Here is a 72,089-nt window from a genome sequence, read left to right on the forward strand (position 1 = left end):
TGTCAATATCTTCGTTTATGGTCCTTCTCTCCCTAGCTTTCTCTTCTAGCGGGACTACTTTTGATTATTTGTGTATGCAAAGAATCAGCACTACTATTCAAAGTCCTACTATAATATGTCTAAATTCTGATAATTATTTTGGTTATTTATACTACACATCATAAGTAATGGATGTAATACATTAGATGAGGAGATAGAAGAAGTATCTCCTGAAACATAATAATCTTGGTATAATGTTTAAGTTTAAGATAATCAATTAACTTGGCTTTGGAATTGATTGGGATGAAGGTTTACTCTTCCACATTGACTATTTTTCTAATCTACAACAGGTTCTTATATTAGGAACAAATGGGAGCTCTTTGTTTCATTTATTATCAAGTGTGGTAGATGATCGAATTCACATTGGTTGTGCAAGTCCTGCTATTGGTGGTGATTAAGGGTAATATCGAAAGTTCTACAAGTGTTTGAAGGTATGCCTCTATGTCATTCATTTAAATTTTATATATATTTTTTAGGTAAGTGTAGTCTGTATGGGTTTTCTTTATATGAAAGTACAGTTCTAAATTCATCTTTTATAACATTTGGGTGTATTTTGGGCCTTTTAGCTTGCCATCTTGCAATGCTCCGTGTTTGAGAAAAAATATCTCGACAGCACTGTTTATTTTGATCGATGTTGGATTTTAGAAAATGGTTATTAGGATATCCATATATTGTTAACTTATCATTCATTTTAGTCCTGAGGGATTCTAAATTTTGGATTAATGATCATTAAATCTATGTCCTTGAATACTGTTCCATTAATCTTCTCCTATTTGGCTATAGCCCTACATTTAATATCACATTGATAGATTGCTATATGAATAATTAATCTTCATCTACTGGCACCTATCACCAACTCTTCTTTGAGTTTGGACATTGCTACGAATTCCCCCATCACTTACCAACTTTGTCTACTTCTCAAACTTAAAGGGTGGTGTGACAATAAATTGTATTTGTAACCACAAGGTTCCTTTTAAACAAGTACACTACAGCAAAAAAGCCTTTATGTCACTGTTAAAAAGTCTTTTTTCACTATTTTTTTTTTCTAGAACCGTGACCAAGTAACAACTGTTTTAGTAATCTGTCATTTTTTTCCAGAACCGTGACCAAGTAATCTGCCATTTTTTTTCCCAAAACGCGACAAATATTTGTTCCAGACTAGCCTATCTCTACCATAAAAAATAGTAACAACTACTCAAAAACCGCCACAAAAACTCATATCATTTGTCACGGTTTTAAAGAAACTGGTATGCATTCATCCTGTAACCAACATAAAAAGTACCATTATTAATGGCGGTTTGGGAAAAACCCTATATATTCAGAAAATTGGGGACCTACAGTAAACTACACACCTGAACAAACTACATACCTGAATGTGATCCATTAAATTTCAAGTAACACTCATATATAGTGCTAATTTCATTGAAACATTCCAATCCCCTTAAATAACCAATATATATTTGTACTTAATCGTAAAACATAATGAAGTAAGTAACACATTTCCAATCTAATTCATATAAATTTAATCAACCTAATCCAAATCCAAATCCAAATGAAAAAATAACCTAATAATCTCGTCAAAGTCGATCACCCACATGTATGTCTTCAGCCTTGTAGTTCATCTTCGTCTTGAGGATAATTCATAATACATGCTTGGATGAACTTAACAAAATCCATTCGGACTTCATTTATCTCCTCATCGGTAGAATGTGATATATTGTGATCATTAAAACCTTCATGTAGTGGGTCTAGCTTTTTTAGTACCCTTAAGGGTAAGCTGACGTACGTGTTAGGATTTAGTATCTTAGGATGCTATCATTGATTACGTTGTTAATGTTTGAAGAGTAAGAAGTCCTTCCATGGGACAGTTATTTGTAAAAGTCATTACTAAGCTACCAATTTATGAGTTCTATTGAGGTTAGTGTTGTCTTTACAAAAGATATATGCTAAATACGTATTCTGCATGGATAAATCACATTTAGTATCCTTTTCCACGTGTGGTCTGATCTATAAGAGCTTCAACGATGCTTTTGATTGATCAATGCTTCAAAACTATCTGGCATGTTCATTACTTTACATTTTAATGTCTACATTGGCTTATTGTCTTTATGTTGTATACATGTTGGTGGTTGTTGTTCTGTATAGTCATCCAGATTGGAGTAACGACATGAGGAATTCGGAGATGAATGCCAACACTTTCCATGGAGGGGACAAGGTGTTTGGGCTACACTGAGGAGGAATATCAAAGGCAGACCCTCAAAGGTTTATTTCTCTTCTACACCCCCTCATTTTTTTCTCAATATTTTTATAAAGTATTTGAGATTTTGTAATTATTGGAGTTGTTCATTTAATTGAAAATAAATCATGGGTGTTGTATAATATTTGTAGTAGAGATATACTTTGTGGATATGGATAAATGAAGTCTTGGTGAAATATTTAATATTCAATTTCACATTAAATCGAGCTTCGGAGCTCTGGATAATATGGTTGTAATGTTTAGAGTGATTCTATAGACAACTAGACATACATAGTGGTGCATAAGTTAGAGGTTCAGGGTTACAATGTATAATTTGTCATTGGTTTGATTAAATTGAGTTTTTAGATTTTGATTGTTGAACTTCCCTGTTTTATCAAGTAAGCTTCTCTATATTGTTAATCTATCCTATATTTGCTTTGTGTATTAAAACATTTTGTGCCTTGAACAAGATTTTCAAGAAGTTTTCCTGCTCAACAGTGCTCTCATTAGCTTACAAAATTCTTGGTGTGGTTTATGGTGATCTCAGTGTCAAAGATGTGTGAATGAATATTTCTGATGATTTTTATTGATATATCAAGGGGGTATATATACAAGAAGGATCCTATGAATACAGAAGATCTCCCATTATTATATGAATGGTTATAGGAGATCTACATATCTAGGAAAAGATTACGATACACTTGCTAAGATTACAATATACTTGCTAAAGATACTACATACCATAACAGATTGTTACTCCAACACCCCCCCCCCCCTAAAGTTGGTGCGTGGATATCGCACATGCCCAACTTGACAAGAGAGTCAATAAACACCTTACTAGCCACTGCTTTAGTAAGGACATCTGCTAGTTGGAATCCAGACTTTACAAATGGAAAAGTAATAATACCAGCTTCAAGTTTTTCTTTGATAAAATGTCTATCAATCTCCACATGCTTCGCCCGATCATGTTGAACAGGATTATGAGTTATCTTTATAGCTGACGTATTGCCACAATATAGATTCATTTACTCTTTTGGTTTAAAACCTAAGTCCTTCAACAAATTTCTCAACCACAACAACTCACATACCCCATATGTCATACCTCTATATTCAACTTCAGCACTTGATTTTGATACTACTGGCTATTTTTTACTCCTCCAACTCACAAGGTTTTCACCTACAAAGGTGAAGTATCCTGAGGTAGACCTTTTGTTTTCGGCTGAACCTGCCCAATAAGCGTCAATGTAGCTTTCTAGTTTTAGGTGATCATGATTCAAGAACAATATGCCTTTACTTGGAGCAGATTTCAAATTATCTTAACATGCGCTCTATAACATCCATGTGAGGTTTATGTGGGTCATGCATGAATTGACTCACAACACTAACTGCATACACATTATCTAGCCTGGTATGAGATAAATAGATCAGTTTTCCTACAAGCCTCTGGTATCTCCCCTTATCGGTAGAAGTTGCATTCAAACACAGAAACAACTTGTGGTTCTGCTCAATGGGAGTATCAACTAGCTTATATCCAAGTATTCCCGTCTCAGATAATAAATCAAGAATATATTTCCACTAGGATAAGAAAATACCATTTTTTTTATCGGGCTACTTCAATCCCAAGGAAATATTTAAGGTCTCCGAGCAGTTTCATTATAAACTCAAAAGCCAAATACTGCTGTAAACTAGAAATCTCCTCATGATTATCACCTGTCACTACCATATCATCAACATAGATAATCAAAGAAGTGATTTTACCTCTTCTGTGTTTTAAAAACAAAGTGTGTTCTGAGTTGCTTTGTTTGTAGCTGAACTTCTTCATAGACTTGGTGAACCTGCCAAACCAAGCTTGTGGGGACTGTTTCAACCCATACAATGCCTTCTTTAGTTTAGAAACCATTGTTGTATCCAAGTATTCTGGTATACCTGGGGGAGGATCCATATATACTTCTTTAGTAAGATCTCCATGCAAGAAAGCATATTTCACATCAAACTAAAGAAGAGGCAAATCTTTATTAGCTGCTAATGACAAAAGTACTCTCACAGTATTGAGTTTGGCAACTGGTGCAAAAGTTTCTTGATAATCTACACCATAAGATTGTGTATACCCTTTTACAACTAGCCGAGCTTTGTATCTCTCAATAGTCCCGTCTGCTTTGAGCTTAACTATAAATACCCATCTGCACCCCATGGTTTTCTTTTCCTTCGGTAAAATTACAAGTTCCCAAGTGGCATTCTTTTACAGTGCTGCCATTTTTTCTTCCATAGCTTTGGTCCATCTAGATTCTACAAAAGTTTCCTGCATTTTACTAGGAATAGAGACAGATGATAACTGGAATACATAAGATGCATATGACTTGGACAACTTGTAAGATGACACATGGTTGCTTATGGGATATTTCACTTTAGCTTTAGGATCAGGTTCATATTTAATTGGTGGTTGGCCACAGTTCGATCGAGGTGGAAAATGATATTGAACTAGTTTGGAATCAAGACTAGGTATATTAACAACATCATGAATATTAGAATCAACAACATTATGAATATTGGAATCATCAATAAAAGAGTTAGGCAATACCTCTAATGGGTCCTTTAGAGAAGGTTGGATCAGTGGATCCGTTATAGGAGGTAATGTACTATCATGGGCTTGATCTTCACATCCTTCACCTAAGCACTCAGTGGAGGTTGCATCGACTTCTTCAATTGAGTTTTATCATTCGGTGATCGTGGTCTCGATAAATCAAAGACCATTATATCATCATGGTTCTGCATTTCATTTTTATTCTCCCCCTGAAGTGAAGAATCAGTGATCTCTGTTGTATAAAAAAGTTTGTGTTCATCGAAAATGGCATCCATGGAGACATAAAAAATTTTAGAAGATGGATGATAACACTTATAACCCTTCTGAATTGAGCCATGCCTAACAAATACATACTTCAACGCACGTGGGTCAAGTTTGGTGCATTGTTGTGTATGTAAGTGAGCATACACCATACACCCGAAGATATGAGGTGCTAAATGAACAATGGGAGGAAGCGTACAGTGGTCAAAAAGCACATCTAAGGGTCTCCGAAATTTTACAACACTAGAAGGTGTAAGATTAATCAAGTAAATAGCAGAGTTCAAAGCTTCGCCCCATAAGTGAGATGGAACATGACCACCAATTAATAGAGATCGAGTGACCTCCAAAAGGTGTATGTTATTTTGTTCTGCAACCCCACTCTGTTGAGGTGAATAAGAGGAAGATGTTTGATGTAGAATACAAGCCAAATGCATAAATCCAGTCAATTCTTTCTTGAAATACTCACCCCCATTATCAGAGCGAACAACTTTTACAGAGATGCCAAACTGTGTGAGCACCATCTTATGCAAAAGGGGAAAAATTGTACATACATCACTTTTATGTCTCAGAAAGTATACCCAGGTCATCCAGGTGCAATCATCGACAAATGTAATGAACCATTTCATTACGTTATGTGTAGAACGTGGGGTAGGACCCCCAAACATCTTAATGAACTAAAGAAAAAGGAGCATCAACTTTATTATCACTTGAATAGAAAACAGTACGATGGCTTTTCGCCATTACACAAGTTTCACAAGCAAAATTAGAAAGACTACAACCATTAAATAATGATGGAAATAATCTCCTAAGATAACCAAATGAGGGATGTCCTAGTCGTCTATGCCATAGCCAAATTTCTCTTCTATTATTTTTAACTTTGTCGTCACTCATAACATGAGCTAACACTCCTCAATTGGACCATTGAAAACCATCTTCCAAATAGTACAATCCTCCACTTTGGTTACCACTGCCAATCCTCTCCTTGGTATAGATGTTCTGAAAAATACAGTGAGTAGGAAAAATTAAGGCAACACAATTATTAGACTTGGTTAACTAGCTAACAGAGAGATGATTACAGTTTAGTGATGGGACAAATAAAACATCATGGATAGATAAAGTAGGGGACAGAGGTACAATGCCAACACCAACAACTGGAGATGACACACCATTAGCATTAGTAATGACTAATTTTGAACAACTAGAGGAGAAATGGCTAAATTTAGAGCGATCACAAGTCATATGATCAGTAGCACCCATGTCAATTATCCAATCACTATTTCTAGTAAAAGCAGTAAGACTAAGAGTAGAGTTAGACATACCTGACTGGGCAACAAATTTGGCAGCAATGACTAAGTGACTCTTTGAACTTGAACCCTCTGCCTTAGAGTTAGAAAACATAGGAGACGCCATCTTACCCTTTGGATGCTAGTTTGGATAACCATGGAGCTTAAAGCAGGTATCAACTACCTGGTTATCACCATTACAATGGGTACACTTAGGAACACCTTTCTTTTACTCAAGACGAGCAAATGGTTTTCGAGCTGCCATAGCAGTCCCTTCATTGGATGTCCCACCAAGCATGGCATCCTGACGATTTGCCTTAGCACAAACCATAGCATAAACAGGTTGTATGTCTGGAAGTGGTTTAATAGCAAGAACACGACCACAAACCCCATCCAAATGAGAATCAAGACCGGCCAAGAAAACATACACACACTAAGAATTAACCTTTGTGGTATATTTCTTAATGTCATTGGCACACTCCATAGTGCAATCTTCAATAGCATCAAATTCCTACCATAATTTTTGTAGTTTTCCAAAATAAGGAATAACAGAACCTCCATTTTGGTAGACAGAAATTACCTCACAATATAACTGATAACCCTTTGATTCATCTTAGATGACCGAGTAAGTTTGTTTGGCAGTTTCCCAGATTTCCTTGGCAGTAGACAAGCGAAGAAAAATTGACCTGATGTCCTTGGTCATTGCATCAAGAAGCCAAGACTTGACTAGACAATTATCATCCTCCCAAGCTTTATATTCCTCAGAATTGATGTAAGTTGGAGCAAACTTCGTACCAGAAATAAAACCCCAACGCTTTCTGCCCCTGATTTGTTTTGCGCATTCAAGGACCACTCGGTGTAATTAGTACCATCAAGTCATTATGGAGTAATTAGTGAGGGCATTTCTTTTATATAAAGAGCAGGCATAAGAATGGAATCATTATTGGAACGCACGACAGCGGAATCATTATTGAAATTTTAATTCGGTCATTATGATATAGAACACAAACAATGAACTAGATCAATAGAAAACAACGATAAGTAAGAAGGGGGTAATAAATACAATCTGATATAATGTAACAGATTGTATTATATGACCAGAAAAAGAAACCAAACACAAAAAAAAATGCTCCAATTCCTCTAGTAATGGAGTAGTGGAAAAGAAATCAGAGTTGGCTCTGATACCATTTCAAAGATGTTTGAATGAATATTTCTAATGATCTTTATTGATATATCAAGGGGGTATATATACAAGAAGGATTCTATGAATACATAAGATCTCCCATTATTATAGGAATGGTTATAGGAGATCTACATATCTAGGAAAAGATTACGATACACTTGCTAAGATTACAATATACTTTCTAAATATACTACATACCATAACATATTGTTACTCCAACACTCAGTACCTCTCCTACAAGACCACCTTCTTTTTTTTTGGAAAGTTGAGCCTCAATGAGAACGGTGAGGAAGTATATGGGGTGGGGTGGCTTTGTTTTATCTTTTAGACCTTAACTCTCATCCTTCTCTTCAAGTATATCTTCATCGTGATGTCAGCTGATGACAATGGTGAAGGTACCAATCTTTCCTTCTTTCAAATCTTTGTACAAGTTACACAAAAAGAGTATCTACGTTGAGCATGTGCACAAACTAATGGGCATTGTATTGCAGCCTTTAGGCCCAAAGTGAAACACTTCTTGCCATTAGAATAAAAAAAGCTTTACTAAAAATTTGAGATATATAATTCTATTCCTGGAATTGTGCTAAGGATGTTAGAATTTGAAACTTCATAGGGCAAGCGGTAAGTTGAACTTTTATTGTTTTGATTGTTTAAGTTGACAATATATGTCATCTTTAAAGAGGTGTATGATGTGCAGAATGCCAATGTCTCAATAACTTAGATAACAAGCACTCATCCAATATTTGATCCAGATTGCAGTACATGTGGGACTTGAAAATAATACCAAATGAGCTTAGGAGGTCTTCTTCAAGAAAGTGAGTTAATAGAACACCTATGAAGATGCTCATACCACAAAAAAAAAATAAGAGAAGTAAAGTATAAGCAGAAGCCACACAGTTTGGTACTCAAATTGACGGGGCTTGATACTCTAGAGTAGCGGCTAACCCCAACATTACAAAGAAGTCAAGCAAAAAGTAATTTACAAATATCTCGACCACAAACACCTCCCAAATATTTGCAGCCTAAAGGGGGGCTTTCTTATGTCTCTTAAGCATTTAGTGAACCTGTCAATAGGGCTTTTAATTTTTATGTACACTAGAGTTGCTCATAAGCGTGCCTACTTAGAGCATTTCTAGTGTCATTTCTTTTATCAGATATCAATATATATAGAAATGATCACTTTGTTCGTCCATTTCTTTTTCCTGAAGGTAGAGTTTGAATTGGTTCATGTATTAACACCAGTTAACGTTATACATAGTGTAGTTCAGATTAGCACAAAGAAATTGTTAGTAATATCATTTGTATTGTAGATTTAGCCCCATATTATTTTAAAGATTGGTAAGGTAAAAGAGGTTTCAGTAACACCAATTAACAATATTGTCTTAAAGAAAATTTTTGTACATTTTGGAGCTATATAATACAAGCTTATAAATAGAATAGGGTTGGTTTTCATATAGACACCACTAATTTTTCCAAGGGCACCACACACTAACCACAAAACAAATGGGTCCTAGAAATAGGACTGAAAAGCATAATATTTTAAAATAATTTATTAATAATCAAAACAAACTTTTTTTTTTGGAAATTATATAATATTCAAAATCAAACAAGAAAGATTTATAAAATTTATCACTAATTGAAGATACTCAGTGATTTTTTTTTTTTTTAATTTAAAAAAAAATTGATTGAATTATAAAATTTATCAAAGTACAGAGGAACCTCAACATGAAAACAAATAAGTCTCAGAATATAATTTACGAATCAAATCCATAATCTTTTATCCACTTTATTACAGTTGAAATCAAAGAAAAACTTTTAAAGAAATTATTCAATCGTGCATTTTAATATACCCATTCATTCAATTTTATGGAAGATGATTAAAATTTTGAATTTTGTTAACATTGAAAAAGCAAATCGATTTAATGGAACGTAAGATAAAACCAAACTAATAAAAATAAGGGTTAACTAGTATTAGCCCCTGCCCCCTTCCTACACACACTAGATGAGATAATTAGGATCTCCCTCCCCCCCCCCCCCCTAGATGGGTTGACCGTGTGTTGTTTTTTTCAATGTATTAAAGAAGGAGACCCTAATTTCCCATCTAGTTTGGGAGATCCTAACACCAGTTAACCCTTAAACAATTTTTTTTTTATAAAAAAAATAAAAGTCACTTAACTGGTGCCTATTCAATTTTCAAGTGGTGCCTATTTGGTTTTAGGATCCGTTTGGTTTTGTTTTGGGTGTGGGCAGCCATCCGTAAAATAGAAGATAGAAGATGGGATTAATGGTATGATCGAGAAAAAAAAATGGGATTCATGGAATAACCACAAAATTCTCTTCACCAAATTTAACAAACCGGGACATAGGACCGACATAATAGCTAGTTTAAAATTCAAAGTCCCATCTATTCTAACTCTACTAAAGCGCTGTCTTTTCCAGGTTTCTCAGTGCTACACGTCGGCAAAACGGTTTCGACTCATTATTTGAATGAAAATCCCTTTCTATAAACTGCTTTCTTTCTGAAACGGACCCGACACTCGCGCCTTGTCTTTTTTGCGTCGGCTTATGAAAACTTTTCTTTTTTTAATTGTTCTCTCGAACTCCAATGGTCTCATATTCCTTGCTCTCTCCAAAAACAGAAAACAAGAAATCTGAGAGATGAGAACTATCTTCTCTTACCATTGTTCTAATGTCATCAGTTTTCCGTGTTGTATCTGTCTCAATTAACCCAGGAACCAGCTATCAATTCTGACTTTGGGTATATGTAGTCCATATACATTGTTCTCCTGATCTTAACTCTATGTTTATCGCTCCTATCTCCTTAACTTTTCAGTATTCTCTTAGAATCATTTTTTCCCCCATTTTTATATAGTTACAAATTTTTCTTACACATTTTGCGAAATCTATTGAGGCATTGTTAATGACGTTTTTTGCCCACAACTGTAACTGTATTAGCCATTTTCATAGATGGACCATAGTATGTATTGGGCCCAGAGGATAGGCCCAAGACCATACTATGCCCCATGAGAAGGAGAGAGATATAAAAGGGAAAGGGGAAGGATAGAAGAAGGAGGAGGCAACTCATGAGAAGAGGAGGAGGTAAAGAGAAAGAGTGGATGTGAACTACGGCGGCTTGATCCCGACGTGGGCACGTAGGCAACCTAATTGGTGCAACCGATCGAAAATAGAGCTTGAAACTAAGTAAAGTTAAAAGTCGCGGTATTTGGGTGCGACAAATGCGCTGTCTGTGGGGATTCGAACAAAAGGCTACACTGCTACACAGGGGCGAGCCTTCGTAATTGTCAATTGCGACTCAGCAACCAACATCCGGAACTTTAGATCTTTTTGAGCTTGATCGTGGTATTTGATTTTCATTTTCTTTAAGCTGGTGGCATTCTTAAGTAAATATTTCACAATGTGTAATTCATCCTCAGCTGCAACTTGAAAATCTTCTATCTCAATTGTTTTTATGTGCTTCATTAAATGTCCAGTAAGGTGCTTTGACAAATAGGCATCAAACAACTCCTTAGATAGCTCAGAATGGTCGAGGACACTTTCCAAGTTTTCTCAAAACATATCTCCAAAGTTTCCAGGTTGGGATAAGTCCTGAGTAAGAGGGTTAACACTTTAACTGAGTCTTTGAAAGGATCCGTCACAAGTTGCAAATGTCTCAAGCTACAACATGAGGTAAGAGAAGCGGCTAAATCTGGATCTTCGCTTAATAGCTCAAGACAACCACCAAACAAGTGTAAGGCTAGATGAGGTAACAATGGCCAGTGTGATTACAGCGGTTTCAAACTTAGGTTCTATTGAATTGGATAGATGGGCGCATGATAACTATAAAATGAGTATAAAAATGAATAGTTTACCTACGAAATGAACTATGACTTCACAACGTAAGTAAACTAGAACTACTCTTTTACGTGTTGATTATCAAAGCTTCTACTCTCAATGCGAATTGCACTAAATGGAGGTACGAAGTTCGTTCCACTCCTAGTTCCCTAGCATGGATTGTTTTCTAAGTCTAACTAGTCGCTCTTAAGTCAATGAGAGCTTTACGAAATATTATACTACGATACTTAATTAAGATGATTACTAGAAATTAACTACAAATGCTATGGAAATACTATTGTTTGACTCTAGATAAAGGAATTAGAGGGGAATTGAATCCACCTCGAATCCAACTTAATGACCTAGTACAGATTGTGGTATCTCGATTCTTACGTTTTCACGGCAAGAATTCCGAGTCTAATCCCTAGTGTTCATGGCATTTCTACCAAGTACTAACTAGCATGTGAGGTCGCCCACCCATTCTCATGGCGAAACACGACCTTCTAGAGTGGAATAGATGCTAAAACGTTTCTATACTAAACAACTAAGTTTTCATCAAGGCTTTATCAACCCCTCTAATGGAGGTTTAGCCTTGAATCATCACTCTAACATTTCCCATTGAATCTAAACTAAACATAATGTAAGAAATTTAGATTTACTTAATTTGAACAATAATGAATCTAACTTAATGGCTGGAATGAAATAGGAACAAGAATTGAAATTAGATCTATACTGGAAATGACAAAATTCAAACTTGATAAAAATACTACTTTATTTATCTAATCAATCAAGAACAATGATTCAGAGATTTAATCTAAAACAAGAATTTAAATGGAACTAAAACTTAATTTAATTAATAAAACTAGATCTAGAATTCTATATCTTAATTTAGGTCTAACTAGCTACCAATAACAAAGAGCTAAGCTTTTGTTTTTATACATTCAGATCCAAAAATCGTGCATGGGCTTGGAGCCATGGTTTGGGCCAGAGAATCAGGCCCAAAACCCAATTCTTTCAAATCCAAAAGGCCCTTCAGCTGCAGTTGGCTTCCACAGACTTTTCGTCCACTTTTGCTCCTCTGATTGGGTCAAGGCTTGGACCATTGCAAAGCTCTTTTCGAGCCGGTCGTTTTGACATAAGGTAGGCCCAATTCCGAGGTCTGAGTCCAAAGATATGGCATTCGGAAGTTCTGCTGACTTTTGCTCCTTTATCTCGCTAAAGTGGCACATTTCTACACATAATGGACTTTGAAGCCTGAAATGCATAAAAACACGTAATCAGTATTAACTCTTACTTATTATTCACATAATTGGTCTAACAGTATGATTATTAAGGGGTTAAAACTATAGTTTTGGGCTCTTATCAAACCACCCCCAAACAGCATTTTGCTTGTCCTCAAGCAAAGATGAGAAATTAGAATAAGTGACCAAAAATGGAGTTCTAACTACTCTCGTTTCGCTGAGTGCGATTGCATTGACCATATGCAACAAGGCCTTAAACCACTAGGAATTCCCTAGTGGACGAAGTTATAGCCTCATGAGAGTTTTCCGATTGAAGGTACTCACAAACTTCATCTATACTACAACGACTAAGAAAATAAAACTATTGTTTCCTTATTCATGCTCAACTATCTATACATCTCTCTAGCAATTACATAAGAATAACCCAAATGGAACCCTAAGCTAATATATGCATAATAATCAATCATTTAAAATAAACATATAACAATGAGTAATACTATGAAATGTAATAGCAGGTCCGTTTTTGAAACCTCGAATTAGCGTCCTTAAGTAGGTCCTCACATAAATGTCAAGACAAAAACCACTCTGATTTTTCCACTCAAGTTTCCGCTACTCCATTGTGCAGTGGGCACACTTTACCTTACAATCTCAATGACAACAAGGAAGCCGGGTCGATCAAACACATCTGCCACTTACTATCACACTAACCTATTCCTAATTGAGCTAGAGGTCTTTATTAGGTGTTGCGGGGATTAGGAGATGGTTTAAGAAGGAAGGAAATGGATATTCAAAAGGACAAGTCTGAGATAATAGAGTCTTCATATTATGTAACTTAGAGAAAACCTTGTTATTTTCTTTTGCTTCTATACTTTGTTTCCATCCTTAGCCATATTTTTTTCTTTTTCTTTTCTTTGGCTTTTGACTCCCTTTTATTCTATTTTTGGAGTTTTTATTTATTTCTATTTTTTTTTTTTTTGGATGGAAACTTCTTTTCTTTTTCTGAAGCAACTACTAATTTTTGTTTACACAGGTTTTTCTCTTCTTCTTTCTTCACTCATTCTATTCTCAGACTTATTCTAAATTGGGTAGGTTGATTTATTCTCTTTTTTTTTTATTTATTTATTTTGTTTTTGTTTTTGTACCAGGGTAAAGGAATTGTGGTGTATGGAAGGCTAAAGAAAAGGCTCAGAGTGGCGACTAGCGGAAAATAATTCATAGGTTTGAATTTCTGGCTATATCGATCCAAAGAGCGGCCTAAATTCTCACTTAGGATATGGTTTAGTGATCAAGCAAGTGGACGTGTGATTTCTCTATCCGGATTTTACTTCTCCCTTGTGTCATTTCTCAAATGTTTCGCTCATATAAGGCTTTAGGCTATATTCTCACAGGATTTGTAGAATAAGTACTCTAGCCTAGATTTCAGAAACTTACTGCTAACAATCATAGATACTCATGTAATAAATTTATAGATAGATGCAAAGATTATTAACTACATATTAACCTAAGTTTCTAACAATTATTACGATGCAGCAATTCACATTGAGACTTCTAGATCGTTAAGAGCATGGAGAAAGAAAACAATACCAATATTCCTAAGTGTATAGCATACTTTTTATTTATATTTTTGAGTTTTTGAAATTTTAACTAGAAAACAAGTGCATATTATACATATCTATATCCTAACAGATGCCTTAATTACACGTGTTTCTATGCCCCCCCCCCCCAAACAAGAAGCATGCTTTGTCCTCAAAGCATTTAAATAAAGAGGGTAGGAAAAATACCATTGAAACGCGTGAAATTCAGGAACATCTGCAAAACAAAGTTAAAACATACAAATATAGTAATAAAAAATCGACGAACTCTATAAGAGTTCCACCCATTATGGGGTTAACATAATTAAATTGCTTGGGACATAAGCGGACACTAACTTAACTAAAACTTACCCGCACCCCAAAGATCCACTCGTCATCCTCCTCTTCTATATGAGGTTCTTTTCGCATCCTGCCATGCCATAACAACTTGCCACGCCTTTACGCGTGTATCATCAACTAGTGCTAACCTCTCTAGTGTTATTTGGTCTGATGGGGTGTAAGGGGCAACCAAATGTGGTTGCACCTGCCATCCCGGCCAAGTCATGGCTCGGAATGATCTTACCACACGATTGGTGGGTCTCATGATTTCGACCCTTTCCCAATCTGTGTACTGTGTACAGAATACGGGTAGGCAAGCGCGCATAATGCGGCAAACCAAGACAGGCATAAGAAGGTACTTATGCCTCAAGGTATGGGCTCGCTTCAGAGTAGCAACTAAAACTCGGGGAATGTCATACCTACGACGTCCCTCAGCTAAAGCGAGGAAAACGTCACCAGCGGTATTATTGGCAGAAGTAAACTGTCGTTCCCCTAGAATGTTCATCATGATGAACAACATGGTTGTGCCTACATTCAGTGATAGGCTACTCAGGGCGATGTTATATTGGTCTTGGTCCATGATACTGAAATACCCTCCCCATAATACTCATGGAAATAGGCATATTCATATAGGTATGAGTTATCGTCATATATCCCCCGTGTGCATAGGGGGGTAATGGCAATCCTCAAAACCAAAGTTATCAAGTGTTTATTGAATTCCATAGTCGTACCATCAATAGTAAGGGAAAATTTTTGTTCTCCTTCTTGGGTACAAAAAAAAAAGTAATATTATTATAGAAGAATTCAGTTAGCTTAGGTGAAAAAGAATCGTCATCACTCACCAGAAGATGCCGCCATCCTAATTGCACGATCCGCTCGCGGAACGATGCTCCATAGGTATAGGTTCCCATCAAGTCTTCAAAAGACTGTTCAGGAATCACTATAGGTGGTGTCATCTCAACACTACTTGTAGAATAGCTGCGAAAACCTGGAAGAACCTCGAGAAAATCGAAAATTTTGTGATTCTTGAGAGAGCTGGCGCTTGCCAGATAGAGCGTGAGTCGCTCTTTGGTTTTGAAATTACAGTGTGTTTTAAGCTGGTCGCGCTCTACTTTTCTGCTGGGCGCCTTCTGGTTTTTTCGATTTCGGTGTTTGGCTGGTCGCTCTACTTGGGCATGGCGTGCTCTAGGGATTTTTCGATTCTGATTGTAATAGGGCGAGTAGCGCTCTGCTTGGAGTCTTGCGGCTGGCGGCCAGAGGGTCGCAGAAAGTGAGTTTCTAAGAAAAACAAGAAAAAAAGGTTGGAGTGAAAAGTGAAAAGATGATTGTGGTGTGTAGTGTGGGTTGTGAGTGTAGTATGATGGAAGTTTAAATAGGTTCGGGTTTCCAAAAGCGAATCGGCAAATTGCCAAATTGTTTTAAGGCAATTTCCGGAAATAGAAAACTGCCAAACCCGAAACCGGAAACTAACCATAGTTTTGATTTCCTAACAACCCTGGTATCTAAACTCTCCTACATATCATGCTCCCACTATTTTCAACTTTTACTCCAAGACAACCTTACGAAAGATGATCAAAATAAATTATATTAAAATAATATGAAATCCAAGCAATCTAAAACAAACAACTTAATATTTAAATCTAACTACTGAAATAAAATTCCACTAACTAAACAATAAAAACGATGAAATAACAGGACACAACTGATGGTGAACACCTAGGCGTGTGTGAAGAAGATGGTCCCCGAGATGGGAGGCTCTCTGTGGTGACGAATGGCTTGAGCCATCCGCCTGCTGGGGCGACGACGCTCATGCCTCTCGGACTTCGGTGAGACGGACTCATCCACGAGTGGCATGCGTCGTAGCATCTCTATCTGAACAAGCAGCGTGCTTCCATCTCGGTCTTGAGTCGATCTTGGGCTTGGTGATTCTTGTGGATAACCTCCAAGTCGGACAAGATATCTTCGACCCCCTTTTCGAGCATTTCAACTCTCTCCCGAAGGTTCGTTTGCTTATTTCAAGTACAATTTGTCTATGTCTAATATCTTCACGAGATACGATAACCGCGATCGCAAAACCGGTTTGCAAAAGCATTATCATTCGTTCTAAATTAGAAGTATGACTATCAAAATTATCCTCAACCAACCATGTCATATCTTCCCCTACATTATCCGACTCAACTTCCTTCTCTGCAGACAACGGCCAAGTCTTTTGGATGCATTCCTTATAAATACTTGCATTAGAAGGCAATTTGATCTTAATAGGAGCAGATCTAGCGACGGCTCTAAATGAGAGCATAATCTTAGTGATCAATACGGGAAGAGCGCCGGGGCTTTCCCACTCCTCTAATCACATTCAAAATTAAATCAAGGATGCAGAAATTATACTCCTTCGTTTGCAAATTCCAGAGAACGTGCAGACACTGAAGTCCGATGTCGTGACTTTGTCTTTCCCGAGGACGTTCTTACCAATCCATCGAGCTTCTGACTAGTTGATTGGTTCTCGTGGAAATCGTCTGGCGAACGAATGAGATATCGTATTGTATTCACCCTCTATGACCGTATCTTTCATCAAAACAGGAACTGCAGTATCTTGGGGTTCCTGAATGGTCGTAAATATCTAGGTTGGTTACGGTGATTCCTAATAGCTCACCCAACAACCGTCTCGTAACTTCCTCCTCCGCGTTCTGCTATCCTAATGAAAATCCTATTTCCCTCCACTTTCGTTTCTTATAAAACTGTTCTACCAAATCATAGTGATAGAAATCCTCGTCGAATACCACCAGTCCATTCCAATTTCTCTTAAACATCTCAGCGTCATAAAATGGGCTGAAAGTATCGGCAAACGGCGTTTTTCCGCGAGAATTCTACGTCGTAGCGCCATTGAAGTTTGAACTGATTTGGGGTTTGTAGATGGTGGTGGATTCGAGTTTGATGAAAACTAACTAAACCAACAGTGGTGGTTATGGTAGGTTCGGCGGCAGGTTCGAAAACTTGAATTGGTGGGTGGTTTCTTGGTGGAAACGGTTGGATTGTGTGGAAGATTGGTGTTTCACAATGGGCGTGGGTGGTCTTCTTATTGTGATGTATTCTATTTTTATTATATATATTTTTTTTTTTTGGTTGATAGGGTTTGGATTTTAATTTGTGTCAAGCGGCTGGAGAAGATGAAGGTCGCGATTTGTTTTTGGAAAGGGGGGCGCGGGCGCGCTGTTGGTGAGCGCGAGTTGGCCCAAGCCCAATTCGTATTTTTCGACTTTCGTCGATTTTTAGCGCAATTTCAAACTAGATTTCCCGCTTCGTTATCGGTCCGATTCTTTCGAATGAGATATGGAAATGATCAGGAGAGAATTTCCAATCCAATGATCCATAAACTACTCTATTCCGACCGGGGGTGACTAATAAGATAGTGGAAAACGCCTCGTAGTGCGTGCATGACGTAAGTTATGCGAACTAATGAACACTAAATTAGATGACGTCAACCCCAATGAACTATACTAATGGACCTAAACAACACAACTAGAAAGTTCGAGCAATCCGGATGGAAAGACTGATTTCCCACCCCCAAACAAATTTTTAAACACAAAATTTGTTTACAAGCGGGGTCGTTTAAAGTCAGATTCCCAAGACTTGTTGGATTGCTATGTCTATGATTTTTAAGAATTTTAATTTATTTTATTTGTTTATTATGAGAAACACGAAAAACAATAAATACATAATTCACTCCATAGAGGAACATGACTCAAAAATCGAGAAAAAACATGCGAAAGTGGAAAAGCGTGAATTATGTGAATGTGGACTTAGGATCCGGTACTTACGTACCACACACTCCATAGGGAGGGCCGGTTACCTGAATGGTGTACTTATCGGTATATGGAAATGAAAGTAAGTAAGTACACCAAATGACAAAGTCGATCCTCATAGACGAAGGGGTCTGTAAAAGGACTTCCTCCACATCAGGGGACAAAAGTTCGTGAAAATGTTTAACCGTTGACCATTAACTTGAAAGGTACTGTTGTCCTTGGGATTTACCAAGGTAATTGCCCCGTAAGGGGTGACTTCAGTAACCAGAAAAGGACCAGACCAACGGGTTTTAGTTTCCCTGGGAAAATATGTAGACGGGAGTTGTAAAGCAAAACCTTTTGTCCGACCACAAACTCTTTACGCAAGATATGCTTATCATGAACACGTTTCATGTTGGCTTTCTAATCCTTCGCGAGATCGTAAGAATCGCCACGGATTTCTTCAAGCTCATTTAATTGTGTAACTGCGTTTGGCGCCTCCTCATCAATATTGAAGTTAAGGCTTTTTATAGCCCACGAGCACGGTGCTCTAATTCAACGGGCAAATGACATGGTTTCCCAAATACAAGTCTAAAGGGAGACATACCTATAGGAGTTTTGAAAGCAGTTCTATATGCCCATAAGGCATCCGATAGGACGCTTGACCGATCTTTCCTATCAGGGTTTTCTTGTTGTTTCTAAAATCTTTTTGATTTCCCTATTAGAAACTTCTACTTGTCCGCTAGTTTGTGGATGATAAGGAGTTGCTATTTTGTGTGTAACTCCGCATACTTTTTAACTAGGGATGCAACAACTCTGTTGCAAAAATGTGTTCCACCATCACTAATGATGGCTTTAGGAATGCCAAACCCAGAAAATATATTCTTTAATAAAAAATACAACGGTCTTATGGTCATTTGCTACGGCAAGCTAGGGCCTCTATCCATTTAGACACATAGTCCACGACAACTAGAATATAAATATAACCGTGGGAAACAGGGAAAGGGCCCATGAAATCAATACCCCAAACATCAAAAATTTCTACTATTAAGATTGGATTTAATGGCATCATATTACGCCGTGATTAAGCCCAAGTTGTTGGCAAAGCGAATACACGTCTTTGCAATGCACTTGGGCATCCTTAAAAAGGGTAGGCCAATAAAATCCACATTGAAGAACTTTAGCGGCTGTTTTCATTCCACTAAAGTGGCCACCACACTCTTTGTCATGGCGAACGATAGAACTTCATTATATTCCCATCGGGAATGCAACGACGAATAATTTGATCCGCACAATACTTAAAAAGGTAGGGCTCATCCCAGTAGTATAACTTGACTCTGGCCAAGAACTTCTTACGTTCATTTCTTGACCAATTATAAGGCATAACATCAGCCGCTAAATAATTTACGATGTCCGCATACCATGGTGATGAAAAAATAGCATACAGATGCTCATCAGGAAAAGAGTCCGGTATGGACTCAGAATCACTACTATCGTCATTTGTAAGTCTAGATAAGTGGTCGGCAACCACGTTTTCGACCCTCTTTTTGTCCTTTATTTCTAATGTGAATTCTTGCGGAGAAGAATCCATCGGATTAATCTCGCTTAGCATCCTTCTTTGCAAGAAGGTACCTAAAAATGGTGCATGGTCCGTGTAAACTAAAGTTTTAGAACCAACCAAATAAGGACTAAACTTATCTAAAGCATAAATGACAGCTAAGAATTCTTTTTCAGTAGTTGTATAATTCCGTTGGCGTCGTTTAATGTTTTACTAGCATAATAAATAACCGTGGACTTATTATCTATTTTACGTCCCCAAGGCGGCACCAACCGCATAGTCACTAGCATCACACATGAGTTCAAAAGGTTTAGACCAATCAGGGGGAGGTTTGTATAATAGGTGCTAGTGGTTAGAGGCTTGGCTTTTAAGGTTTCAAAAGCCTGTTTCTGAGTTAAAATTAAAATCAAAGATTGCATCCTTCAAAAGCAGGTTAGTTAAAGGCCTAGCTATTTTGAAAAATCTTTAATAAACCGCCTATAAAACCCCTGCATGGCCTAGAAAGGCTCTAATCTCCGCGGACGGTCCGTGGTTTAGGTAATTCGCTATCTTATCTAGTTTGGCTTTATCTACTTCGATGCCATCACTAGATATAATATGACCTAGTACTATGCCCTTTTTGACCATGAAATGACACTTTTCCCAATTTAAAAGCGAGGCTCTTTTCTTCACACCGTGTCAAAAACCTTAGACAGGTTAGACAAAGCGATGCGTGAAGGAGTCTCCATAGATAGAAAAATCATCCATGAAAACTTCCATAAAGCTCTACTATGTCACTAAATATATGAAGCATACACATTTGGAAGGTACGGGGAGCATTACAAAGGCCAAAAGGCATTCGTTTATAGGCATATGTTCGAAGGGACATGTGAAGGTTGTCTTTTCTTGGTCATCAATATCAATAATAATCTGAAAATAGCCAGAGTAGCCATCCAGGAAACAATAAAAGGCATGACCAGCTAGACGTTCTAGCATCTGATCTATAAATGGTAAGGGAAAGTGATCCTTTCGTGTCATAGCATTTAAACGTCTGTAATCAATACAGATTCTCCATTTCATAGGACCTTGAGTGACAACATAGTCACCCTTCCCGTTACGTACCATGGTAATTCCCGATTTCTTAGGAACTACATGAATGGGACTTACCCATTCGCTATCGGAGATTGGGTATATAATACCCGCATCGAGTAATCGCAAGACATCTTCCCTAACCACCTCTTTCATGGCAGGGTTCAAGCGACGCTGAGGTTCGCGAGAAGTCTTTGCGTTATCCTCCAAATGGATACGATGAGTGCAGACATTAGGGTCAATGCCCTTAATGTCAGCTAAGGACCAACCAATCGCAGATCGATGTTCCCTAATCACCCTTATTAAAGATGTCTCTTCATCTTTAGTTAACAGAGAAGATATAATTATCGGGTGACTACCATCCGGATCAAGTTGAATATATTTTAACTCGGGGAAGAGGTTTAAGACCGTGTGGACGGAATGTCCGTTGATGTTTCATAAGTGTCCTTATCTTGCGTAATGAAGACTTGCTTAGGTAGCAAGTCTTCGTAATCAGTATATGGAGCAACCGACGGGTCTACAATTGGTGTGGACTCGGGATGGTGTTGACCTCCTCTAGGAAGAGTCATTCACAAAATCAGAAGTTCCAAAAGAAAGGAATTTGTACATATTGTTTTCAGGAAACGTGTTGTTAAAATAATCTTGAGCTAAACTCGATCATGCTAACCTCCCCATCTATAGGCGAATCGGTAACTGTTTCATCATTTTTAAAAACATTTACCTCGACGTAAAGATGGCCAAAAGATAAGGACATCTTTCCATCGCGCGACAATTTATAAGCGCATTGGCGTTACCAAGAGCGGGCGCGCCCTAAGATGATCGGTCTGAGTCATTAGCGACTTCTGTATCGAGGATAACAAAATCAGCAGGATAGTAGAAATCCTGAACCTTAACAAGCACGTTTTCCACTACACCTTTAGGATACTTAATTGACCTGTCCGCTAATTGCAACGTTATTTTTGTAGGTTGCATTTCCTGTAGACCTATTTGTTTATACAAGTAATACGGGAGTAAGTTAACACTCGCCCCGGGTCTAATAAAGCGGTCGTCGTGTAGGAATCTCCTAAGGTGCATTTGACAGTAGGACGACCAGGGTCCTTGTACTTAACAATTCCATTATTTTCGGATAAAGTTGGGAACTGTTCAGTTAAAAAGGCGTCTTTGGGTATGTTCGTCTTACGCCTAGTAGTGCACAACTCTTTAAGAAACTTAGCGTGGTTAGGAAGCTTTTTAATAGCTTCGAGAAAAGGGAGGTTTATCGTTAGATTCTTGAAAACGTTCCTAATTTCCTCAAAGTTTGTATCCCTGGTTAGCATGGCTAATTTTTGAGGGAACGGTGGTTTCACTCTATATTTAGTGTATGGCTCAACTTGAAGTGTAACCTTGGCTTTCTGTTTCTTAGGTTGTGGTTTAACTGGGACCTCTAAAGGTGGTAGGTTCTTCGGTTTCTATTTCGGTATCTAGTTCGATATCCGGTGTAGAGAATCTTGATGGGGTAACTATAGGCATAGTTACTTTGTTATCAACCACTCTTCCAGGCGGAGAGTGGTGATGGCATTTAGGTCACCTACGATTGTAGTTTCCATTACTAGAATTACCGTTTACCTCAAAAAGGCTGTGTTTTCTTTGTTTTAGGGTTTGGTATTGCTTGTCCGGAAACACGCCTTTTGGTTGGGCTTCGCTTGGGCTAAGCTGTTGTATGCCCGATTTATGGATTGTAAAAATATGTTGGTTTGATTGAGTCATTGTGCGGAAAAGTTGTTGGGTAACTTGTATAAAGGCATCGATACGATCCGGTTGTGTAGGTGTAGTAGTCACGGGTGGTGCATTTGGAACTATCTCTTGTTGATTATTTATGGGTGGGTTGTGATAGTTATTATTATTAACCGAACGATACCTCTATTGGTATTATAATTATTATAATTATTCGACCTTGTGCTTGACCTTGTCGTGGTTTGCGCTTTGGTTGTTATAATTATTATAATTCCCCTTGACCTTGTCCTTGTCCTTGTCCTTGTCCTTGTCTAGGTGGAGCTTGGTTATAATTGTTTGCTTGCCTAACGTTTTGATTATTGTACCCTGGAGGTGTTACTTGTTGATTATTTCTCCAACTGAAGTTGGGATGTTGTCTCAAAGGCGTTAGGAATAGGATAGTTATTAATAGAGTAAACATTATCTTGCTCTGGTGGTTGTTGTTCATAAGCTAGAGGACAATAATTGTCAGGGTGCTCTGGACTCAAACAGAAATTACATGGGTTGGAGTTTACATTCATGATGGGGATAGGCTTTTGTTGAGCAGAAATAGCCTCTACTTTTTTAGTTAGAGATTCGATTAGATTTTTAAGTTCTGGATCGGTTTTCTTCTCAAACATACCGGCGGCTTTTACTGTTGAAGAAGAACTAGCTGAGCGGGGGATATCATCACTACCCCCCCAATTATTATTCCGTTTAGTTTGGTCTTCTAAAAATTTATAAGCCTCCGAGGCTCCTTTACTTAGGAAACTACCCCCATTCATTATGTCAAGGACTTCTTTATGGTGGTGTAGAAGACCTTTGAAAAAGGCATGAACTAACGTGTCTTTAGCTAAGTTATGATGTGGACACTCTATAAGGAGATCGGTGAAACGATTCCATGCCTCAGAAAATGATTCATGAGGATTCTGTCGGAAAAAATGAATCTTTGAAAGCATTTCATCCGTCTTTAGGGGTGGGTAAAATGTTCCATAAACGGTGAACAAGTTTAGTCCACGAGTCCACAGAATTAGGCTTTGGGCAGTTAACCAAGGCGCCTTATCGGCTAGGGTGAAAGGGAATACCCTCGGTTTAATTTGCTCGCACCAACCGTAGGATGGTGGAATGTCGTAAGGACTTGTTCAATCCTACGCGTAATGGCGATAAGGTTTTTCATGGTCTAACCCATGAAAAGCGGGTAACAAATTAAATATGTTTGGGGGATTCGAAAAATCCCCATCGGGTCTGCTAGAGAACGATGCGATTTAGGGCTATCGCTCAAGGCTTTGTAAAAGTCGGAGAGAGGAGTCTCTCTTTCTTCACCCATTATGTCGGGTATGGTGTGTGTGATAGTAGTTAGAGGTGTCGTGGGTTGTGTACTAGATAGACTTGTGCATTTGCGCGTGTAATTACGTTTGTTGTTTTTTGTTCGACCCGGACCTTAATCTCATGCAAGACTAAGTTGAGCTTAACTAAACATGCAACACTCCAAACAATTACGATATACTAGTAGAAAACCTCTAACTGGAAATGCGAGGTATGGAAGAAAGGAATACCGATAAGCGTCCTTGCTTCGCTTTTATGAATAGCGTCTTGTAATGGCGTGTTGGTGTATATAAGAGATTAGAACACTGAAAAATATGAAAGATCAAAGTTTGAATCAAAGCTGTGGAAATCCGAAATTTTAACAGCGGTCAATTTCGCATAGAAGCCTTCGGCGCTCGAAAGTAATTTTCAGTTTCTGGTGTTTTTAGGGCGGTCGCGCCCCAAATGGGCTGGTCGCTCGGGGAAGTCGAAGTTCGATAACTTTAGCGGGTCGCTCTCTTTGAAGCGCTGGCGCTTCGGTGTATTGATCAAATTCCAAGAATATCGCTGGTCGCTCTCTTTGAAGCGTATCGCCATCGATTGTATTTTCTAGCGGAATTTTTCCAAAACTGAAACGGCAACCACAGTATGAATCAAACAAGGGTGGGTGGGTGAAATGGGACTTAAAAATGACTAATTCTATTATGAAAACAATGCTAAAGTGCAACTAAGACGGCAGCGGCGCCATTTGATAACTATAAAATAAGTATAAAAATGAATAGTTTACCTACGAAATGAACTATGACTTCACAACGTAAGTAAACTAGAACTACTCTTTTACGTGTTGATTATCAAAGCTTCTACTCTCAATGCGAATTGCACTAAATGGAGTACGAAGTTCGTTCCACTCCTAGTTCCCTAGCATGGATTGTTTTCTAAGTCTAACTAGTCGCTCTTAAGTCAATGAGAGCTTTACAAAATATTATACTACGATACTTAATTAAGATGATTACTAGAAATTAACTACAAATGCTATGGAAATACTATTGTTTGACTCTAGATAAAGGAATTAGAGGGGAATTGAATCCACCTCGAATCCAACTTAATGACCTAGTACAGATTGTGGTATCTCGATTCTTACGTTTTCACGGCAAGAATTCCGAGTCTAATCCCTAGTGTTCATGGCATTTCTACCAAGTACTAACTAGCATGTGAGGTCGCCCACCCATTCTCATGGCTTAAACACGACCTTCTAGAGTGGAATAGATGCTAAAACGTTTCTATACTAAACAACTAAGTTTTCATCAAGGCTTCATCAACCCCTCTAATGGAGGTTTAGCCTTGAATCATCACTCTAACATTTCCCATTGAATCTAAACTAAACATAATGTAAGAAATTTAGATTTACTTAATTTGAACAATAATGAATCTAACTTAATGGTTTGGAATGAAATAGGAACAAGAATTGAAATTAGATCTATCTTTGGAAATGACAAAATTCAAACTTGATAAAAATACTACTTTATTTATCTAATCAATCAAGAACAATGATTGGAGATTTAATCTAAAACAAGAATTTAAATGGAACTAAAACTTAATTTAATTAATAAAACTAGATCTAGAATTCTATATCTTAATTTAGGTCTAACTAGCTACCATTAACAAAGAGCTAAGCTTTTGTTTTATACATTCAGATCCAAAAATCGTGCATGGGCTTGGAGCCATGGTTTGGGCAGAGAATCGGGCCCAAAACCCAATTCTTTCAAATCCAAAAGGCCTCTTCAGCTGCAGTTGGCTTCCACAGACTTTTCGTCCACTTCTGCTCCTCTGATTGGGTCAAGGCTTGGACCATTGCAAAGCTCTTTCCGAGCCGGTCGTTTTGACATAAGGTAGGCCCAATTCGAGGTCGAGTCCAAAGATATGGCATTCGAAGTTTCTTTGACTTTTGCTCCTTTATCTCGCTAAAAGTGGCACATTTCGCACATAATGGACTTTGAAGCACGAAATGCATAAAACACGTAATCGGTATTAACTCTTACTTATTATTCACATAATTGGTCTAACGGTATGATTATTAGGGGTTAAAACTACAGTTTTGGGCTCTTATCAGTAGACTTCTTTATATCTGAGAAATGGGTTAGATATTCTTGTTGCACTTGGTACTTCTTTGATAAATATGTACTCGAGATGTGGATCAATTGATGAAGCAGTACTAGTTTTTTATGGAATGCCGAAAAGAAATGTTATCACGTGGACAACATTGATTACTGGGCTTGTTGTTCATGGGCGGAGTAGAGAATCTTTGAGATTGTTTTATGAGATGGGGAAGTCAGGGTCGCAACCAGATTATACTACTCATACTGGGGTTTTAGTTGCATGTACATCTGGTGGTGAGTGGAGAGATGGGTGGAGAAGATGGGGAAATGGGTTCAGATCTTGGTAAAATGGGCTGGGTTGGATATGGCTGGGCCTCTTAGCTATTTGGGCTATGGAGTAGTGTGTGGACTTGTGGAGTGTGGGTGATGGCGTAGTTAGGGAACTGGGGGTAAAGTATGGGCAGTGGTGGACCAGTAGGGCGTGGATGGGGGTAGCAGGATAGGTGTACCACCTCGGGTTTGTGTGGAGATGTTAAAAAGGGGTTTGACAAACACGCTGAGTATTGCCAGAATGGTGACGGGTCTAACAAGGGGCAGCGCAGTCCCCTCATTTGTGTTATTGGTGATTTTAGTTTTTGTAGAGTATTCAACATAGCAACATCGACGGCGAGGAAGTTGGAGACAGAGGGACAATGAGATCAATAGATTGGGGTTGAGATCGACGGCTTGGAGCGTTTGAACACGGATGGTAAGATGATTACAAAAAACATAGAGAGGTGTACACCACGGTAGGTAACTCGTTTCTTTTACCGTCATGTACATAATAGACAAACGAGTAATGACTCGGCCGTCAGCCATAGTTACATTGGGGGCAAACAAGCCTTGTCCCCGTCCTGGACAGAGATGTATGTGGGGACAGATTGGGATTGTCCACAAATCTCGCGGTATTTCACGAACCTATTCGCTCTAAGAGGTCGTGGACCATGAATGAGAAACGTGGTGGTACACTTCAGGGTAAGACAGATTGTACATTGTCTAGAGTATATGACCACCGTTATATTTGTATACAAATACTCATGCTGAATAATTTTCTGCATTATAACTCACGTCTTATTTGTGCAACACTTAAACATGAAAGTTTCAGGTTACAGAGAAAGAGAAAGACCTACGGTACCACAACAAAACTACAACAAATGCGATTGGATATGCTGACCCTCGTGTCCGAATCAAATATGGGGCAGGCTGAGCTGTTCCCGGATGTGCATTATGAAGGAGAGCAGAGGGGTTCGAGAAGACCCTTCATGGATATGGCGTTGAGCTATCTGAATGAGTGCGGGGGGAATGAGACATTCGTGGACCCTCGTGTCCGAATCAAACATGGGGGCAAGCTGAGTTGCCCCTCATCAGACTCCATGCCAGAGCAGAGACAGCGAGGGGGATGAGTCCTCTGTGGACATGAGATCTGAATCAAGCTTGGGGGCAAACTGAGTTTCCCCTCATCAGATTCCACTCCAGAGCATAGACAACGGGGAGAATGAGCCCTCCGCGGACATGAGATCCGAACCAAGCTTAGGGGCAAACTGAGTTACCCCTCAACAGATTCCACTCCTAAGTAGAGATAGTGGGGGGGGAGAGGAGCCATCCGTGAGCCGGAGTTCCAAATTGTAATTGGGAGCAAGCTACATATCCAGAAGGAACAATAGTATTGAGTTCTACAAAAGAGAAATAGAGTGGATGAGGCCCTTGGCGGACGAGATATCAAGTTCCATGAGTAAGTGCAAAGGGGATGAGATCCTTGGCGGATATAATGTTGAGTTCTACAAACGGGAAATGACAGGGTGAGACACTCCGCGGACATGGTAGTGAGTCCTAAGAAGGAGAGCTTATGGCTAGGCTGAGACACTCCGCAGACATAGTAGTGAGTTCTGTGAAGGAGAGCTTATGGCTGGGCTGAGACACTCCGCGAACATGGAGGCAAGCTGAGTTGTCTCTGGATAGGCTTCGCATTTTCTGAATGCACGCAGAGGAGATGAGACCCTTCGTGGATACAATGCTGAGTTCTAAGAAAGGGAAATGAAAGGGTGAGACACTCTGCGGACATGGTAGTGAGTTCTATGAATGAGAGCTTATGGCTAGGCTGAGGCACTCCGCGGACATAGTAGTGAGTTCTGTGAAGGAGAGCTTATGGCTGGGCTGAGACACTCCGCAGACATGAGGGGGATGAGACCTCCACGGACCCCCGTGTCCGAATCAAACACGAGGGTAAGCTAAGTTGCCCCTCATCATACTCCATTCCATAGCAGAGACAGCGGGGGGAATGAGCCATCCGCGAACAAGGGATCTAAATCAAGCTTGGGGGCAAACTGAGTTGCCCCTCAACAGATTCCACTCCAGAGTAGAGACAACAGGGGGGATGAGCCCTTTGCGGACATGAGATCTGAACCAAGCATGGGGGCAAACTGAGTTCCCCCTCAACAGACTTCACTCCCGAGTAGAGACAGTAGGGGGGGGGGAGGAGCCCTCCGTGAGCTGGAGTTCCAAATTGCAATTGGGAGCAAGCTATATATCCAAAAGGAACAATACTATTGAGTTCTACAAAAAGGAAATAGAGGGGATGAGGCCCTTGGCGGACGAGATATCGAGTTCCATGAGTAAGTGCAAAGGGGATGAGACCCTTGGCGGATACAATGTTAAGTTCTACGAAAGGAAAATGAAAGGGCGAGACACTCTACGGACATGGTAGTGAGTTCTAAGAAGGAGAGCTTATGGCTAGGCTGAGACACTCCACAGACATAGTAGTGAGTTCTGTGGCTGGGCTGAGACACTCCGCGAACATGGGGGCAAGCTGAGCTGTCCCTGGATATGCTTCACGCTTTCCGAATGCGAGCAGAGGGGATGAGACCCTTCGCAGATACAATGCTGAGTTCTACAAAAAAGAAATGAAGGGGACAAGACACTTCACAGACATGGTAGCGAGTTCTATGAAAGAAAGAAGGTGTCTGAGGTGAGACACTCCACGGATATGGTAGTGAATTTTGTAAAGGAGAGTTGACAGCTGGGTTAAGACGTGTTGCGGGCATGAGGATTGAGTTTGAAGAGAGAGAGTGAAGGGGGTGAGACCCTTCGTGGATACGCTAATGAGTTATATGAACGAGAGCCGATGGATTGAGACACTTCGTGGACATGATGATTGACTGTGAAGAGTGAGTGCCAAGGGAAAGGGACCCTTCACGGAATGGTAGTGAATTCTGTGAAGGAGAGCTAATAGTAGAGAGAGAATGAGGACTTCGGGTCACGCAAGGAGAGTTAGCAAGGAAAACACCGCGAAAGTAAGGCTTCTTCAGTCCCGGACTATTGGAAGAGGGATCGCGGAGTAGAGATTATTGATTGCTGACGCTCGCGGGATCATTGGAGATTTCCAGAAAGAACCATAGCAAAGAGGCTAGAAAGATAGAGAAAATGTAATCAAGGAAAGAGGTTAGAAGAGGTGTAGTGCACATACATATAACGGAAATTTACGGAGATCTGGGATACGCATAGTTTATCGGCTGAGGGTGGAGAACTGATCGGGTAAGTAGTAATGAAGAAAGAGGGAGACAAGTGGAGGATTATAGTATAATTCGCGACCAACAAAGTCACAGGGTCAAGACAGATGAGAGCGCAGAGTTCAAGAGTTCGCGGACAAACAGAGTCGGATCGAAAGTACTTTGAGACATCTGATTGAAGAAAGGGTACATGGATAGGAAACGTCTTGAGGAGAAAAAGACTGCATACAGTCTCAGGATACTGCGGATATATATAGTTCAGAGAGAGAGATAAGGAAGTTCAGAGACTTCTCGGGTCCGCCGTCGTCATCGCCGCCGAACCTGAGATGGGGCAAATGTATTAGCCGTTTTCATAGATGGACCGTAGTATGTATTGGGTCCAGAGGATAGGCCCAAGACCATAATGTGCCCCATGGGAAGGAGAGATATAGAAGGGAAAGGAGAAGGATAGAAGGAGGAGGAGGCAACTCATGAGAAGAGGAGATAAAGAGAAAGAGTGGATGTGAACTACGGCAGCTTGATCCTGACATGGGTACTTAGGCAACCTAATTGGTGCAGCCCATAAAAAATAGAGCTTGAAACTAAGTAAAGTTAAAATTCGCGGTATTTGGGTTGCGACAGTAATCTTGAACTTTCCAAATTAAACTGATATTATTTGGTTGCCGTGAAATCATTTGATCACTTATTATGACATTTGTAAACTTTTTGCGCCATTGAATTTTTGAAACAACTTTAGATGTTGCATCGGATTGACTTATATGCCAGTACACTACAAGGATATTTTGGGAATGGATAAGATGTACCCCTTCCGAGCATTCTCCTATTTGCGCACGGTCGTCTTGGTGTTAATTGTGCTTTGCATAGCTAAGAGGTAACCTCCCTTTCTTTCTAAAAGTATACTTTGAAATTTTCATATTCAATTATCTCATTTGAAGTATAGCATTGAGACTTTTAATTGGGTGCAATTGTTTGTTTGAAATTTTGAGTGTATTCTAAAATGTTTTGGATCATTTGTTTCTGTACATTCTTAATCATTTGATTCTTAAATAACCTGAAACCATTCGCTCCAAAAGACAATTTGTTTTCGCTCCAAAAACCAGATTCTATCTGGGCAAACGATTTGCAAAAAGTCTTTTCTTTCCCTTTGGCTACCAGTACCGTTTAATCTGACCATTCCGTGTTTTATTTACATTTCATCTTCGAACGTTGAATCCATCAATCAAGCTCTGTGAACTCTTCCGTTCTCTTTGTTCAAAGCATTGAACATGAACATAATTTTGAGTGCTTCGTCACAGAAGCAGAAGTCAAGCACAACGATGTTTTAAGGATTCTTCAATATGGAGTACGATGAGTTTTTATTTATTTTTATTTTTCTTACACATGAATATTAGTAATAAGTCGAATATATAAAAGGATTAGAAATTGTTTACAGTAAATATGATTTATATTACTAGGCCGTAGCTTTGCTCACCACTTATTTATGGATTACTTCTTAACAAGCTTAAATCCTTAGATATATACTTAAATTACGGAGTTTTTTAGATTAAGTGAATTTGGGTGTTTCGTCTTAGAATTGAGATTACATCATGAGAATATGCCGTGCTACGCATCGGTGTTTTTTCAAATTTTTAAACCTGTCGCTCTAACATCTCTCTGATAGTATGATTTTTTGAATTCTAGTTATAATCTAAAAAATAATATAAAAACATTAGGAGGGGTTGAATATAATTTGAGTGACGTGAATGAGGTTTTCTAAATTATTTTAAATAATATGAAGCTAATTCTAATTTCAATAAAGTGAGAGAGTTTTTGGTAAATTATTTAAAAAGGAAGGAGCTGATTAGAATAATTAAGGGAGGTGGTTCTAAAATCATAAAATAGAGAGATTACAAATACACAGTTCCGTTGAGAAATTTTCCTCCTAAAGATCCGGCTATCATATAGTGTAGATATTCCACTTATTCGAGCCCTGATATAACGGTAATTCATTGTTCCTAGCTCCTGCAATCTTCAAAGTCTACCTTCTTCATCATTACTTTTTCAAACAGTTTGATATTGAACAACGCAAGCCAGTTGGAAAAGCCATCTGTTCCCAAGAGTTATGTGCAGCCTCTGTTGCCAAGGCGCGATATCTAACTTTAAAGTCGATGTTCCCAAGGGCTATGCAAATTGCGTCTTTTTGTTTTGTTTTTCCCGCTTCTTTTTTCTGACTTCGTGGATGAGCATTTTCTTAGCAATTTAAATGTCAAATTTTACATGTTTAATGTCAGGTTTCAAGTTTCATAAAAAGGTCTTACAGTCTTCAACTCACCATTTGAACATTCTATTTTTCAACCTCAAAGTTATGAATTAAGAGCATGGACAAAAAGAGAAAGTTGTCCATACTTTCCATCAATATTTTGTGCTTATATTCAGATCTGCATATGCTTTCATGTGGCAGTAAAACTGATATTGGGTGACTTATCCTTTTAATGTTTTAGCAGCATGTAGTCTGTTTCTTAAGATTTGTAACCATTGTTTGACCCCTCTTCTAACCGGTCCTTCTCTAAGTATCTGCATTTGAAGAGTTACAACTTGAACTGCTTCTCAAACTGCACTTGCTATGTGCAGATTTCAACTAAAGTTAGTCCAATTGGTCCAAACTAACATTTCCTCTTCAACTTCTAACAATGAAGTATTATTTACATATTGGTTTGGCATATCTCTTTATTGATTTCATTAGTTACTTTAGTATTATTAGTTAAATCCTACTCATAAGTCATAACTACTTTCATAGTGTGAAAATAATATGTTGACGATTTTAGCACTGACGTCTTCATATTATTGATCTCTTCATGTCTTGCATTGTATATGTGTAATTACAGTTTGTTGCCTAATTTTTCGACCTTGCACAAACCCGCTTATTAATTGCAACGGAAATGCTTTGACTCCCCTTCCAACTGTTGAACGACTCTTACAAAGTCCGATATATAAATAGTGTTGTAGCCGTTTAAGGAAAACAAGAGGTGCATTGTGAAACGCGTTAAGTGGAAACGCTATTGTTCATAACCTTATATCTCCTAGAAAAATATGTTAAGTTCCTATGTGACTTTGTAACTTTGTCTTACAAACCATTTAAACAAAATAAAATTGGTTTACTAATTTCTAATGAACTTTCCATAAATAGTCTTTTGATTCAAAAGTTTCAGTTGGTTTTACAGGATGAGTGATTTCATTTCAAATTTTTCTTAAGCAATTTTCAGAGAAATATGTACCAACTGTGAGAAGTTACTTAGTATAACCATAAAATTGTATCTGATTAGAAATTTGATTTGTTGGGCATATTTATCAAGTACGAGTTAGAGCGCCATAAATGTGATCAGATCCAAACTCGATGTTGCTGCTATAAATATGACTGGAAACTCTTAGAGCTTCTTTACCAATGTTTACTACAGGATTATGTTAGCATATATTGATAGTGCCTTTTTTTCAATGTCCTGCTTGATTGATTAGAAATTACTCTTATTTCTTCTCTCTGGCAATAATTTACAATGTATTCCTTTTGTTCTTCTTATTGATGAATGAAGCAGTGCTGAGGAGGACATGCGGTAAAATTAATTTAAGATCCAAGTTTTCAAATGCCTGCAGGTAGGGTCTCTGCCTATAACCAAAACCATTTTGTTCAAAAAGGGAGAAGATGCTTACAATTTGTTTATGATGATCATCTTCTGCTCTGCTCAAAAGCAGTACTACAGAACTGTGTCTCTACATCTTTTTCTTTGTAATACTCTTGAAAAGAGAATTATTTTTCAGGTTTGGAACAAAGTAGATCAGGAGATTCTTCAGTACCCATAATATATGCTTGAAGTAGACATATGTAATAATGCCATAATGGATAGGTATAATGGAGTTAGACAACGGTGCTATGCATCTTCTCAGAAGCAAGGACAGAAGACAATGGTAGTTGACGTTGCTGGACTTCACATGAGTTTTGCTACAAATCTACAATATGATGGTCTATGAAACAATTCTTCTACGCACATATTTGTGACATAACCAAAGCTACAAGGGTCTGTTGCTACAAGGAAGCAACAAGGAATACTTAACCAAAAATGTTCAAATCATAGGTTCATGTTTAAGAAAGTTTGATCACTTTGATGTACCTTTTGTTTTCTAATGGTAATGAATGCACCATTTGATTTGACTTGCTGAAATATATCCATTTTTTATTTTTTATTTTTATTTTTTTGGGTGTTCCAGTTGCAAGTGATGAAGGAGGTGATTAGTAATTCCATGACTGGAGATTCGTTTTTGAGAATGGATATCTTTCACATGTTAGGAATATTCCATAACACATTCATAACTTTGGGCATTGCCTGTAACCAATATTTTCCAGTGAATATTCCATAACACATTCATAACTTTGGGCATTGCCTGTAACCAATAGTTTTCCAGTGAATATTCCATCTTCGTAGAGGTCTCATAGTTCTTTTCCAAATCTTTTCAAGTTACGGCCTGTGTAACAGCTTTCGAAGGCAGGCAACCTTCCGGCCATTTTTTTTGAATTTACAGTTAAATATATAAAATTTTAAGCAGCTGGCCCGTCCTTGGAGATATAGAACCTAAATAAGAGCTGAAAGAAGCAGGACAGCGTTTCCTCCTAAGACAACCTTAAAGAGTAGTATTTTGAATGCAAAGCAATTGGCTAGCATATCAAATATATCCTAAACTGAAGCAGTGGATTTATGTGAAAAGGACCATTGACAAAAGTGATAAATGACATAATTCACACAATTAAAATGAAACGTTCTACTCTAAACGTTGATCCCTCTAAACTAAGGCAAAGAGCATGTATTCAATAAGAATTAAACTTTTAGACTATTGAGAAAATAATACTGGGAGTTAGAACTTACTGTGAGTTGCCAATTTGCTCAATGGAAGAAGATACAATGAGAATATCAGAGGACGGACATGGATACCTAAATATAATATTGACATGTGAGACCAGTAGAACCCGCCAATAATTGAATGACTGCCAAAGACGTCAGAACATATACGCCCTAAAACCACTAATAGATACATATATCACTAAATGTTAAAAAAAAAAAAAAAAAAAAAAAAAAAAACAAACAAACAAACAAAAATTCCAAACAATGAAGATTGCATTATGCTCACCACATCGGCATTCCTTTTTGCAATTTTCTAACACTTTCATCGGTTAATCATATCCCATACCATGTCTTATTCCACCATTTGAAATCAGTATATAATTCTCCGCTCATCATAAATTGGTTTCTGTAAATAAAAGAAATTCAGTTTTGAATCAAGGCCCCAAGATAAGATAAGTAGCCACTAATATATTTGGTGAGTTAAAGCACAACAGGCTATTTAAAAAACGATGAAGCCTAACTATAAGTTGCAAACGTGAATTTTATACCTTTGAGATTACAGTTCCCAATGCCTACTCCAAAGTTCAAGTGAATTTGTGACTTCACAAAATAACAAAAGCGTGACAAACAATTCACGCAAAGAACTTCCTGTAGACCAAGAACCCGTCTCGACCAAAGTTTCATGCCATTCTTGATCATCTTCTAACAATCCCAAAGCTAAGCAAGCCGATTTAGAATCAGTATATGTGACACTTTTTACTGTCCGAATATCCGTGGACCTCTAACATAACAACATTTAATAACAAACGAAGATAAAATCTTTCTCCGGATGTTGAATGGGCATAATATAATCTTCCAAATTTTCTCCCACATTCCCTTCTTGTCCATATTTTCTCATCCTTGTGCCAAACCCATTTGATTAAATTCAACATACGTGAGTTCCCTAGCATCTTCATACAAAGAGTTTGTATACATCCACTCTGTAAACATGATTTTCCTTGGACGGGCTTCTTAAGCTAGTTATGAAACTAATCTACAACGTAAAACCACGACACATCCTGAGCATTCATCTATTGTTTCCTATACCATGTTGGTGGGATTTCGCCTCTCGTTCTCCATTAGATACCCGTACTCCAACATGCCTTGTGACCAATTAGATGGAGATCCATCAAAGTAACATTAAGAATGTGACGCTGCCTTTAAACATTTTTTGTGCTTATGATTCTGTGTTTACCTGGGTTTATGTGGGGCGTGTAAATTGATTATGTTTATAAATTCCCCAGCGGCGAATATTTTAGGACTTGCGCTATCTTGAATCAGTCTGTCCCTTTCTTCCCTTATCTAACTTTGCTTAAATTCGGGGGCTAATAATTTTGGTTTCTCTTCCAATATGATACTGCCGAACTGTTGGCGTGTTGAAATACGATCATGTCAAGTTCAAATACGAGACTAGTGGTGGGTTGTTATAAACTGCCGTCTGTGTTCGATATAGACGGAAAGCGAACTTGGCAAAACTAGCATCGAGGCCTCGAGGATCAATTTAGTGTTGCGAATAGGATCACACCATTAAATTAGTTTAGTTTCCTATTCCTAAAGAGTTCCTGTTGAGGTGAATGTTTTCTTCGATTATAGGTAAAATAAATTCTGAAGTACGAACAAACAACCAAATCCATCCGTGCTTACCTACTACAGCACGAGCTTCTTCAACCTCATTTGAATTACAAAGATGCAGAACGAGAATCTAGTAAGATTTGGATGAAGGACCTCAAACTCTCAAGCATGTACTTATTCTGAGAATAATCATTTTAGGGATTAGTTTCACCTAATTTTACCTGCATTTACATTATTCTCGTCTGCTCACTGTGAACTCAAAAACAAGAAAAAGAATTCATCAGCATAATCCTACATCGCTTCTGAAAGTAACTCTATTCTCTCATCTTCACGTTTCTTCCTCTGTTCAACTTCAACCTTACTTTGGTAGGCAATGGCTTCAGATATAGCCTTTGGAAGTAGAAAACCAGGTCTCTCGAGAAATTGTGCTCGATCAAGAACCAATGGTTCCCGCAATGTTATCTGGATACCATCATATGTCCACAATGTCAAGGTTGCTTCACCTTTGAGCCCCATTGAAAACCAACCAAGACCAGCGGCCGAAACATCGATGGCATTTACATCCCAGCTAATTCCAGAAACCTTGTATTGTCGCTGTTCCCATTTCCCTAGTTCAGAGATTCGATCTTCACCAACTGGAGGCTGAGTGAAAAAGTTGAAGCACCATAAAACTGGGATCAGTCGATCAAACAGATTTAAAAGAACAACTCCTTGAAGATCTATGCAATAGTTCAAATTATACTGAAAATGGTTAATTATACACAACACGTAGTTCTTATAGAAAGTTGAGCAACCTAGAGAAAAAAGAAATGCTGATCTGATGTTTTTCTGCAGCTACATTTAGCAAAATATATGGATGCTTGCTACCATTGTCCTCTTAAAATATTGAAAATTATCCAAAGGGAACGGTGTGTCAACACACTAAACAGATTTTTCTTAACTGAGCTGCTCCTGTTTGCTTATAATTCTGTAATGCAAATGTGAAGATACAACTGCAGCCGCCTTAATGGCAAAAGAGATTGTTTTGGTAAAAGTCTCACTTAAACTTTCTTGAGAAGATTTTCATTAACATATAATAGTACGGATCAAGCCTTACACCCTGACATAGTTAAAGCGTTGGTGGTAGGATCTATGTATTAAGGAGATGAGTGAGTGTCAAATGTTGAACAAGTAAGGGTGGTGCACCTCCTTCCTTTGGGGAAGTCCACGGCACGCTGCTGACTCTAGCTCTCTATGTAAACCCCATGTCTTCTATGCTCTCTTGGAATGGGAGAAGACCCCTCCTCAGCCCTAGTTTTCTGTCTTATATATTCTCTCTTTGCGGTCCACTGAGGACCCTAGATCGTGATTCTCATCTCTCGTATGGTAGGCCTCCACACGTCACGCTCTGGACCGCAGAGTCCCACCTTCTCGGTCTTACTCCCGTACTTCGCTGCCCCTTCTACTTTGGTGTGTCTGCTCTGTCTCTGAGTGACACCTGGCTGCTTAAAGTCCTAGCTACATAGGAACTCCATGGTTACAAATATGGTCACTACAATTACTAAAGGAGAGATTTTAGGGTACCTAAATATTTTCTTTTTGTGTAGATTTCTTTAAATGTTGCTTCCACCAATTATAATCTGAATTATACGCAAAAGTTCCTAAAGTAACATAATCAAGATCACAAATGAATAATAATTCAAAAGTTGAGGTTCATTTAGTTTGATCGGGTGGGATGGAGAGGGGAATGGGGTGTAAAAGGGGTCGGGCCTATGAGGGTCAATACTCAAATTGTGAAGCCCTAACCCTCACCTCAGCCCTCTTTAGAAAATTGAGGGCTAGGCCAAAGGGTCGTATTTGATTACTCTTAAACTCTTTATTTACAATATTGATACGTGACAAAATTAATTATCACGCTTAAGTAATAGATTTTGTCAGTTCCAACTTTGGTCAATGTACTTAGTTAATAATTTGACTAAAATTTGTAAGATAATAAAATTCAAAAGTTTCCACGTTTGGTTCTTAGGTTCTATCTGCCCATGTATTCCATGAATCAATAAGTGTATATGAGACCAAATATAATGTGGTGTTGTAGGTTGTCGAATAGATTGTGTTTGATTAAAAACTTTATTACCATAAATCAAGAATCATATCATATCACTCTAATTTATATTGTATTCTACATAGAAAAGTCACCTGGGTTCATATCCCAGGAACAATTTGTTCTTTGGAACTAGATTTTTCATGCAACGTTGGAGGAGCTTATGTAAAATGTACTTTTTCATTTTGCTATTTATACAATTACTTTTTAACAAAATATATAGACAAGTTGTGAGGGCCTTAATGCGGCCCTGCGGGCCTTGTGAGGGTCTTAGAGAATCGGGCTGAGGGCTGCCCTCAAGCTTCCATATCAAGGCCTTACCCTCCCCTCAAAACATGAGGGCCGGCCAGGTCCGGCCCAGCCCTCAAATTGCATGAGAGCTTAAATTTGTGGGCTTTTTTGGCCCATGGGTTGGCGGCCAGCTGGGTGGGCCAAATGCTAGAGGGACTTTTTTACACCCCTAGGAGAAAAAAATTGTTTGATGAAGCATGCAAGTCATGTTTCAACGGTGTGGTGATGTTTTCGTTCCAGTGAAGATGCTGAAATTTCAAGTACAAATTTCACTAGGAGTAGTTCTCTTCCATCAACCACGCCCAGCTGATTTTGTCCATCAGGAGAAGTTTGCTTTTCCATATAATATATTTGGAGCGACCAAGAGAGGAGAGAGGTGAAGATGATGAGGAAGAAGAAGAGCGTGAAGAACTTGAGATAGAAGAGGATGCCTTAGAAATTAAATACATGCCTTTGAAACCGAATACAAAAAGTCACCCAGAAACACCGGACACCACAAAAAGAAATAGATTGTTTTGATAAAAACCCACTTGATTTTGTTGGGATGATTTTCATTAATTGTAATAGTTTAGTGTGTGGTGGCAGAAACTAATTACTGCTGCATCTTCTTTTCTCTCTTCTTCTCCAGAATTTTGTCTTTTTCTCTTATTGAATAACAAAAGGATATTTTAACTGTAACAATATTTAATTGCAACTCTCCTTCATGAGTTCCCTCTAACGTTGCATGGTCAAAACCAAAGTGAAATTATAATGTTCAGACATTCCAATGCGTGGTAACAAATTTTTCGCATTAGGTACATGCAAATCCAAGGTGATGTAGAACACCTTGCTGAAACGATGACATTTCACGTTTCAGCAAGGTGTTCTACATCACTAGGGCACTTCAATAGATAAGATGGGATCAATATAGATCTTTGCCTCCTTTTGGAGGTGGAAACGAAGGGGGTATAAGAGGAATGTCTATAATTGACCTAGCTTTGTACCTTTTGAAGCTTTATGGAAAAGCACCAGTGATAACAATACCTAATTCAATTATGTGTGATTCATAGACGAATCTGAAATTGCTTTCGATAAAAGTTTTACCTGCAACCGTAAACCAGCATGCTTCCTCCACATATCCTCCGCATTTTCTATCTTCCCCAGATGAATTGAAATATTAGGTGATGCCCAGACAGTAACATAAATGGTTTCCACGGAAGCTTGAGTAAGATCGAGTCTCATTAAAGCACCTACATGTATAGCTTGCCCTGCCTATCAAATACAATTATACAAATCAAACATGCTGAAAACGGAAAAGTGTATGGTGCAAAGAAATGACATCAATTCTTAACCGAAAAATCGTCCTGCTAAAATACAAGCTTGAAGTTTTTCTATTCTACCTGGCAATGAGTAATGGACAAACTACACTAATTAAGTTAATTACTTTCCAAATTACAATGTACAGATTGGTACTTCTTTTAAAGGTAAAATCCATCACAGTTAAATTAGAGTATGGCAGAATACACATTCTCAAAGCAGAAAAAAAGATGTGATAGAAACTACAGATATCTAATCGCAGCCTTACTACTTGATCCCTTTCTGTATTATATTGAATGGAAAAGCTTTCTGCAGGTACCATGAAGCAATTTTCTTTCATGACACTGGTTTACGGAGCGGAACATGTAAATTATACATAGGTAAACAGTCACAAGTGCAGATATTAAAGATAATTATGACCCGGATTTAACACAGATGATGGTTGGATGGTGCACTTTAATGCTCAGACGGGATATACCATTATGTCCAGAGATAAAAGCAACCCAATGCATTGAGAGGGTTCACCTTTTGTTGCGCAAGGAGACTTCGGTAAACTACTCCCAACTAGGTTTCTTTGTTCTAGTGACTCCTAGGTAGAGGTGACTATCCCACTGGGAAACTCACAAATGAGTTTTCATCAACTTTCAAATCTTACAATATGGGATTACCAAGAAAGGCGTATACTTATATGTTATAACATAGTCAGCTTTTCATTTCCTCAAAATTCTTGTAAAGCAGTAACTTTAACAAAATTATACGTATTCTTCACACTGACTAACCATTTTATATGACCACATCTTCGATTACAAACTTAGAACTGTACGAACATTACTTATTGTAAATTTCGGTGAAACAATAATTGTTGAATAAAGATTTCACTAAGCTTCTTGTTTCTGTGTTCCTAAAGTAACAGAGGCATACAGTCAGCTACTCCAAAAACTAAAAAAAACTAAAAAAGTCCAGTATAAAGCATTTTTTTTTTTTTTCACACAAGTAGGGATTTTATTAGAATAGAACCAGTATTAAGCATAAAAGCAAATAGCTATGGAAATGAACGAGAACTTGCCTTAATCCTATATGTCCGAGGTTGTAGCTCCTTCCGAATCTCGACCAGTTTCTGCTCATCTCTAGTCAATCTCATGGACATTAGGTTAGGATGTAAGAGACCTGGGGTATCATACATCTTCGCTTTTGCTGGTAGGATACCCCCAATTCTTAAAATCCCAAGAGTTGTTCCAGGAACTGCAGCTTCTGTAAGCTTGGTAATCTTCGTGCCTTCTTTCTTGGAGAATGCATTAATCAGTGTAGACTTTCCCGCATTCTGAGCGCCAATCACCCAAACATTTCCTCGAGGACCTGCTAATTCCTTGATGAAGGACAACAGGTTCCTAACACCCAAGTCCTTGCGGGCACTAACCAGATAAACCCCACTGAGCTTGGGTGCACCATTGGCTTTAGCACGGTTGCGAACCCATCTGTCCAACCGAGTTGGCGAAATCTGTGATGGGAGAAGATCCACTTTTGTAGCAGCAAGAACCAGCTTTGGCAACTTAAGCTTGGGGTCTTTGTTCCTCCCTTCCAAAGCCATAAACAGCGACTTAGCTGCCCGTTTGGGAAACGAGCCATCGAAGTCGGCGCAATCAACAACCATGACTACAACAGATGCATCAGAATTACCAGTTCGTTTCATCAAACGGGTGGAGATCAATCTATCAAAATCAAAATCAGGTATCAAGTTGTCAGCTTTAGAATTCTTTACCTGTCCATAATTTCTCAGAGAATGGCATCTGGCACAAACAGTAAAGACCATTTCTTCATCCCTCCTAGCTTCTTCTCTAAGTTTTCGCTTCTTCTCAGCTTTGGAAATTCGCTTCTTATTGCTCTTGTTTAATGTCTCCTCGGTGACATTGCCATAACCAACACCCACAGGAGCAAAACCATTCAATTCTTTCTTCCATTTCTCATCTTCTTCATTGTTTTCAATAGAATCCCAATCAAAACCATCATCATCATCATCATCATCTTCTTCTTTTAATGCTGATTTGCTCTCAACCCAAACGTCGACAAAATCATGGACTAAAAGACCCTCCTCCAAATCTTCATCACCATCACCATCAACAATATACTCTTCATCTTCTTCTACAAGAGAACCCGTCTTTGCCTTTGGTTTAATGAAGAAACCAGGAAGATTTGGGTCTTTCTCCTGCATGAAAACTCCACAACCGGGACAGACAAGCCCATGAGTATCATCATCGTCTCTTCCGTGGCTTATGAGTGAAAAAGGGTGCTTCGGGTTTCTCCGGTGATTGCTGTGGCAACAGAGTGACAAAACAGGCCCTCCGCCCTTCCTCTTGAGATAAGAAGGTGGTGTTACTATTCTTGTCTTGGGGTCACACTGATTATTATTAAAAAGATAAGGCTTCTGCAACTTTGCTGTTGTGGGGAAGATTAGTGTTGTTCCTGAGAACAAGATTGCCATTCTTTTTTACTTCAGTCAGCTACTGTGCATCAAGTCATCAACACAATTACAGCTGCTATAACAGTGAGTAATAAGCTTAAGTAGTAGTATAGCCACTATCACAAAATTATAAAAATGGGTGTTCACTATCAAATATCAATCCATATATATAATAATAGAGCAGAAAATCAGATGGGGTTTTGGAGGAATGAGAATGCCAGCGTTGCGTGGGAGATGGGAAGACGGGACTGGAGGTTCGAGTGTTCTCTTGATTGAAGTGCCAAACACTGTTTGTTTTGTTGATTGAAGATATTTGGGATATTTAGCTTTTAGTCCATCCAATAATGTCAAAATTTGTTTTAGGTCCATAATTGTTTTTTTTTATTAGGGGCTTGAGTTGGCTGTGTTGACTTGTTTCCGAAAAATAAAATAAAATAAAAAGACGTGAAATTCCTTTGATTTAGGTGTGCAGCAACACTGGCCTCCTTTATACTAGTATACTGCTAAGCAGTGGGGGCGTGAGTAGAGAGGGAGAGAAAAAAGGGAGAGATTGAGAGTGCGTGGAGAGGGAGAGAGAGAAAGGGAAAGGGAGAGGGAGAGAAACGAAGAGAATAAAAGAGATGAGGACAGACAGACCGAAACCAACCAAACACTTTTTTGTCTGCATACCCCCCTTTCCCTTTCTGCCCAGAACGTTCGCTCCGCTCACTTGATTATTCAAAATTACATTACAAAAAGCTGTGTATTCTAGGGTTGGTCCCCGAGCTACCCAAGTCGAGTTTTGCTATACTCAAGCTCGACTTGCACATGCATAAGCTGATTAAAATCTATTCGAACTTGACTTCAAGCTTAATATTGAAGCTCAAGCTCGACTCGTCTAGTTCTACTAATAGCTTGAGTTCAACTCGGTTCGACTCGTTTTACACTTAGAGCTCGAGCTCAGGTTCGAGCTTGAGTTCAGTTATGATCATTTGAACTCGAACTCGAAAATAATGTATATAAAACATTAAAACTAGTATAAATTGTAAATTATAGTTAAATATAAAGTATAAAATGGCAGATAAATTATAAATTATATACTACGTATGAGCTTATAAAACGAGTAGCTTGCGAGCTACTCGCTATATAGAATGAGTTTTAAATTTAGCTCAAGCTCGACTCATAATTTTGTGCGGACGAGTTTGAGTCGAGCCTTCGACGAGCCGAGCTCGAGTTACTTACGAATAGCTCGACTCGATGACCAACCCTAGTGCATTCTGATGATAGGTTTTCATCTTAAGATTAATTTACAAAACTTATATCCTACCTATACTAGTATACTACATTGTAGTGGGGCGTGAGCGGAGAAGGGGTGAAGAAGAGAGGGAGAGATGGGTATTGGTGAAGAAAGACAACTCTTTAAACAAAAAGAACAAAGAAAAAGTAACTGATTCCCCACCAATTTTTGAGCGTGAAAGCGAGATATTGTGAGGTGTTGTGAAGAAGAGATAGAGAGAGAGAGTGTGTGTGGGGAGTGGTGGATTTCGGCAGTGGAAAGTTTTGGGCAAAGAAGATAGAGAGGGGAGCAAAGGCTTATGGACAGGTGAGAAAAACTGGCCATGGAGGGGGTATATGGACAGACACCAACCAAGTGGTTTTTAGCCAGCCTTTCCAAACCCCACCCAAACCAAAAAACGTTCGCTACCGCTCACTTGATTACTATCCATTAATATTTCTTCCAAGATGCTAATAGGGAGTCACGTCAATAAAAGTTTTAAAAAAGTCCCTACTATAAAATTAATTAATTAGTTTATTACCAAGTTCACTCTATTACAGGTGTATTTTGTAATTTATAAAAGTACGTTTTGGTCTTTTCACATTTTCTGGAATTCAAAAAACTAAATACACGCCCTTATTTGAAGTGTTCGCTAGGGTACTTAAGTAATTAACAACCGAAAAAAGAAAAGGCCCCAACCCTTCGTGTGAAACAACCCACTCAAAAAAAAAAGCATTCGTGAAAATGAAAACCTAAAACCCAAAACTTCAAACCCCAAGACCTTTGCCAATTGATTCCCCACCTGGCCATAACACTTCATATTTTCTTTTAATATGCTTTAGCAATCCCCAATTTTCTTCTACTTCAGGACAAACAATAATAATCATGGGCTCCTTCCTTCTCTCAAAGCAATTATGTAAAATTGGCGAAGGATATTGATGAATTTAAGGTTTCTTCATTCTCTCTGAATTTAAGTATATGTTATTTCCAAGGAAGGACGATCTTCAATTTCATCAATGAGCTTCGCGAGAAGAAATCGAATAAAGGTTTCTTGCTAGGAACCGACTTACTGTTAGTATTTCTTTCTATTAGGATATCTTTGTTTCTAAACTTGTTTCACTACGTCAAAAGAGAAAATTTAGCCGTCTGCAATAAGGAATTGAAACTATTCAGTTTCGTGTTTTGATCGAGCAGGACGCAGCACTAGACAGTACGAAGCAGTTATTTTAAACACTAAACCACGGCCATTAACCATCCACAAAACTCATTTCTCGACGGCTACTAGCTGTCTTTGTATTTCAAATAATGGACAACCACTAACCGTTGATAACGAAAACCACGACATTTTTAACAATGGCTTGTGGACAGTTAGTAGCAGTCGAGATTTACCAATCTTGACAGATATAAGCCATCCTAAATCAGCTGTTTTGACATAGTGTTTGTTTTAATTTAGCAAGTAGGTTAAAGAAGTGTTCTTTGCTCTCCTATATAAGGAGACCGACTGTAATAGAGTTTTTTTCATTCAACTATTAATGTTAAGAGCTTTTCGGTGGTTTATTGATCTCCAATCAAAGGATCATAAGGTGGTTTTGATCTCCAATCAAAGGATCAACTTAGGGTATTAATTTAAGTTAAAAACCTTAACATCTGGTATTAAGAGCAGGTTTTTTTTTGGGACACACCCCCGCCCCCCTATCTTTCCTATTATATTGTCTTTCGTCTCCTTGTTCAATCATCATCATGACAATTAGAAAAGTAGAAGAAAAAGTCAAATTGCTTACCAATCGAATGGATGAGATGCAAGCAAACATCCAGACTACCAAAACCAATCTACAAGCTACTAATACTTCTCTTCAGGCTATCCAAACTTCATTACAAAACTTACTACATGTTTGAGTAGAATGCCAACCTTTACCGCCTATTGCTCGTGACGATAATTCTTTATAACGGGGTATTGATGAAGCACAGAATGGAGTGGTTTTTCAGGGTCGTACTCTTTGCATTGATTTTCCTAAGTTCGATGGAAAAGACCCAAAAGGATGGTTGTTTCAGGCTGAACAATATCAAGATCTTAATAAAGTTTAAGCTACGCAGATGGTTCCCTTGGCGGCTTTATACCTTCAAGGTGATGTTGTTTCTCGGTATCATTGGATTAAACAATCTTTAGGTATGTTGACCTAGCAGCAATTTTCTCTCATGTTATGCTCTCATTTTAGTTCGCATAAGAACATTGATCTGTGTAGTTCCTTAGCTAAGCTTTCACAAACTGGTACTGTTAGAGAATTTATTGCTGAGTTTGAACGCTTAGTTAACATGGTTCCTAATTTGCTAGAATCACATCAGGTTAGTATTTTTCTCTCTAGTCTCCATGCTGATATAAGTGTCGGCGTTCGCATGCTTCGTCCTCTCACTTTAGTTGATGCTTTTGAGTTATCTCTTTGCCAAGAAGAAGCAATTATTGCAACTGTTGCTTTTAATGCAACAAATTCATTTGCTTCACGGCTGTCATCATCTCGGCCTTCATATGTGTCGCTGTTTTCAAACCCCCTTATACAATTGTTGGCCTGCTAATTCTTTTGGTGTTAAAAGGTTATCATATTGTGGGTTGAACAGAAAGAACGTCGAGAGAAAGGATTGTGTTTCAATTGATATGACATTTACAAGCAAGGCCATCAGTGTCAAAAGCCTCAGTTGTCTATCTTAGAAGGTGAGATAACAGTTGAGGATGTTACAACTCTTGAGTCAGAAATTGAGAATGTTAATTAGTAGCCACAAATCTCCTATTTTAGAAATTTCCTTACATGCTCTTATGGGTTCCACTAGTCAGGAAACTATGTGCATCACTGGTACTCTGAAAAATCGTCCAATTACAGTTCTCATCGATTCAGGGTCTACCCACAATTTCCTCCACCCCTCTATGCGTGACCACAATTTTCATGTAATGGTGGCTGATGGTGGGTTTTTGAATAGTCTTGGTAAGTGTCCATAAGTTCGCATGAGTTTGCATGGCTATGCTTTTACAACTGATTTTTTTTTTTCTTTTGGCTATAAGTGGATGCGATATGGTTTTGGGTACACAATGGTCACAATCTTTGGGTTCCATTGCTGGAATTTCAGTGATTTAATTATGAAGTTTACAGTTGATAATACAACGTTCATGTTGGTAGGTGATGGTTCTCCTACTGTTATGCTTATGGATTGTGATCTGGTGCATCGACTTTTACGTCAGGAAAACCAGGGTGTTCTTTTACAATTGATTACTGATCTTTTGTTAGTCACTTCAGCAGTTCCACCAAAGATCACCACTTTTCTCTCTCGTTTTTTCGATATTTTTGGCTCTCCAACTGGTCTTCCACCAGCTCGCTCTCATGACCAACGAATTCCTTTGATCGATACCTTTGCACTTGTGAATGTGCGTCCACATAGGTATCCCTACTTTCAAAAATCTAAAATTAACAAGGTTGTTAAGGAATTACAAGATGTTGGACTTATTCAGGCCAGTTCAAGTCCTTACTCTTCTCTAGTTCTATTGGTTCACAAAAAGGATGGCTCCTAACATATGTGTGTTTACTATCGTGCTCTTAATAATATTACAATCAAGAATCATTTTCCTATATTCCTGTGGTTGACGAATTATTAGACGAGTTGCATTGTGCTGTTATTTTTACCAAGCTCAATCTCCGTCTAGGATTTCATCAAATATTGATGCATGGGCATGACATTCCGAAGATTGCTTTTCGCACTCATGATAGTCATTATGAATTTCTGGTTATGCCATTTGGTCTCTCTAATGCTACTGCTACGTTTCAAAGCTTGATGAATGACTTATTTTGCCAGTTTTTACGCAAATTTGTGCTTGTTTTCTTTGATGATATTTTGGTATATAGTGCTTCTCTCTCTACTCATATTAAACACTTATTTGTAGTTTTCAATATCTTGCGCACTAATGCTTTATTTGTGAAGGAGTTGAAGTATTCTTTTGGTCAAAGTTCAATTGCTTATCTTGGACATGTTATCTCTGCTAAAGGGGTTTCGGTTGATCCTGACAAGATTGCTTTTGTTGTCCACTAGCCGGTTCCATCGACTATCAAGGATCTTTGCGGATTTTTGGGATTGACAAGTTACTACCACAAATTTGTTAAAGACTATGGCAAGTTAAGTGCACCACTGACTCAATTATTAAAGAATGACTCTTTTGTTTGGGACGATACTGCAACTGATGTTTTCTCTCTTTTAAAGTCTTCCTTGACTTTTGGGATGATACTACAATTGATGTTTTCTCTCTTTTAAAGCCTTCCTTAACTACTACTCTAGTTTTATTACTTCCTAATTTTTTTAAAGAGTTTGTCCTTGAGTGTGATGCTTCAAGCAATGGGTTTGGTGTTGTTCTCATGCAAGATGGTCACCCTCTTGCTTATTTTAGCAAGGCCATCTTTGGTAAAAATTTGAACTTGTCCATTTATGATAAAGAGATGCTTGCAATTGTTTCTGTTGTACAGAAATGTCGTCCTTATTTACTAGGCCAACATTTTAAGATCTATACGGATCATCGCAGTCTCAAATATTTTTTGGAGCAACGACTTTCTTCTTCTGAATAACAAAAGTGGTTATCTAAAATATTAGAATATGATTATGAGATTAATTATCGCAATGGGACTAATAATCAGGCCACTGATACTTTATCTCGTGTTCATGAATCGTCAACTCCTTTTACCATCTCTTCACTTATATTTTCCAATATTGACGATTGAGAGTACCCAAAACTGTAGTTTTAACCTCTTAATAATATTACGTTTAGGCTAATTATGTTTACAATAATTATGTTTACCCAAGCCCAGTTAAAGCTGGGAAGTCAAAGCCAATTCGGGAAGAAAAAGGACAAAAAGCCATCAAAACTTTAAAAGGGCGGATCTTTGGACTCGTGCCTCGGAATTGGGCTTACTTTATGTTAAAACGATCGGCTCAAAGCAAAATTTCCAATGGACCTAGTCTTGCCCGAATCAGAGCTACGAAAGTGGAATAAAAGTGTAATGAAATAATTTCCAACAGCATTAGCTCTTTTAGATTTAACATAATGGACTTTGGGCTCACATTAGAGTCCCAAAGTCCTCCTTCCAGGCTTATGCACAAAAATGTAACCTAATCCTCTCATATATAAAAAGGATTCGTTCTAGCCTCTCATATACAACTCCATACAACATCATAACATAAAATAGAATAATTTAGTTTTAGGTCTTCCATTCATTGTTTAGTTATTTTTAATCCGATGACACAAGGATAAACATCCATTAGAGGGGGTTTATCAAACCATGAGAGGATGATTGGTAGTTAGAATAGTTATTGTTTTGTAATTACGACTCCAAGTTCATCGTTGTGAGATTCTAGAGATAGAACTCATAACGGTGAACTAGAATTTAGAGCCACCATCAAAGAGATTTGTGGGGGAGCTAATATTTCATGCTAGTGAAGCCATGATTAGAGATAACTTGGTATTCACTAGGGATCAAGAAATCAATTCGATGACTAAGCTAATAGCCAATCAAATCACATGGTGGAATTTCCCCCCTATTACCGTTCTCATATAATTAATTCACTGTTTCATATATTTAATTTACTGTTTTCATAACCTAAAATTACTCTCATTATTGAATAACTTTATTTATTCTAGATTCGTATTAAGTACGTGCAAGCAAGAGTGGATCGAACACAATTGCTCCCTCTATCACATGATTTAGAGAGTATTATTATTGATTGATAGCATGATATAATTGTATCATTGTTTAGCATCTTCACTTTACTGTTTTCATTTTACTGATTCTAATCTTATTGAATGGCACCATTGGCCATCTTGTTTGTTTACGTATTACGTGTTTAGAATACACAAAATTGTTCACTGTTTTTCTGTTACTGTCTGAGTACATACGAGTTGAGAATCCAACTCCTTGCACCACAGTGACCTGACTAAAAAAAATCCAGCCGACTGTACCATTTTAAGAGAGCGCCCGCACCCTAGATTTGCCTTTCTATAGCGCGCCCCGTGCTCCAACACCTAGGTGCGACCTGCGCCATAGTTGCCCTATTCCTAAGCGCGCCCTAGTTTCAGTAGAATAAATAATTTTTTTTTTTATAATAAGTGCAATATTACCTCTCGAGTACAGTACAGTACTCGTATGGCTACCAACTAAAGTATTTCATAATTAATTTTTAATACTATATGGTGTCTTGAAAATTTAAAAGATTGTGGTTATTTTATTAAGGAAGGTGCACGCACGCATAACCGCCCTCAATTCTTAAGTAGCCTGGCCGTTGGTTTGAAAATATTTGTAGTTAAATTAGTAAGCCCACCCACTACCAAAGCCTGTTTCACAGGCCTGACATCCAGGCCCAACACGAAGCCCATAGTAATAAGCCTGAACCTTATTCTTAACCTCTAGCACTAATCAGGTTAAACTTTTTACAGGACTTCACAATCCACCTCGTGAACCTGGACCAGTACTCGTATAATTGTTCAAGTAACAATAGACGTGCTTCAAGGACACTCTAGGTAACACCTCTTTACATCCTCGCATCTACTGTAAGAGGATTATATTTCTAGCAATAATCAGGCTATTTTTGCATGCTCATTAGGAATTGCATATTGGACTAAAAATTTGTATGAGATTAAGGTCTGGTACGCATAAACCTACTTAATTAGTTTCTTGTAGATGCAAAAACTATCGCCTATCTAGAAATATACACAACAACACACCCATACCACCGACACCTACCACAACTACATCTGTAGCAATGGGTGAAGAAATAGAAGAGAGAGAGACCCCTATCTGACTTTTATAAGGCTTTGAATGATGGACCTGGGTCCTACATCATTCTTGCAGATAAAACGGGAGATTTTAGAATCCCCCCTAACATATTTAATCTGCTACCAGTTTTCCATGGTTTATACTATAAGAAACCTTATCAACACTTGCGTAGGATACAACAAGTTCTCACTACATTTCATCATTATAACGTAAGACCTGAACAAATAGAGCTCATGGTGTTTCCTTTCACCCTAGCTGACAAAGCAGCTGCTTGGCTAACAACACAAAAGCCTAACTCTGTCGACACATGGGAAAAACTAGTTGAATTATTTATGGACCAATTCTACACACCATAAAAGATTGACGAAATGCTTCAAAATATTCACTTCTTTCGCCAAAAACCTCAAGAATCTTTTTTTGAGGCTTGGAATAGTTTCACTGATCTTCTAGTAGAGTGTCCCCATCATAACCTTGGAAAAGACATACTCGTTCGTGCCTTTTTCAAAGGTGTATCTCAACACCATAAGGAGACTCTAGACATCATGAATGGAGGTAATTTATGAAGTAAAGGTGCCACAGATGCTTATAACTTCTTAGATAATCAATCTAAGAAAAACAACAACTGGGGAGGTAACGATTACTCTCGCTCCACCCCTTCTTCGTCTACAACTAAGGCAGCCAGTATGTTTGAGGTAAAACCAGGTCATGAACTTAGTACATTAATTGAATCCCTCACTCAAATGGTCGATACCCTATCTGTGCATAAACAAAAAACAAAACCCATTCCAGTCATGAATATCAACTCTCCTCGTTGTACTTTCTGTTTTAGTCTTGAGCATTCCGATTTTTATTGCCCCATTGCCTATGAACAACCACCACCACAACCAGAAGATGTCTGTGCTTTTAATATCCCTAACGCACCTTGGAGACAAAATCCAAATTTTAGTTTGCGAAATAATCACCATCAAGCGGCACCTCTAGGTTTTAGTAATCAAAATGTTAGGCCCACCAACAACTACAACTAATTTCAACCAACGCAAGGACAAGGGCAATGTAATTATAATACTAATAGAAGTATCATCCTGGTAAATAACAACAATCATAATCCACCAGTTAATAATCAACGTGAGATAGTTTCTGTTGCACAACCCGTGGCCGCTCAACCTTCCCAGTCTGATAGATTCGATGCTTACATGCAGGCTCAACAACAGATATTACTATCCATTCAACAATCCATCCAACAGTTAGCCCAAGAAAAGACCCAACAAAATGGCGTGTTTCCAGGTCAACCCATACCTAATCCAAAATCAACAAACACAGCCTACGAAGTAACTGGTAATCCTAGTAATGACAATCTAATCAAGGGTGAATTAAATGTCATAACTACTCTTCGTTTAGGGAGAGTGGTTGACAACAAAGTGATTATGTCAAAAGATTCCCCACAAACCGAAAAAGATAATGGAACCTTACTAGATACCGTAGTTGAAACTGAAGATCCTACAACTGTAGAAGTACCAATTAAACCTCAACCTAAGAGGAAATCAACAAAAGTTAAAGAAAAGGGCAATACTCCTATTGACCCTTATGCTAAATATAGGGAAAAACCCTCGTTTCCCCAGAGACTAGCCATGATAAAGAAAGACGATAATTTCAACGAGATTACAAAATTTTTCAAAAATCCAACTATAAACCTACCTTTTCTCGATGCCATTAAATGTCTTTCAAAACACGCTAAGTTTCTTAAAGATTTGTGCACAACAAAGAGGAAAACGAACACACCTAAGGAAGCCTTTTTAACTGAACAATTTCCCTTTTTATCTGAACACAACATAATTATTAAGTACAAGGACCCTGGTCGTCCTATTGTACAATGTACCTTAGGCGATACTTTCACCATAATTGCTCTTCTTGACCTGGGGGCGAGTGTTAACTTACTCCCATTTTACCTTTATAAACAACTAGGTCTACATGAACTCAAACCAAGTAAAATGACTTTGCAGTTAGCCGATCGCTTAATTAAGTATCCTAAGGGCGTAGTTGAAAACATTCTTTTTAAAGTTAAAGACTTCTACTATCCAGCCGACTTCGTCATTCTCGATACAGAAATCGCTCATGACTTTGTTCCTACCATCTTTGGGCGCCCCTTCTTGGCAACTGCCAACGCCCTCATTAATTGTCGTGATGGTTCGATGTCCATGTCTTTCGGAAACCTTGCTGTTGAGGTAAATGTTTTAAGATGATACAACAGACACCAGACTCGACTATAGATGGAAAAGTTAGCATGATTGAGAGCCTTGCTCAAGATTATTTCAACAAAACATTTCCAGAAAACCAGATGCACCAATTCCTTTCCTTTGGCAGTATTGACTCCAGTGATGATTCTACATCCACGAAGTACATGCCCTTTCAGAGTCCACTCCTATCCATGACCCCTCAGTAGATCTAGCTCCTGAGTTTAAAGAACTCATTCTTTAACAAATCTGAATTGTTGAGGATGAAGAACCTCCTGTGTCCCTCCTACCCACTTGATAAGCACCCCAAAATATAGTTTAAACCCCTTAATAGTATTCTATTTAGGCCAATTATGTTTATAATAAATAAGAGTTAGTAATGTTTACGTATTTTTGTGTATTTTAGGTCTTGAAGCTGTTTATGTGCTTAAAGACGCCATTTTACATGGAAAACGAGTCAAGATGATTGCTAAGGAAGTTCTATGTTTAAAACCCAAGAATCATGAAGAAAAGCTTTTTTCAAGCCCAGTCAAAACTGGGAAGTCAAAGTTAATACGGGTAGAAAAAGAACATAAAAGTTAATAGAACTTTAACAGCCATATCATTGGATTTGGGCCTCGGAATTGGGCCTACTTTATGTCAAAATGATAGGCTCGGAATAAGTTTTCCAATGGACTCAGCCTTCCCCAATTAGAGCTATAAAAGTGGATGAAAAGGGCACTGAAATAATTTCAAGCAGAATTGGCCCTTTTAGACTTAACCTAATACTTTGGGCTCACTTTAGAAGCCCAAAGCCTCCCATTTTAACCCATGCACGAAAATGTAACCCTAACCCTCTCCTATATAAAGAGGGTTAAGGATAAACTTATTCACACCTTCCTCCCCTTAGTCTCTAATTAGTTTAGTGTAATTGTAGTTTAGTTTAGGGTTAGAATTAGGTTTAGTTTGTAGCCTCCATTAGAAACCTTTCAATAAAAGCTTGTTTATTCAATTCTCTCTTTATATTATGTCTTTCTTTTATTGCTTTAGTAGAATAAATCCGATGAAACAAGAATAAACCTTCATTAGAGGAGGGTTATGAAGCCATGTGAGGATGATTAATCATTAGTATTTATTGTTTTGCAAATAAGAACTTCAAGTTATTCGTTATCAGTAACTAGAGATAGAGCTCATAATGGAGAACTAGAGTATATAGTCACCACCAAAAAGATTTGTGGTGGAGCTACACTCTCATGCTAGTGGAACCTTTATCCGAGAGGACTTGGTATTCACTATGGATAAATACAAGTGATTCGATACTAACTAATAGTTAATCGAATCATGTGGCGGATTAAACCCTTTCTAATATCTTCTCTTGTCAATTTAAATTCACTGTTTTCACCTCATATCAATTGTTTTGACTCTTATTAGTGAAGCATATTTGCAATCTAGATTCGTATCCAAGTAGTGTACAACTAGAGTTTGGCGAACACGACTACTCTCCTATTTATCACATGATTTTTTGAGTTTTATGTACTGTTTTTCCACCATAATTGACTGTTCACGACATCATATTTCTACTGTTCATCAATTCAACTCTATTCATTGCTAATCAATGGCGCCGCTTGCCATCTAGTTCGTTTACATTACGCGTATTTAGTTTAGAAAATACTGTTTTCACTATTCACAAAACAAACATTAAAACACTGTTCGTACTTTTTTCAAATTTGTTTGCTACTGTAAGAGAGCATACGAGTTGCTTAGCCAACTCCCTGTCCTCCCGTGACCTGACCCTGAAAATTTGAAATCCTAGTTTTAACTTATGAGCGCGCGCACCCTAAAATTGCCTTCACTGAGCGCGACCCGCCTTCTACATCTTAAGCGCAACACACGCGCCCAAATTGTCCTAATTCTAAGCACGCACGCGCCCTAGGTTAATTAGCTTATATTAAATTTTTAATATTATTTCCAAAATTATCTCAAGAGTACAGTACAGTACTAGTATGCTAAAAATTACAAAATTTTAAAAAAATTATTTTTCTTCATTCTAAATGGTGTCTAGAAAACTGAAAGAATTTGGGGTTATCTAATTAAGGAACGTGCACGCACGGACAACCTCCCTCAAATTCCTAAGTGACCTAGTCGTTGGTTTGATAGAAAAATACCAAAAAAATTAATTAATTAATCATAGTTAAATTAGTAAACCCACCCATTAGCAAAGCCCGTTTCATAGGCCTAACATCAAGGTGCAACACGAAGCCCATAGTAAAAAGCTTTTCCTAATTCTTAAAAATTTAAAAACTAATAAGGTTAATCTTTTTACAGGACTTCACAATCCACACCGTGTACCAGGACCAGTACTCGTATAATTGTTCAAAGTAACGTAGACGTGCTTCAAGGCTGTTGAAGACGCTATTTATATGTGTAGCAAGGACGCTCCAGGTAACATCTCTGTACATCCTTGAATATACTATCAGAGGATTCTATTTCTAGTAATAATCAAGCTATTTTTTGCATACTTATTAGGAATTGCATATTAGACTTAAAACTTGCATGAGATTAAGATCTAGTACGTATAAACTTGCCATATTCGTTTATCATAGACGCAAAAATAATCGCCTATCTCACCACACACACACCACCTACACACACCCCAACTACATCTATAACAATGGGTGAAGAAATAGCAGAGAGACCCCTCTCTGATTTTTATAAGGATTTAAATGATGGACCTGAGTCCTAACCAACCCCAATATATTTAATCTGCTACCTATTTTCCATGAGTTAGACCATGATAACTGAAGCCTTATCAACACTTATGTAGGATACAACAAGTAATTACTACATTTCATCATCCTAACATAAGACCTGAACAAATAAAGCTAAAGGTGTTTTCATTCACCCTAGCTGACAAAGTAGTAGTTTGGCTAACAACACAAAAGCCAAACTCTGCCGACACATGGGAAAAACTAGTTGAATTATTTATGGAACAACTCTACCCACCATAGAAGACTGATGAGATGCTACAAAATATTCACTTCTTTTGCCAAAAGCCTCAAGAATCTTTTTCTGAGGCTTGGAATCGTTTCACTGATCTTCTAATAGAATGTCCCAATCATAATCATGGTAAAGACACACTAGTTCGTGCCTTTTTCAAAGGCCTATCCCAACACCATAAGGAGACGTTAGACATCATGAACGGAGGTAATTTCTTAAGTAAAGGAGCCACAGATGCTTATAACTTCTTAGATAATCAATCCAAGAAAAGTAACAACTAGGGAGGTAACGATTACTCCCGCTCTAATACTTTTTCTTCAACAGTTAAGGCAACTAGTATGTTTGAGGTAAAACCTGACCATGAACTTAAAACTCTTATTGAATCCCTTACTAAAAAGGTCGATGCCCTCTCTGTGCATAAACAAGAAGCGATACCCACTCCAGTTATGAACATCAACTCCCCTCCATGTAATGTATGTTTTAATCCCAACCATACCAATTCCTTCAGTCCCTTATTCTACGGTTCACCGCCACCACAACTTGTAGATAATTACGCTTTCGCCAACCCTAGCACACAATGGATGCAAAACACTAATTATAGTCAACAACAATAACTTACACCCTCAGGTATTAATTATCAAAATGTTAGGCCTACTACAAACTTTCACCAATTTAAGCAACATCTAGGACAAGGTGATTTAGGTGACCATAATAGAAGTTTAGTGTCTGTGACCCAGAACTATCAACATCCAGACATTAACGTTCAACAAGCCATAGTTCCAGTCACTCCTCCTATGACCACTCCACCAGTTAAACCATCTACAGAGGACGTAGTAGTAACTTTACTGCAACATCAAAATCAAATTATACAACAAAACTCTAACTTGATGAAGGAACAAAATGAACAAAACTGCAAATTTATGAAAGATCAGCATGATCTAAAATCTAACATGCTATTACAAACGATGCAAATGATGTAGTTTTTGTGCCAAAAGGTACTTGAGCTGTCTCCTAACCAAAATAATAACAAACAAGCCGTGTTTTCAGGTCAAGTTGTGCCTAATCCTAAGTCAACAAACATTGCCTTCGAAGTAAACAGTATTCAATGTAATGGTAATATAAACTAAGGGGACCTATAGGCAGTCACTACCCTTCGTTCGGGTAAAGTAGTTGATAACCGAGTGAGTATACCTAAAGATCACCCGAAAACTAAGAATAAAACCATACCAAATACTGTCGTAGAAACTGAAGACCCTATAACTGTAGAAGTACCAGTTAAACCACAACCAAAAGGGAAAACCTTACAAGACCTCATAATAGAAATTGATGAACCTACACCTGTAGAGGCTCCAATATGGAAACCTAGTTGGAAAATGACAAAAGATAAAAACAAGGTTAATACTTATGTTGACCCATATGCTAAGTATAAAGAAAAACCACTGTTTTCCTAGAGACTAGTTGTATCTAAAAAGGACGAGAATTTGGATGAGATTAAGGAAGTGTTTAAAAATCTGACTATAAACCCACTGTTTTCCTAGAGACTAGTTGTATCTAAAAAGGACGAGAATTTGGATGAGATTAAGGAAGTGTTTAAAAATCTGACTATAAACCTACCTTTTCTAGATGCTATAAAAAGTCTACCTGGACACGCTAAGTTTCTAAAAGAGTTGTGCACCACGAAGAGGAAAACCAACATACCCCATGAAGCTTTTTTAACTGAATAATATCCCTTTTTATCTGAACATAATAGAATTGTTAAGTACAAAGACCCTGGTCATCCAACTGTACAATGCACCTTAGGCAGTAACTTCATAACAACTGCACTATTAGACCTAGGGGCAAGTGTTAACTTACTCCTTTTTTATTTATATAAACAATTAGGTCTCCATCAACTTAAACCAACCAAAATGACTTTGCAGTTAGCCGATCGTTCTATTAAGTATCCCAAAGGCATAGTTGAAAACATTCTAGTTAAAGTTTAAGATTTTTACTACTTGGTTGATTTCGTTATTCTTGACACAGAAATTGCTCATGATTCTATTCTCATCATCTTAGGGCGCCTTTTCTTGGAAACCGCCAATGCCCAAATTAATTGTCGGGATGGATAAATGACTCTCTCCTTTGGAAATCTTCTGTGGAGGTTAATATGTTTAGACTCAAGTAGGGACGACTAGGTTTGCCTGTAGAAGGAAAAGTGAAATCCATTGAGAGTTTTGTATATCACATTAGTGATTCTAACACTTTCCTTCCTACACTAGTAGATACCCCTCTTAGGGAAGAAAACAAAGATCACAATTTTGACTCCCTAAATATAATTGAAATAGAGGAAGAATTTTCCACCCTGCCTTCTGACCCTATTGGAGATGTAGTCAATCTCATAATGGAAGAGATAAATGAATTCCTTAAAGATGCAGATGAATACCATAATTATATGGATGTGAACAATCTAGATAAGAAATTCGATGAGTTTCTAAGAGCCTGTGATGATCCACCCTCTCAAGAACTATCTAAAGCACCACCCGACCACCATCCACCTGAGCTAATCCCTCAAAAAATCTAATCATTTACCACCACCTCAATTCCCCTCCCTCCACCTTTTCAAAGTCACCTTCAGTTTGCACTAAACCTTCTTGTTTCTCCTGTGCTTCATGACTTTCTAAACCCATTTGGTGAAGAAGTAATACCCAAGGACAAGCCACCTGACACTTTCTCATTTTTTCCACCCCTTCCTTCAAAAATTTATCCATATCCCACATATCTTCCACAACCATTCTTTTCCTCAAAATCATTTACTTGGAGACCCTTTCGTTGGAGGAAAAAGAAGAAATTGCATGCTAGATTAGGTTCTTGGTCCATTAATCTTCACTCCCATTCTACTAAGCCACGTTGTACAACATCTTGGTGCTTGATTATGTTTGATGGTACATTCTATGTTAACTATTTATGGAAAGATCCACAACTATTTAGATTGTTGATATATGGTAAACTGCATGTTAATACATATATATCAGATAAAGTCTCGAGTATCTGACTATAAAAGACTCATTGTATTCTTTGGTGTACTTTATTTCATTTTATATTTCATGGGAATTAAATACACCTTTCATGTAACTCACGCATTCAACTCTTGCACTTTTTCTCGTTGTTTGAGTAGTGTTTCTCTATGGAGTGAGTTTCATTTTTCTTTTATTTCTTTCTCGTAATTTTGTTTTTCCAAAAATCAAACATATAAAAATTAAAAAATTAAAAACATAAACATATATTAGTAAGTCTAGGGAATTTGACTTTAAAAGACCCAAGTTTTTGTACAATGCCACCTTTCTGGAGTATAGGCCAAACAAAAATTTTCAAACTTAAAAAGTGTTTTCAAATTTTGTTTGGGGGTGGTGTATTTTGGTCTTTCATTTCAAAACTTTTTGCCACCCTTTTGCCTGTCATGTTTACTCCGGTAAAGTCTAGGTTAGTTAGTTACGTAATTTAACTATATTATTGAATTATTTCATGAACCCCCTTCTCCCCAATTGTTTAGGGGTGGTATATTTAATTTTAGCACATTGTACATTCACGTATTAAAATTGCATGTATAAATATTGAAATATGGGTGCATAATGTAATTAGGTACCTTACTTTCGTGAAATTTCACTATTTCGCTGAATTTTGGAAGCTAATCCTATAGGAACCAAGATATGCGCATGCTTGATTTGTGAACGTATGATATTATTATTTATGTTAGAGTCTGCTTATGTGTCAAGTGCTATTTATTATTTAATGGAACTTATATAGGAGTTCCGTATGTTTTTATTTATTTATATAAGTATAGATTAACCTTTTTTTTCATGTGCTCCCATTTACAAGCACGTTTCTATGGTACTTTCTATTTTTTATTTTCATTCCATACTTTGGGGACAAAGCATGATTCTATTTGGGGGTGGTATAAAAACATGTTGTAAATGTTTAAGCACATATTAGGTTGTATATTACGTATTAATTGTCGTATAAAAAGTAGAAAAGTATAAAATCATAAAAGTAGTTTATACTATGCACTTAGTGATAATGATATTGTTCCCTTCTCCATGATGATATTAGTCTAGAAATCTCACGTAGTACTTGAATTAGGATTTAATTTTTGAAACTTAGATTAATATGTAGGTAATAGTCATTGCATATTTTCATGAACATCTTGCATGAGCATCTTTGATTGTACTTGGCAGTATTTTTCTGAGACCTAGGTTAAAGTACTTAATACATATCCTGTGAGCATCTAGCCTAAAAGCCTCATAAGAGTGAAATATCTGAGTGATGACACAAGGGAGAAGTAAATTATGAGTAGAGAAATCACACATCTACTTGCATGATCACCATACCATATCTTAAGCGAGAATTTAGGCTCTCTTTGGATCGATTTAGCTAAAAATTCATATCTATAAGTAATTATCCGCTAGTCGCCCCACTGAGCCTTTTTATTAGCCTTTTCACAAACCACAAATTTTTTACCCAATAAAACAAAATAAATATAAAATAAAATCAGCCTACCCATCTGGATAAGTCTGAGAAATAAGATGAGCGAAGAAAAGAGAAGAGAAAAACCTATGTAAACAAAAATTAGTTAGTTGCTTCAAAAGAAAAAAAAAAAAAAAAAAAAAAAAAGAAAAGAAAAGAAAGTTTCCATCCAAAAAAAAAAAAAATTAGAACTCCAAAAAAATAGAATAAAAAGAGTCAAAAAGCCAAAATAAAAAGGCTAATGATGGAAAAACTAAGTGTAGAAGCAAAGTAAGAACAAGGTTTTCTCTAGGTACATATTTTGAAGAGTCTATTATCTCAGACTTGTTTATTTGAATATCCATTTCATTTCTTCTTAAACCCTCATCCCCATATCACCTAATAAAGATATCTAGCTCAATTAGGATTAATTTGGTGTGATAGTAAGTGGTAGATGTGTTTGATCGACCTCGGCTTTCTTGGATTGTCATTGAGATTATGAGGAAATGTGTGCCCACTGCACACTGGAGTTAGCAACTTGGGTGGAAAAATCAAAGTGTTATGTGTCTTGACACATTCCTTGTGAGAACCTACTTAGACACACTACCCAAAAGTTTCAGAAACGGACCTGCCATTGCATTTCATACCATAGTTCATTGTATTATTGTTTATCTTAAGATGATTTGATTATTATGCATATATTAATTTAGGAGTTAGATTGATGATCCTTGTTTAAATGCTAGTGAGATGTATAGAGATCTGAGATAAAATTAGGGGACATTACTTTTATTATTTAGTCGTTGTAGTATAAATGAAGTTTGTGAATATCTTCTCTGGAAAACTCTCACGAGGCTATAACTCGTCCACTAGAGAATTCCTAGTGGTTTAAGGTCTTATTGAATATGGTCAATGCAATTGCACTCTGCGAAATGAGATTAGTTAGGACAACATTTTTGGTCACTTATTTGTTTTTATTTCTCATCTTTGCTTGAGGACAAGCAAATTGCTGTTTGGGAGTGGTGTGATAAGCACCCAAAAGTATAGTTTAAACTCCTTAATAGTATTTTATTTAGGCTAATTATGTTTATAATAAATAAAAGTTAGTAATGTTTACATGTTTTTGTGTATTTCAGGTCTTGAAGCTGTTTATGTGCTTAAAGATGCCATTTTGCATGGAAAACGAGTCAAGATGATTGCTGAGGAAGTTCAACGTTTAAAGCCCAAGAATCATGAAGAAAAGCCTTTTTCAAGCCCAGTCAAAGCTGGGAAGTCAAAGTCAATTTGGGTAGAAAAAGAACATAAAAGTCAACAGAATTTCAATAGGCTATATCTTTGGAGTTGGGCATTGGAATTGGGCCTACTTTATGTCAAAATGACCAGATCGGAATAATTTTTCCAAAGGACCCGGCTTTGCCCCAATCAAAGCTATAAAAGTGGACAAAATGGGCACTGAGGTAATTTCCAACAGAATTAGCCCTTTTAGACTTAATCTAATAGACTTTAGGCTCACTTTAGAAGCCCAAAGTCTCCCTTTCTGGCCCATGCACAAAAATATAAAAAGGGTTAGAAGCCTAAAGTCTCCTTTTCTGGCCCAAAGTCTCCTATATAAAGAGGGTTAAGGCTAAACTTATTCACACCTTCCTCCCCTTAGTCTCTAATTAGGTTAGTGTAGTTGTAGTTTAGTTTAGGGTTAGAATTAGGTTTAGTTTGTAGCCTCCATTAGAAACCTTTCAATAAAAGCTTGTTTATTCAATTCTCCCTTTACATTATGTCTTTCTTTTATTGCTTTAGTAGAATAAATACGATGAAACAATGATAAACCTCCATTAGATGAGGTTTATGAAGCCATGTGAGGATGATTAATCATTAGTATTATTGTTTTGCAAATAATAACTTCAAGTTCTTGGTTATAAGTAACTAGAGGTAAAGCTCATAACGGAGAACTAGAGTATAGAGCCACCACCAAAGAGATTTGCGGTAGAGTTACACTCTCATGCTAGTGAAACCTTGATCCGAGAGGACTTGGTATTCACTATGGATAAATACAAGCGATTCGATACTAACTAATAGTTAATTGATTCGCGTGGCGGATTAAACCCCTTCTAATATCTTCTCTTTTTAATTTAAATTCATTGTTTTCACCTCATATCTACTATTTTGACTCTTATTAGTGAAGCATATTTGCAATCTAGATTTGTATCCAAGTAGTGTACAACTATAGTTTGGCGAACACGACTACTCTCCTATTTATCACTTGATTTTGATGAGTTTTATCTACTATTTTTCCACCATAATTTATTGTTCACGACATCATATATCTACTGTTCATCAATTCAACTCTATTCATTGGTAATCACCACTCCTCCCACCCCTAAGCTTAAACCTCTTCCCGCTGAGTTAAAGTACATTCATCTTGATCTGGATGGCACTCATCCGATTATCTTCTCATCTTAGTTATCTACTACTGAAGAGGCAAATTTGATTTCAGTAATTCGTGAACATCGTTATGCAATTGGTTGGTCCCTAGATGTAATTAAAGGTATTGACCCTAGTGTATGCAAACATCGCATACATTTGGAGGATAATGCGAAGACCTCCCGCGAGCCACAATGTCGTTTGAACCCTGTAATGAAAGAGGTAGTTAGGGTAGAAGTTTTGAGATTACTCAATGCTGGTATTCTATACTCCATCTCTGAGAGTGAATGGGTGAGCCTAGTTCATGTAATCCCTAAGAAATTAGGTGTTACAATTATCTGTAATATAGATGGAGAATTAGGTTAAACCTGAGTTCCTATAACGTGGTGGATTTGTATTGATTATAGGAAGTTAAATGCCATGACACATAAGGATCACTTTCCTTTACCCTTTATAGACCAAATGCTTGAACGTCTAACCGGCCATGCTTACTACTGTTTCTATATGGCTACTATGGCTATTTTCAGATTGTTATTGACCCTGAAGACCAAGAGAAGACTACATTCACATGTCCCTTCGGTACGTATGCATATAAACGAATGCCATTTGGCCTTTGTAACGCACCTGGTACTTTCCAGCGTTGTATGCTTCATATTTTTAGTGACATGGGGGAGAAATTCATGGAAGTGTTCATGGATGATTTTTCCATTCATGGTCATTCCTTTGAAAATTGTCTGTCAAACCTCTCTAAGGTTTTGAAACGGTGTCAGGAAAAGAACCTAGTCTTAAATTGAGAAAAAGGTCATTTTATGGTCACCAGAGGCATAATATTATGTCATATTTTATCTAAAGATGGCATAGAAATAGACAAGGCTAAATTAGATAAGATAGCATCTCTACTTATACCACGGACTGTCCGTGACATTAGGGCCTTTTTAGGCCATGCAGGTTTTTATAGATGTTTCAAAAAAGATGTTTCCAAAATAGCTAGGCCGTTAACAAATTTGCTCCTAAACGATGTTGTTTTTTATTTTAATCATGACTGTAAAGAGGCTTTTGATACTTGAAAGCCACTTTAACCTCTGCACCTATCATATAACCACCGGACTGGTCTAACCTTTCGAACTTAGTGATGCTAGTGATTATGTCATTGGTGCTGTCCTAGGACAGAAGTTAGATGATAAGTCCATGGTAATTTTTTATGCTAGTAAAATCTTAAATGATGCCCAATTACACTACTACGGAAAAGGAATTTCTAGATGTTGTCTAAGCCTTAGATAAGTTTCATCCCTACTTCGTTGGTTCCCTGACCATCATCTATGGTCAGTCTCCAAATGTGCGTTTAATTACCTTTACAATACTTCAAATATGCCCTTCAATTTTTATGCTTAATGAACAGACAACTCATAGCTTTTGCTACTTTTTGTAGGATACAAGCCATTTAGGACTTGTACTCCTAATACATGCATTTTAGCACAAAAAGGAGTGCTATTGAAGCTGCTTGGGAAGATTCCAGCTTAGGAGAAAAAGTGCCAAAAAGTCAAAGTCAAAGTCAACAGTGAAGGACTCAAAACCAAATAACGCAATATCATGTCCTTAACCCAGAAGACCAAAGATTATGTCCTCAACTCAAAAGTGGGCATCCTTAGCAAGCTTGTTAAAGAAGATACCTAAAGCATAAAACAACCCTAATGAGGTGTCTTATTTCTAAAGGATGAGGGCAAAGTTGGAGAGTATAAAAGGTGTAGTATATAAGCCAAATTGATAGGAGAGAGAACTTATCCTAGAATTAATATTTGGTCATTAGGAGTAGTTTAATATGTTTTAAATTAATAGTTTAATTGTTATTTATCTATTTTTCCATTTTTATGTTCTTCAAGCTTTAGTTAATGAATCAAGTTCTTATTTGTCTTTAATACAAGTTTCAATCTTGTTTCCCACTACTCTTATCTCATTACATCTTTCTAATCTTGCATTCACAACCCCAAACACAAGTTCACTCCTTTGACAAGTTCAAATGAGTGTTACTTGGTGACTAAGCAATCTTAATAAATCTCTTTCCATACATGTTTTCATTTTAACAATCTTGAAAGTCTAGTTTTTCAACTTCCTTTCAAACAACAATAGTTTTTACTTAGATAAAACCAACACAACCCATAGTTTGATTAGAAAAACTTAGAGAGTGAGAGCTTCTATCATCAAAACCGTCCTTCTTTGCATAGATTCAAGATGAACAACAACACCCTTACTCACCCAACCTCTAACAACTACCAAATGGCGTCGTCGTCATGGATCTAGAACGAGGAGGAAGATGAAGCAAATTAACACTCTCTAAACTCTCTTCTCAATCTTATTTTCCAATTTTTTTTAAGTTTTTTTTTTGGCTATTTAGGTTTGGTCCTATTTATAGTAGCGATATTAGGCTCTGGTCCATTTATAGTTGGAAATTAGACTTTAGTCCAACTTCTGTTAGTCAAAACTCGTTGACTGTCTGTTGACTAACAGAAGTTGGACTAAAGTCCAATTTCCAACTATAAATGGACCAAAGCCTAATATCGCTACTATAAATAGGACCAAAACCTAAATACCCCATTTTTTTCTTCTTATTTTAGTAACTAATAGTTTCGTTTCTTTTATTTCCAGAAAGCTTTTGATCAAACGGAATACGGGAATAGTTAAAGGAGGAGCAGCTAAGGTTGGACACGAAAAACAAGACAAAAAGGAGATGGTTGACCTACGCCCGCGCGTGAAAAATCCTCACCTGCGCCTTTGCCACGCCCGCACCTCAAGTTTCTCTACCGAATATTCTGTTCGATCAGAATCTTCGTATGTAAGTAATTTTTACTTTCCCCCAGTTAGTTTAATTCAACTGTTAGTAGATAAAAAGTAGATAGATTTGCAAAGTTGTGAGTTTTCAAAACCAAAATTAATTAAAAAAGAATTAAAAAATTAAATTTTTTTATTAATTAATTAAAATGAATTAGTAATTTATCAGTAAAGTTAAACATTAAAATTAATTTAGTAGCATGCTTAGGTTTTATTTTCTATTAATTGTTATTTATGCATGTTAGTTTAGGATAATATCATATAGTCAAGTCAAAATAATAATAAAAAATAATAATAATTAGGATAAAAACAAAATAGTTTAAGTTTTGAAAATGTAGTCTTTTGGTTTAAGTTTACTTACCAAGAGTTAAGGATTCAATCAACTTGGACTGGTTGAATGCGCGAGACGAGTAGTGTGATATCACGCTCGCGCATCTCAACCCAACTTGGGGGTCGAAGTTCTAATCTTTGACGAACACTTTCTAGCTTTCAAAATTGAAATAATATTTCGTTTAATTAATCATTAGTGAATAGTTAATTAGCTAAACGTAGTTACTTTTCATGTTTACCACATTCATAGTTTTAAGCCCACGAAGGCAAGTTTGTTTTAGGCCCACGAAGGCAACCAATTGTATCTTATTGGCTTTGCCACATTTCGACCCAACTTGTGGGTCTTAGATAGATTAAACTTGTAAACATAATGAAATGCTCGAATGGTGGGTTGACACGCAAGACACCAAACAGTTCGTCAACCCCACCAGATCGCCTTCACCCCAAGGGTCGTGTACGCACACCATGGGCGGTACTTTTTAAACCTCCTCGCTCCAAAGTGTTAGAGGATACTTGCATGTTCAAGGCATGATTGTATGATTGTGTGATTTCCGATTCAGTTTTGTCTTTACATTTAACGCTAAAAGCTAAACCCGAGAAAGCCCCACTTAGAACGGACGTTGATTGCTCAAATTGATACATAGACTTAACTAAAACTTAAAATCAATCAAGCAGAGCCAATCTAGTCACGTCCATCAGGACAAACATTTAGCATGAACAAAGAGAGTAGTGAGCTACCAGATTCCAGTGGACCAACCACCTTACTCACTCCCCTCCCTCCGATTCACCGTGAGTGAGATTCTTAGTGGCACACCATCTGGTGAAGTAGTAATCTTCTCCCTTGAAGTGTGTAGTTCCCAAAACCCAGTTTCGCGCCAACCGTTCAATTCAAATAGGGCATAGTTTCTAATCTATAGACATTGCATGCAAACTTTTCAAAAACTTCAAAGCTACAAATGAATTTTGCTATTTGAGTATCCAATACATTTGTGTGCGCATATAGGTAGATTCTAAATAGTCTTGCAATCATGCATGAGACTATGCTCAGGCTATACAAAGCTTAGCGCATTTAAAACTTACCCACATTGGAAAGCACGTCGATCTAGACATACTCCTATTTCTCATCCCCTACTTGCTAAGTTGGCGGACGAGGTTGTACAAGCTGAAGAGCCTCTCTCTAGTTTCTACACACCGTTACAAGATGGCCCTCCATCTTGTATACGACTCACACAGCTCATGAGCAATTTCCGCATCCCACCAAATATGTTCAATGTCGTACTAGTCTTTCACAGTTTTGAACACGAGTTACCGTACGAACACCTATGCCGGATACATGAGGTATGCAATACTTTCAATCATCCGGGCGTTTCTAATAATCTGTTTAAACTTAGAGTGTTTCCCTTCACTCTAGTTGGCAAGAGCCACGCATAGCTTCTATCTTAGAAGCCCAATTTTTTCGATACATGGGAAAAGATAGTGTTCTCCTTCATGAAAAAGTACTTTCCATTGAAGAAAACAGAAGAGATAGTAAGCAAGATACAATTCTTCAGATAGAGTCTGAGTGAGACATTCTCCGAAGCATGGGATAGATTCTTTGACCTGCTCCATTCATGTCATCACCATAAACTAGAAAACTCCACTCTTGTCCAATGTTTTTTCAAAGGTCTTCTCTAAGAACACAAAGTCACACTAGACATCATGAGTAATGGAAACTTTTTAGATAAAGGTGCTATAGAAGCTCTCACCTTTCTTGAGAACCAAGCAGAAAAGAGTACTCATTGGGGCGACACAACTAATTCCAAAACATCCTAGCCTAGTACCTCTAAAGCCAATGGTATCTTTAAGGTAAAATCCGATCCAGAGATTAAAACACTAATCGAAACCCACACAAGAAAGATAGATGCCCTCGCAACGAAACAAAAAGACCATACTTCTCAACCTGCCATGAACATAGATATAACACCATGCACTTTCTGTTTCGATTTAAATCATATATCTACCCATTATCCCTTGCTCAACAACATCACATCACTTCAAGTAGAAGAAGTCTGTGCTTTCAATGTACCAAATGCACTGTGGAGGCAACACCCAAGTTTAACATGTAATACTAATCCACAAGCCCAACCACCTCCAGGGTTCACAAATTATGTCAAAGGACAAAATACATTCAATCAGTTTAGACAAGGACAAGGTACCTATAACAATCAGAATAGAGCAATGGTTCTATCCAATTTTAACCAGAAATACCAAAATTCACCAATCAACAACCAAAGAGACCTAGTTCCAGTTGCCAAAACTACTAGTGTTATGTCAGATAAAACATCTGAGATGATGCTATCTTTGATGTAACAACAAACACATATCATGGCAACCATAAAACAAACAATCCATCTGTTACATCAAAGACAAAAACAAGCTACCAATTATCAAAATGAAACTCCTAAAGCATAAGAGATCAAAACAGTCACAACTTTGCATTCTGGAAAAATAGTTGACAATAAAGTAGTCTTTCCTAAAGATCCTGCACCTATAAAGATACCCATTACAGTACTAATATTACCAGAACTAGAATATAAAAAACAGACACCTCCAAATGTCCCTATGGATATTCCAGTTCTTAAACCGTCATCTCACGTACATGACCCAGTTATGAAATATAAACCAAAGGCACCATTTTCAGCACACTTGATGACACCCAGGATGATGGAAATTTTGATGAAATCAGAGAGACATTCAAGAATCTAACCATAAATCTACCGTTTCTAGATGCCATCAAATATTTATCCAAACATACCAAATTTCTCAAGGATATGTGCACCAATAAAAGAAGAACTAACATTCCAAAAGATGCCTTCCTTACAGAACAATTTCCATCCCTCACATAAACCAATGGAATCGTCAAGTATAAGGATCCTGGTCGTCCGATCGTTCCTTGCATTATAGGAGATAAGTACATAGCTATTGCTCTGCTCGATCTTGGAGAAAGTGTTAACCTCCTTCCATACTACCTATTCAAACAACTCGGTTTCCGTGAGCTTACACCTTTAACTATGACATTACAATTAGCCGATCGCTCCATTAAATATCCAAAAGGCATAGTTGAAAATGTTCTATGACATGTTGAGAAAGTGGGTTTGGGTTTTGTTGTTCATCTTAGATCATTTGTTAGGAGGAATGGTTTTGATAGTTGGAAAATATCTTTCTAAACCTTTCTAATCTTTCTTTAACTTGTTCTAAGTGATTACTAAATGAAAAACTCTTGGTTGATTGGTAGATGGACTTAAAACTAGCTTTGTAACTTGTTTGTTTAGATTAAAACATGAATGAAATTGATTTTTGAAAAGGTATCTAAATTACCAAGTTGTCTCCATTTGAACTTGTCAAATGAACACAACTTGGATGTGGGTTATGAATGAAATGAACTAACAAAGAAAAGAAGGTTGAATAACTTGGAATACTTTGTAGAGAACTTTGATGAAAAGAACTTGTAGAGAATGAAAACTTGATTAAACTTGAAATAAATAACTTGAAGAACAACAATGGAAATTAAAATAAGGCAATTAAAATAAAATAAAAAGACTTGAAATTAAATGACTAAAATATAAATTTAGGTTACTCTACTCCTAACAAACCAAAATGGTTTGGACCCTAAAAACATTGGATGTCTAATTCTCTACATCTCTTTAGTTTATATATGACACCAATTACATATTTGCCCATTCTTCTAGAAACACCTTGAGGATAAGATTAAGCTTTGTGGGCTTTTGACTTAAGCCCATATATTTGAATTCTTAATTTGGCTTTAAGTCTTTGAGTCCATAGCTTTTAGTTTTGAGCCCTTGAGACTTCAGCTTTTAGTTTTGAGTCCTTTAGAGTTGACTTTGACAGTTGACTTGTACTTTTCGGCACTTTTGCTCCTAAATTGGAATCTTCCTAAGCAGCGTCAATAGCAATCCTTTTTGCGCTAAAATGCACGTTTTAGGAATATACGTCCTAAATGACTTGTATCCTAAAAAAGGTAGCAAAAGCTATAAGTTGTATGTTCATTAAGCATAAGAAGGGCATAATTGAAGCATTATAAAGGTAATAAAACGCATATTTGGGGATTGATCAACTACCCCTAAACAACATTTTGCTTGACCTCAAGCAAAGATGAGAGTGAAAAAACTAAGATAATAAATGTGTGATTTATTATACTAGTCTTGTTTCGCGGAGTGCGATTGCAGTGACCATATGTAACAAGGCCTTAAACCACTAAGAATTCGCTAGTAGACGATCTTAAGCCTCATGACAGTTTTCCATAGAAGGTACTCACAAACTTCCTCTATCTAGTACAAAGGATCTTGTGTCCTTGTTTATTCTCAAAGGTCTATACATCTCATTAGCGGGGGAATAAGGAAAAACTCCTTTGAACTCAAAATAACATATATACAGTAACTTATTCATCTAAAGATAAACGTGCAAAACATGAGCAGTGAAATGCAAAAGCAGAGTCGTTTCCAAAACTTTTAGAGAGAGTCCTTAAGGTGGGTTCATATAGGGGTGTGTTGTAATCACAACTCTGTGATAGATTCACTCAAGTTTCGTTTTCTCAAGTGCAGAGGACAATTATATTCCTCACATACATGAATGACGTCCAAAGAAACTGGGGTTGATTGATTACAGTATCCAATTACTATCACACCATCCTATTCCTAGTTGAGCTAGAGGTCTTTTATTAGGAATTATGGGGCTAAGGTAGTGGTTTAGAAATAAAGGGAGGGAAAAACAAACTCTGATAAGTTGAGAAATTGGGTCTTCAGGATATTTGTAACTAGAGAAGAACCTCATTTTGTTCTTTTGCTTCAGAATTTGTGATTCATTCTTAATCATTTTTACTTTGTGACTCCATATGATTTTGATTTTTTGGAGTTCTAACTTTTCTTTTGTTTATTTTGAAATAGACTCCTTTTGATTTTGAACTTTTGGGAGATTTCGATTTTTGAATCTTTTCTTTTCTTTTTGAATTGAAGCTTCTAGCTATTCAGTTTTTGTACAATGTCTTCTCTTCTTTTTTTTACTGTTCATCCAATTATCAACTCGTCAGCTGGGTATGCTTTTTATTGTGAGTAGTAACGGTTCAGGGATTGATGGCGAAGAAATAAAAAGGTTTTTAGAAATTGGTGAAGGCTCAAGGGGGGTAACTAGAGGAAAAACTATCTTTTTGGGGTTTTAACGTTTATTTGGTTATGTCGATCCAAAAAGGGCCTAAATTCTCTCCTAGGATATGGCGTGGTGATCAAGCAAGTGGACGTGTTATCTTTCTATTCGGACATCCTTTGTGTCATCACTCAATAATCATTCAGATGAGGCTTTTGGCTAGATTCTCACAGGGTACGAAACTTGACTGTTCTAACCTTGGTCTCAGAAATTTACTGCTATATACAATCAAATGATGATGCATGTCAATCATGAAAAGATGCATAAACTATTGTATGTATATTAGTCTGAGTTCGAAGAACGAACCTTTACTTAATTGCTATAATGAGACTTCTAAACCATTTGTTCATCATAGAAAAAGGAAAACGTGACTTTTAGTACTAAACAGAAAAATATTTTTGGTATTTTTGAAATTCTTTTACAGAAAGAAAAAAATAAAGAAATATACTTAATATAAAAATTGCTATATAATAAATGCCTAGTTTTTATATAATGTTATATGCTTTGTCTTCAAAGTATGAAGAAAAGGAAAGAGATTACCATAGGAACATGATGAAAAATGGCAGTAACCTGTACTATGTTCTTCGTGATGAGAATATACCACCCCCAAACAAGTTTGCAGCATGGGTTGATAGATATAGAATGAGAAATACATGGTTTATTGTACTAGGGATTTACGTAATTATTCTACTATGAAATACTTAACATGCATGCAGAATTATACTTAGAAGTTAAGAAATAAAAAGATGGGAAATGCAAGTATGTAAACAACTATTTATATGAAATATGTGTGTGTGTGTGTGTGTGTGTGTGTGTGTATTTTTTTTTTTTTATTTTTTTTTGAATCCTGTTTTTCTCTAAAGGTATCTCTAACCATATAGAGGGTTTTTACAAGAAGATAAAATCATACATTTATCCAGTATCATTTTGGTTACTCTGGGGCGTAAGATTTTAATTTTTATATTCTTAAGTTTTTGAAAAACTATGGAAAGATGTTTTAGAGATAACTCATACAAAAGCAGTGATTTCTAAGCTAAATTTGAAAACAAACTATAACAGGTGATCTTAGGCAACTTTCGTGTGCTCTTATTGAACCCAGTCCAGTCAGACTGTGGCTTCAGTTATGTGTGTTGGGGGATTTATTGTGCAAAACTTAAGATGTCTAACTGATATGGGCAACCCTTAGTAACACATAACTGATCCTCAAACCACCCTTAAAAGAATGGAGATTGTGTACTTCTAAGGGTTGTTCTATGTGGAATCCATTGTCCATTTTGTTTTTGGAAAATCACATAACTATTGATGTATCGAGAAACTCTATTATAAG

The 72,089-nt window shown here is 37.4% G+C and overlaps 1 protein-coding gene, 3 long non-coding RNA genes and 1 other non-coding gene across 7 annotated transcripts; 3 read left to right on the forward strand and 2 right to left on the reverse strand.

Annotated features, from left to right (window-relative positions):
• Window positions 1-12,538: 12,538 nt before the first annotated feature.
• LOC147525065 (uncharacterized) lies at window positions 12,539-35,987 on the reverse strand. The gene is made up of 4 exons (XR_015197711.1): window positions 35,064-35,987; window positions 34,802-34,921; window positions 34,540-34,605; window positions 12,539-12,668 (listed from the first exon to the last, which is right to left on the reverse strand). It is a non-coding gene; the product is annotated as an uncharacterized LOC147525065 (long non-coding RNA).
• On the forward strand, window positions 23,557-23,660 carry LOC147525066 (small nucleolar RNA R71). Its single transcript, XR_015206461.1, has one exon. It is a non-coding gene; the product is annotated as a small nucleolar RNA R71 (small nucleolar RNA).
• Window positions 30,213-33,842, forward strand: LOC147525067 (uncharacterized). Its single transcript, XR_015197706.1, has 3 exons — window positions 30,213-30,518; window positions 33,217-33,274; window positions 33,440-33,842. It is a non-coding gene; the product is annotated as an uncharacterized LOC147525067 (long non-coding RNA).
• A 284-nt stretch (window positions 35,988-36,271) lies between the features above and the next one.
• On the reverse strand, window positions 36,272-42,546 carry BPG2 (P-loop containing nucleoside triphosphate hydrolases superfamily protein). 3 transcript variants are annotated; one of them, XM_086605218.1, is made up of 3 exons: window positions 40,856-42,546; window positions 39,581-39,744; window positions 36,272-36,797 (listed from the first exon to the last, which is right to left on the reverse strand). In XM_086605218.1, exons 1-3 carry the CDS (start codon window positions 42,270-42,272, stop codon window positions 36,735-36,737), a joined length of 1,644 nt encoding a protein of 547 aa, XP_086461344.1. In that variant the 5' UTR covers window positions 42,273-42,546; the 3' UTR covers window positions 36,272-36,734. The 3 variants fall into 3 exon arrangements, with proteins under 3 accessions (XP_086461344.1, XP_086461341.1, XP_086461346.1); XM_086605215.1 differs by having other exon boundaries at window positions 36,272-36,768; window positions 40,856-42,543; XM_086605220.1 differs by lacking the exon at window positions 36,272-36,797 and adding an exon at window positions 37,112-37,623.
• A 2,831-nt stretch (window positions 42,547-45,377) lies between these two features.
• Window positions 45,378-47,860, forward strand: LOC147525069 (uncharacterized). Its single transcript, XR_015221011.1, has 2 exons — window positions 45,378-45,673; window positions 47,470-47,860. It is a non-coding gene; the product is annotated as an uncharacterized LOC147525069 (long non-coding RNA).
• The last annotated feature ends 24,229 nt before the right edge of the window (window positions 47,861-72,089 follow it).

Source organism: Coptis chinensis, chromosome 1 (assembly GCF_015680905.1).
Source record: "Coptis chinensis isolate HL-2020 chromosome 1, ASM1568090v1, whole genome shotgun sequence".
NCBI lineage: Eukaryota > Viridiplantae > Streptophyta > Magnoliopsida > Ranunculales > Ranunculaceae > Coptis > Coptis chinensis.

What these genes read in the sequence shown, in the direction of transcription:
- BPG2 (XM_086605215.1), bottom strand. Translation starts at nt 42,272, where the DNA reads ATGGCAATCTTGTTCTCAGGAACAACACTAATCTTCCCCACAACAGCA. An exon ending in GACATATAGGATTAAGGCAA is followed by an intron (nt 39,745 to 40,855) that starts GTTCTCGTTCAT and finishes TTTGATAGGCAG; the next exon opens with GGCAAGCTATACATGTAGGT. An exon ending in ATGCTGGTTTACGGTTGCAG is followed by an intron (nt 36,769 to 39,580) that starts GTAAAACTTTTA and finishes TTTTTCACTCAG; the next exon opens with CCTCCAGTTGGTGAAGATCG.